The sequence below is a fragment of the Cydia splendana genome, unplaced genomic scaffold (genome assembly GCF_910591565.1).
Source record: "Cydia splendana unplaced genomic scaffold, ilCydSple1.2 scaffold_114_ctg1, whole genome shotgun sequence".
NCBI classification, from domain to species: Eukaryota; Metazoa; Arthropoda; class Insecta; order Lepidoptera; family Tortricidae; genus Cydia; species Cydia splendana.
Window position 1 is genome coordinate 148,951 of NW_026946839.1, and position 72,089 is coordinate 221,039.

General features: G+C 38.0%; 2 protein-coding genes and 1 non-coding gene across 3 annotated transcripts; all 3 read left to right on the forward strand.

Moving 5' to 3' along the window:
• The first annotated feature begins 19,798 nt into the window (after positions 1–19,798).
• LOC134805450 (uncharacterized) lies at positions 19,799–22,605 on the forward strand. The gene is made up of 3 exons (XM_063778754.1): positions 19,799–20,615; positions 21,717–21,966; positions 22,599–22,605. The coding sequence occupies exons 1-3, from the start codon at positions 20,030–20,032 to the stop codon at positions 22,603–22,605; spliced, it is 843 nt and encodes a 280-aa protein (XP_063634824.1). The 5' UTR covers positions 19,799–20,029.
• A 5,121-nt stretch (positions 22,606–27,726) lies between these two features.
• On the forward strand, positions 27,727–28,677 carry LOC134805451 (uncharacterized). The gene has a single exon (XM_063778756.1). The coding sequence runs from the start codon at positions 27,727–27,729 to the stop codon at positions 28,675–28,677; it is 951 nt and encodes a 316-aa protein (XP_063634826.1).
• A 7,411-nt stretch (positions 28,678–36,088) lies between these two features.
• On the forward strand, positions 36,089–36,161 carry Trnas-gga (transfer RNA serine (anticodon GGA)). The gene has a single exon. It is a non-coding gene; the product is annotated as a tRNA-Ser (tRNA).
• The last annotated feature ends 35,928 nt before the right edge of the window (positions 36,162–72,089 follow it).

Consider the following 72,089-nt stretch of genomic DNA (forward strand, 5'->3'; position numbering starts at 1 on the left):
CCGCATCACCCCGCGGGCCGATGCATGCACTCGGCGCATGATTCTAGGATATGACTGCATCTGGCATGAGGCGTGGGGGGAAATGACCGAACGGGTAAGTCTTATGTATCTTTCAGTAGGAGTAACAGCGAAAGCGCTATTATCGTTTGTCCTTGTCACAGATATTTTGTTTGCTTCCCCTCTCGCTCCATCACCCTCCCCCTACCCTTCACCCCGCGGCATTGACCTTGAATGCTCACGTGTCGCCATGATGGCGGACTGTGTCGCCAATATTTAATACTTAAACTTACCAAATCAAAAATTCAAACAGGTGCTACAAGTTATCTCCATCAGCTAGCTATTCAGGGCAATAAGGATATTCAATGAAATGTTCGTTTTTGTGACACATCATTTATTTCTATTCTTTAACACTGAATCATTCTACATGTAAATCACTATTGTAAGCTAGCATTAAGCACCTTATTCTACAAGTGTCAGTCAGTAGAGCTGGGTCGTGCCAAAAGCGGTTCCACAATGATTTACAAGTAGGGCTTGCAAATATTCGAAACTTTCAGGTATTCGAATATTCGACTTTTTCTGTCGACATATTCGAATATTCGAATATTATAAAAAATAAGAAAAAGAACGAGAAATCGGTTTATTATCGTTTTATTCAAAAGCTTATTTCACATATTGCTAAAACTAATGATATTTTGCAGAAATCCACTTAATTGACTAGATTTTATCATCCTACTATGAGATGCCCACATTTATAAAAACAAGTAAAACGCCAAAATAAGACGTATTCAATATTTCTAGATAAAACTTTTATTATAAATGTGCCGTTGAGTGAAATAATATAACTTTAATCATCTAAACCAAACCTAGGTATGTAAGAAATTTTTTTTAGTAGGTAATTATTTTCTGATTTAAATTAACTTGTAGTCACTCAGAGGCCTTAATTAATGGTCGGCTTAATTATATAATATTGGAATATTTAAGGGAAAAAGTTAGTTGACTACTGGATTATTTGTCAGCTAAAGGTGCATAGTTAGATTACCTAGTTGGGCACTGGGCAGGTTTGGTATGATCAAATTTGAGAATTGCGATAAGTGCGGGCAAGGTTTAGTCTTAATAAACAGAATGACCCTTTAACTTAAAACTTATGCACCGTAAAAATAACATACTTTTTGATTTCGTTTTCTTTCAAATTGAGTTAGGTTTCACTGTATTCACGAAGTCTATCGAGAGGAATACAGTAAAAATATTATTTCCTTCGTATTTGGGTACCTACCATTACTCATTCACTATAAATACCCGGAAAACACACAGAAACTGTAACTGCAGCGGATTAAATAGATTTTTTATAGTAATAAAAAATATTCGAATATTCGAAACCTGAGCGGCCGAATATTCGAATATCAAAACAGGCCGAATATTCGACAAATTCGAATATTCGAATATTCGAATTGCAAGCCCTATTTACAAGCAGACCTATCTAAATTTGTTAGTACCTAAATTATCATTTGCCATCATATATGATTTATACTAAATTTACTTATTTAAATTTTGTATGAACGCTCCTAGGATGGAAGGAAAGGGTACACCAACCTCGAAACGATGCTACCGCTAGTTCAAGCCCGTGGTCCCATCCTCCGCTGTGCCGGAGCCGATTGCAGCAGCAGGCGTCTGATCCAACACCGCGGAGCACCGCAGAAGGACTAAGCAGACGAACAAAATGCTCATGGCAAACTGTTCACCAGACACTTTAAATTAAGCTTGTTGACTATGGACAGACTTCCATAATCCTGAATAAATACCCAGTCAGCTGAAAGAAACATTTCAACATTAACAACTAGAACCATGTGGTATGCTAACCTAAGAGATATTATATGTTCTATATTTCTCACCAGCTGGAAATTCCTAGAGTGGACTCATCTCTCAGCTTTGACTCTCCCTCCTAACCACATTGTTTTGCCAGCAGACTGGAAACAAAGCGAAATGGTCAAATTCTGCAGGAACAAAGATTCAACAAGGAGTCAAACCTGAAGACAACTATGTTATCATATTCTACTTACTGTTTGTGGCAAAAATAACTACTGCATGAGCTTCCTAGCTTATGGGCGCTGCGGCTACCGCATAACCAAGACTCGGATCGATGCTACCAGAGTATGATGTACTTCGCTTCACTGTTCAATGTAAAAGATGCCCATCCAGGGCGAAAGTTAACCAGGAAATGATCTCAGGCCTAACTCTCCCTGGGATGACAACAATCAAAATAACAGTAACTATTGAAATTCATGGAATAATTTTATATGTGAGTTCAAGATACAGAAATAAATCATATTTATTTATCTAAACATATTTCAACCTTTTTAGGGTTCCGTACCCAAAGGGTAAAACGGGACCCTATTACTAAGACTTCGCTGTCCGTCCGTCCGTCCGTCCGTCTGTCACCAGGCTGTATCTCACGAACCGTGATAGCTAGACAGTTGAAATTTTCTTAGATGATGTATTTCTGTTGCCGCTATAACAACAAATACTAAAAACAGAATAAAATAAAGATTTAAATGGGGCTCCCATACAACAAACGTGATTTTTGACCAAAGTTAAGCAACGTCGGGAGTGGTCAGTACTTGGATGGGTGACCGTTTTTTTTTTGCTTTTTTTTCGTTTTTTTTTTTTGCATTATTGTACGGAACCCTTCGTGCGCGAGTCCGACTCGCACTTGCCCGGTTTTTTGTATTTATTTATTAGGTTTTTGATTTAAATTTTAATTAATATTATTCCATAAATTTAGAATTTAATTTGAAGTAGCAACACCATCAGCTTCAATTTGTTTCTTATTGGCTGGATGGCTGTCACATGTATTGTTGCTACATCAATGACTTCCTTGCCATAAAACAAAACTATACTATATTCGAGACAATCCTAAAAACGTTAAACTGAATTATCCATACAAAATGCAGTGTCACACCTTAAATGCATGATTTTTTTCTTTTTGCCCGAAATTAATATATGTATCACATAATTGTTTGCCGATCTAGGAAAAATAAAAAAATAAAAATACAACTTCGATTTTCACTGCGAAATCAGTGTTAGAAGTTGAATTGGCTAAATCATATTTATGTAAATATGTAATTTTCAGTAATAGATATATGAAATTTTTTACTACCATTAGAAAGGTACACTATTTGTGATATACCTATGATAAAGTTTTTAAATATAAAATAATTACAAACCCCGAAAACACCGTTCAAAATCACATACTAAAAATTCTAGATTTTTCCAAGCTTTCCGACTTTTTGTCTTAAAACGAATGTAATTTTTATAAATTAAAAATATTGAGTAAATTTAACCCTTAAATCATCACCCTACTACTTGACGTTTGGTATAAAGATGTGTTCAAGAACGTAAGCCTTTTTTTTATCTGTGAGCTTTCTTATGCTTTGTAGACATTTAAGGGTTAAAAACTTCTCTAAGAGATTCCAGATACCTAAGCTTACATATTATACGCATGCATCTTTTTTGAAGAATGAATGTCGATTCTACGTTTACCGAATTTCCCCAAAATATTATGCCATATGTGAGGTGAGGATAAACATTTCCATAATACGCCTTCTTTGCGACATCGGTTGAGGTTATATTGGTCAATATTGATAATGGATAACATTCGCTGGCTAGTTTTTTTTATTTTATCTATGTGATGCTTCCAGTTTAGGTTGCGGTCTATTGTGACTCCTAAGAAGTTTGTACTATTTACTTGTTCAACTTGTTTACTGTTCATAACTACATTAACACTTTTTGATACCTGTTTATAATTTAGAAATTGTACAATTTTAGTTTTTTCTAGGTTTACACTTAGATTTAAAGTCGACAACCAATCAATTACATGAGTCAAGGTATTATGTAGTTCATTGGCTATATCTGGCCCATTCTCTTCAGAGACAAAGATAGTGGCATCATCGGCAAACATAACACACAAGTGGTGAGCTATCAAGGGGAACTCATTTACATATACCAGAAACAATAGTGATCCCAGACTGCCTTAAGGTACCCCTTGTCGATTTATTTCACAATTTGACTGCACTCTTTTTACTGTTTTAGTAGCCCTGTCATATGAATCTAATACAGTGACTTGAGTTCTTTTATCAAGATAGGTTTCTATCTAGACACGCGGTAGCGTGTCCAGCCAAGTTCAAAGAAAAAGGAACTGGCGACGCAGCAACCGTGTGTAATATTACACGAACCATTTCGAGCTACTTTTGACCCCTTCACAACTTGAAACCTACTTAACCTACACAAATGAAATTTGGCACATGTATTCAAGCCCCTTAGCTTGTCCAAAATACAAAATTTCATAAAAATAGCTCATACAGTTATTGATAAATCAACGTGTAAAAACCGGCATTTTTGTGACTGACTGACATATAGATCACAAACCTAACCCACTTCCAGATGACCTAGAAACTTGAAATTTGGCATCAAGGTAGACTATTAGGTGTATATAGAGGGAAAAATCTGAAAACTGGAAATTATTGATATTTCGATGGAAAAAAAAATATTAATACTTATAGACCAAAATCCTAACCCACTTCTAGATTACTTAGAAACTTGATATTTGGCATGAAGGTAGACTATTAGGTGTATATAAAGGGAAAAATCTGAAAACAGGAAATTATTGATATTTCGATGGAAAAAAAATAATTAATACTTATAGACCAAAAACCTAACCCACTTCTAGATGACTTAGTAACTTGATATTTGGCATCAAGGTAGACTGTTAGGTGTATGTAAAGGGAAAAATCTGAAAACTGGAAATTATTGATATTTCGATGGAAAAAGTAATAATTAATACTTATAGACCAAAAACCTAACCCACTTTTAGATGACTTAGAAACTTGATATTTGGCATCAAGGTAGACTGTTAGGTGTATATAAAGGGAATAATCTGAAAACTGGAAATTATTGATATTTCGATGGAAAAAATAATAATTAATACTTATAGACCAAAAACCTAACCCACTTCTAGATGACTTAGAAACTTGATATTTGGCATCAAGATAGACTATTAGGTGTATATAAAGGAAAAAATCTGAAAACTGGAAATTATTGATATTTCGATGGAAAAAAAATAATTAATACTTATAGACCAAAAACCTAACCCACTTCTAGATGACTTAGAAACTTGATATTTGGTATCAAGGTAGACTATTAGGTGTATATAAAGGGAAAAATCTGAAAACTCGAAATTATTGATATTTCGATAGAAAAAAAAATTAATACTTATAGACCAAAAACCTAACCCCCACTTCTAGATGACTTAGAAACTTGATATTTGGCATCAAGGTAGATTATTAGGCGCATACAAAAGAAAAAATCTGAAAACTGAAACTTTTTGACAACTGACCGCGCGTTAGCGAGGGTCTCCTTTTCAGCTTAGGCAAACTGCTTTCATGATGAATAGAATACTTACTATAGTAATTTCTGTACAAAAAGTAATGATATCCCAACAAAAACATAAATGTGAAATGAGAGCCAAGTTCAATATTAAGAATATGTGTTGTTGTTGACTCGCTGACAAAAGAATTGAGATCTATATGGGTGCCAAGTTCTGTGCTGTGTAGAAAATCCTGAAATTATAAAGGATTTGTCTTGGCTAGTTTTTACCAACAAACCAAATTTTAAAAAAGTAACGTACCTAGTCAAATATAATAAATAACCTATACGTAAAAACTAGCCAAGACAAATCCTTTATAATTTCAGGATTTTCTACACAGCACAGAACTTGGCACCCATATAGATCTCAATTCTTTTGTCAGCGAGTCAACAACAACACATATTCTTAATATTGAACTTGGCTCTCATTTCAAATTTATGTTTTTGTTGGGATTAATCTTAAGGCAACTCCCCGTATCCCAATGTGATCCAGCTGTTTCAGTAAAATTTTGTGATTCACACAGTCGAAAGCCTTTGACAAGTCTATAAATAATCCGAAAGACGTTTTTTTCTTGTCCATATCTATTCATATTTGATACAGAATTTCAAAAATTGCTAAGGTTGTGTTTTCCCCTTTTGAAACCCAAACTGATTTGCGTTTAATATTTTATATTTGTCAAAGAATCGTATGAGAAGAAAAGTCGTACGTGACAAGCGGTACGTTTACCAAAGCCGTCAGTTCGGGGCGAACTACTATAGTTTAACTTAAATATAAATAGTTTTGCAAATACAAATTTGGTTTGGTATTGTTTATAATAAATAGGAGGGAACTTGGGGTTATGTCAGAAATATTGTTTTTTCATAAAAAAATAAGTTTTATGCACCAAGCATTTTATTTTGATTGCAAATCATTGACGTTGGCTATCTGTAGAAATGGCCTCCTAGTATGAATTGAATGAACTGGCAAATAAAAGGCGATGAAAGATTATTAACTGATTTAATTATAAGAATAGATTTATGAATATCTGGTAATTTTGCAAGAAGTGTGTGAAATTTTGTACTTTTGTAAGAATGATTTTTACGGTTAGGCAAATGTTAGATTGCAACCAACCTGGATGTGTTGGTATTTTGTTGCGAATAATACACAAAGTAGTCAACAAACTCGTATCAGTAGGTAGGCTAAAATCGTATGACGATACGACCTATTTCAAATGGTAGTTTTTGTTGACTGTACACTCCACAAGAAGCTAAGACCATGACTAATTACACACCTCATCGTGAATGAGATCTTTGATATCAAAACACTATGATGACATGTCAATGAACATGCATCATCACATTATTATATGCGAAAGAGTTATTGATGCATTATTTTTAAAAATATTTTATCGAGTTATTTCATAAATCATAAATCATTTATTTGCTTGAAAAGGGTACAGTTACAGATGTTCACGTTTGTTGTTGTCCTCCTTATTCAGCTGTTCACAAACATCATGCAAACAATACAGTTTTATAAGAAATAATATTAAAATATGCCTACTTATTAAACACTTATAACTAATAAAAAAACCATGACTATATACAAGAATGTCCATGTGCACACAATTAAATAACATATGTAATTCAAATTTTATTTTCTCAAAAATGGACGGCAAAGTCGACGTTGCCGTATAAAAATTTGGTCGCGAACTGCGGAGTTTATGGTCAGTCAAAAATTAAAAAGTTAAAAACATTGCAGTCTCGATTTTGGGACTGCAATGTTGCATACAAATTCCATTATTTGTCGAGTTCCAAACTTTTTAAAAGTTTAAATGGCCATATCAAATGAAGGCGCAGGCCCATTAAACAGCCAAACAGATGATTAGTAAATAATTCTTATAATGTTGGTATCGCGACTATTTAGCTGCCTCAAATAGCTTGGCGTATTTTCGGCAGAAAAATACACTTCTATTTTAAAATTTAAAAAATAAAAAGGCGGCAAAGCAAACTTTTTCAATTGTTTCTGTTGTTTGTTTCTGTGAAAATATATATGTAAGAACGTTGCTTCTGTAAAATATTCCTATCATATTTATATTTGTTGCACCATTTTTGAGAAAAGCACTATATATGACTCGGCTGGAAGGCTACTTGCTGGCTTCGGATTCAATTAAACAGACTCCCAAGGTCGTCCGTTTAAAACGAATCCTCAGCCTGCAAGTAGCTACTTCCGAGCCTCGACAATAATGTACCATGGTATAATAATATACTCCGCCTGGTACTCTATTCCGAGATTCGCGTATGACCTAACTGACACGGGCCTACGTCATCATGCTGTTTACAGGTTCTCAAACTTTAAAATGTGGGAGAATTTTAACCAACGGTGAAAATTATTTTAACGGCATTAATTTTAAGTTATTCATGTAGAAATATAGTAAAATAAAACAAATCTAATGTATTAAATTAAACTTTATTTATCTATACAAGACAAACGTTTGAAAAACTAATTCACAGTTACACATTAATTACCAAGCTTACGACGTGAAAAGTTTGGAAAACACTGCGACTGCTGACACTGAGCGAGAAGGAAATAACAATTAACACGCGTTCGACAAGGATGACGGTCAGTGCATGAAGCTATCTAGATCCGAATTGTCAAATGTGACAGCGCTATCCTGTGTTGCCAGTAATGTAAACAGAATTACCCGAACGTCTGAAATTTCTTTTGTGAATCGGAAGATATTGCTAACGAATAATTAAAAATGACGTGTTATTGTAAAATTTAAGATAAAATACATATAAATGAAAATTATAAAATTATAAAGAAATATTTTAACTTATTAACCATAGGTATAATGTACCCATGTAACATGTTATGTTGAAATAAAGTGGCAATGTTATTGTGACTGTGACGATTACACAATAAACAGTACGACGCAACTACCCGCTAGCTTCACTCCGTGGAGAAGTGTCATGGCGAGTGGGTGGCTGGCGGAGTGCACAAGTGATAACAGTTGTTTCATTTGATCACCCAGTACACAACGGAGCCTGGACGTCACAGATGGCGACGAGGGTAAAATATTACAAAAACTTACGGAAAGGAAAGGTAACGGTGGCAGAAAAAAAAACAAATCTAAGGTATGGAAATCCTAACCTAATAGCTACCGTATTTGTCCATTTCCTCCCGAGCTGCCGATTGTATTCAGGTAATACAAAATTTTGGGCGAGGTGATATTCTGTGTAACGAGACTCGTTACTAACGAGTGACGTACGGTTGTACATAATACGAAAATATTAAAACTGCAACGATTTTGTTAGGCGGTACTTACGTAATTAGGTTATGAAATTCCAAACTCACGTAAGAGGAGTATTAAAGAAACTAACGCAGAATTTAAATATTACTGTAAAAACGTAGATCTAGTACCTATACCTAATTTTATAGTTTTGTTTACAATCAATGTTAATAAAAACAATTATGTATATGCACAGTTGATTTTGTCGACTGTTTACATAAGAACAGTGGTTAACTTTACAACTATTATTGAGTAAATAATTGATGGTACGTAGCTCGGGAGGAATGTTTACTAAGCAAAGAAGAAATATACGCGTGCTTATTACACTTACTCTTTGACAATGGCTACTGTGCGTGAGCCTAGTTACCAAATGTAAATCCAAAGTGTAATCAATGCAAGATAGATCAATAATTGGGGTCACTACAAAAAATAATGTACTCATGTTACATTATTCCTATGATGTGGCACCGACGTATTAGCCATGAATTTTTCCATGAAATGACAGAAACCAATATGCCGATGGTTTGTGTGTTACAAATACAGATGGTACATGGTTTATTTTCTGACTCAAAATCGTATATTAGAATTAATATGATATAAAGGGTAAATAATCAAACTACCTTCGCGGAAATCATGATTATTATGAGTTGTGTATTTACCGTTCATACTTAAAATATACCGACCTACTTAGTCGTGTAATTAAATACTAAGATATTTTTACATGAGGGAACGTATAGAGAAACCTGCATATCAAGTCGGTATAGTTGTATACATTTTATGGACCTTATGTCCTAAAAGAAATATTGTTCGGTTAAAATAACCAGGTATAATCAATTGAAATGCTATTTCTAGCACGATATGGGTATGAATAGATGTTAACTTGGTGTCGACTTAACATGTAAAAGTAAAGACGTCTCTGTTTATAATTGTTATTCTACCTTACGCGCGGATATAAAGGGCAGAATTTCTTGCGCTTATGATAATTACGTTAGTGGGCTAGAAGCAAGGATAAATGGCAATCCTCGTGCATTCTGGCAGCATATAGGCTCCTTAAAGGCAAAAGGCGGTTTTGAGGCTATTGTTCGGCACAATGGGAGGGACCACACTGGTCCGGAAGCAGCAAATGCCTTTGCAGACTTTTTTGCTAGTGTGTTTCTGTCTGATGTGCCGCAACTTGACTATAAAGCTGCCAACAACCAAGACCAAAGTAGAACAGCTAATTATGTGCATATACCAGCAATCGAGCCGCGCGATGTAGATTCAGCCATCAAAAGACTAAAACCGCGAAGTTCGGTGGGTCCTGATAGCATCCCTGCATACGTGATCAAAGGTTGTAAGGACTATTTAATACCTCCTATTTGTCATATTTTTAATCTCTCATTATCCATTGGACGGTACCCTGACTGTTGGAAAATCACTCGTGTCACTCCAATACCAAAATCTAGCGATGTCTCTAATGTTGAGAACTACAGGCCTATTGCTATTCTATCAGTTTTAGCTAAACTATTTGAATCCGTCTTGCATGCATTAATAATCTCGCAGCTATCACCCTTTTTATGCAATTCTCAACATGGCTTCAGAGCAAATAGGTCAGTTGAATCTAACCTCCTCACTTTAGTTGATATAATGTCGAGGCATTTGGATGAGGGTCAGCAGGTTGATGTCCTCTATCTAGACTTTAAAAAGGCGTTCGATCGCGTTGACAACGACGTTCTGCTACACAAACTATGCCGTATTGGTTTCTCGCCTAAGCTCCTTAAGTTCTTTGCAAGTTACTTATGTGATAGGAGGCAATTTGTCAAACACGGAAGTTTTGTGTCTACGGAGTATTCAACGCATTCGGGTGTTAGCCAAGGGTCGATCTTAGGTCCACTGCTGTTTGGCATTATGATCAACGATCTTGAGGAAACCGTTGAACATGCCAAATGTCTACTCTACGCGGACGACCTGAAACTAATACTTGGAATCAAAAATATAACTGACTGCAAAAAGTTACAGGACGACATCGACTCTATTTTTCAGTGGAGTACAACTAATGAGCTGCACTTCAATGTATCCAAGTGTTCTGTCATGACGTTTAGTCGAGCAAAAAATCCTATACATGCTGACTACAAACTTGGGTCCGAGAGTATGTCTCGAGTCGTAACAGTCAAGGACTTAGGAGTTATTTTTGATGATCACCTGACTTTTCATGACCATATTAAGAAGTTAGCTGCTGATTGTTTTAAAAGGCTTGGATTTGTTATCAGGAGTGCACGTGACTTCCGCAATCCAAGCGTAATCAGGCTCCTGTACACATCACTGGTTCGTAGCAAACTTGAGTCTGCGGCAGTCGTTTGGAACCCTCATGAGAGTACTTACGCACTGCTTCTGGAGAGAGTACAAAAAGCATTTTTAAGGTTTTTGTATAAAAAAATGCATGGGTACTATCCCTATTTATACCCTACTAAGTTCTTGCTTGGATCACTTGGCTTCAACTCGCTGGAGGTAAGGCGTGATTACAAATTTTTGACATATATGTGTGGCATATTGAGGGGAAACAGCGACTGTCCCGACTTGGTGTCAAAACTCGTAAGACTTTCGGTACCGTTTGTGCCCAGGAACCTGCTCAGGCCGCGGTGCCCTAGCCTTTTAGCTGTTCCGCTTGCGCGTACAGTTTCCTGTAAAAACTCTCCGATTCTCCGAGCACTCAGGACGATTAACGCGTTCTTATCATCAGCTCCTGACTGCGATGTGTTTGCCAGCAGATGGGTGAATGTGTGTCGTGAATGTCTGAAATACTGTGAGAGGATGGATGAATGATACTTTTTGATTTATTTTCTTTTCTGTTGTTAATCTTATTGTTTGATATGAAATTGTATATTATTCGTTGCATATTTTAAATCACTTGACATTTTTAATTTATATTATTTGCATGACTAAATTATAATTCAATAATTATGCACAATTTTTTTTTTTTTGCTATTTGCATGTATAAATTTGCCAGCGCTTTGGTGCGAACTGTAATTCTGTGTAAATATATTGTAATATTGTAATAAATAATGTATTTATATATACATAGGTATGTGCTGTTTATGATAATAAACAATGCTAGCAGGTAACGGACCAGTTAAATTATCAAGGACCTTTACGATGTCAAGTGAGTCAAGAACTATAGATAGCGTACTTAGACTGATGAATGCCAAGGGCGTTGTTATTGTTTTACTGTAGGAGTAGACACGTAAACTCAGCATCAAATGAATTGAGTAGTAAGTCGGAGTCGGACTAACAAGAAAAATAAATTGCAAGAAGTAAACTGTACATCACATCTATGCTGCAGTTGGTATAAGTAATAATTAGTAGGTTGAAACGTTCAACTGGTACTAGCAAAACAAATAATTAGTAGGTTGAAACTTTCAACCGGTACTAGCAAAACAAATAATTAGTAGGTTGAAACTTTCAACCGGTACTAGCAAAACAAATAATTAGTAGGTTGAAATGTTCAACTGGTACTAGCAAAACAAATAATTAGTAGGTTGAAACTTTCAACTGGTACTAGCAAAACAAATAGTTGGTAGGTTGAAACTTTCAACCGGTACTAGCAAAACTAATAATTAGTAGGTTGAAACTTTCAACCGGTACTAGCAAAACAAATAATTAGTAGGTTGAAATGTTCAACCGGTACTAGCAAAATAAATAATTAGTAGGTTGAAACTTTCAACCGGTACTAGCAAAACAAATAATTAGTAGGTTGAAACTTTCAACCGGTACTAGCAAAACAAATAATTAGTAGGTTGAAATGTTCAACTGGTACTAGCAAAACAAATAATTAGTAGGTTGAAACTTTCAACTGGTACTAGCAAAACAAATAGTAGGTTGAAGCTTTCAACCGGTACTAGCAAAACAAATAATTAGTAGGTTGAAACTTTCAACCAGTACTAGCAAAACAAATAATTAGTAGGTTGAAATGTTCAACTGGTACTAGCAAAACAAATAATAAGTAGGTTGAAACTTTCAACTGGTACTAGCAAAACAAATAGTTAGTAGGTTGAAGCTTTCAACCGGTACTAGCAAAACTAATAATTAGTAGGTTGAAACTTTCAACCGGTACTAGCAAAACAAATAATTAGTAGGTTGAAATGTTCAACCGGTACTAGCACAACAAATAATTAGTAGGTTGAAACTTTCAACAGGTACTAGCAAAACAAATAATTAGTAGGTTGAAATGTTCAACTGGTACTAGCAAAACAAATAATTAGTAGGTTGATTGTTCAACTGGTACTAGCAAAACAAATAATTAGTAGGTTGATTGTTCAACTGTTGCTAGAAAAACAAATAATTAGTAGGTTGGAACTTTCAACTGGTACTAGCAAAACAAATAATTAGTGGGTTGGAACTTTCAACTGGTACTAGCAAAACAAATAATTAGTAGGTTGGAACTTTCAACTGGTACTAGCAAAATAAATAAGTAGTGGGTTGAATGTTCAACTAGTACTAGCAAAACAAAAGAAATGATAAGCGAAATCATAACACTTACCTACGATACAAACAGAGAATAATTAGTTAGTTGAATGTTCAACTGGTACTAACAAACCAAAAGAGTCAAATGTAGCTAGTAACTAGTCTAGTAGACGCGATAGTGGTGGTTGGTACTAACGATAGGACCTTTTGTTATAGGTCGTCCAAATTAGTACAACATAGTACTTAAAAGTAAACTGACGCGATATAGTGTTGGTTGGTACTAACGATAGTATCTTGTTTTAGGTTATTCAAAATGTCCTAGATACCACCATTAGACGGATTCTTTAGCCCACCAAAACTTAATAGGGAGGCAAAATAGTCATAAACTGACATTATGTTAGTATAGAGTGACCTCCTATTATGTAATGTATTTACTGAATTCGAAATTATATAATAAGCAGTTTAGTGCCTCTGCCTACTGTTCCAGTTAACTTAAGGCGTAGGTATAGATGGATGGCCTCGGGAATAGGCATATCTACTAATGTAGATTCAGAGTAGATTTCAATTATAAAAAAAAAAATACGCCAGTTGGAAACATTTTCTGTAAAGTATTACAATTTAACCTTCTTCTAACCTATACCCGTATCATAAATTAAATGCATTTTGCAGATGTTCGTATGGGTAAGAACCGAATGTATCAGCTTAAATAAAAACGGACAAAGTATATATAAAAATCTAGACACGCGGTAGCGTGTCCAGCCAAGTTCAAAGAAAAAGGAACTGGCGACGCAGCAACCGTGTGTAATATTACACGAACCATTTCGAGCTACTTTTGACCCCTTCACAACTTGAAACCTACTTAACCTACACAAATGAAATTTGGCACATGTATTCAAGCCCCTTAGCTTGTCCAAAATACAAAATTTCATAAAAATAGCTCATACAGTTATTGATAAATCAACGTGTAAAAACCGGCATTTTTGTGACTGACTGACATATAGATCACAAACCTAACCCACTTCCAGATGACCTAGAAACTTGAAATTTGGCATCAAGGTAGACTATTAGGTGTATATAGAGGGAAAAATCTGAAAACTGGAAATTATTGATATTTCGATGGAAAAAAAATTATTAATACTTATAGACCAAAATCCTAACCCACTTCTAGATTACTTAGAAACTTGATATTTGGCATGATGGTAGACTGTTAGGTGTATGTAAAGGGAAAAATCTGAAAACTGGAAATTATTGATATTTCGATGGAAAAAATAATAATTAATACTTATAGACCAAAAACCTAACCCACTTTTAGATGACTTAGAAACTTGATATTTGGCATCAAGGTAGACTGTTAGGTGTATATAAAGGGAAAAATCTGAAAACTGGAAATTATTGATATTTCGATGGAAAAAATAATAATTAATACTTATAGACCAAAAACCTAACCCACTTCTAGATGACTTAGAAACTTGATATTTGGCATCAAGATAGACTATTAGGTGTATATAAAGGAAAAAATCTGAAAATTGGAAATTATTGATATTTCGATGGAAAAAAAATTAATACTTATAGACCAAAAACCTAACCCACTTCTAGATGACTTAGAAACTTGATATTTGGTATCAAGGTAGACTATTAGGTGTATATAAAGGGAAAAATCTGAAAACTCGAAATTATTGATATTTAGATAGAAAAAAAAATTAATACTTATAGACCAAAAACCTAACCCACTTCTAGATGACTTAGAAACTTGATATTTGGCATCAAGGTACATTATTAGGCGCATACAAAAGAAAAAATCTGAAAACTGAAACTTTTTGACAACTGACCGCGCGTTAGCGAGGGTCTCCTTTTCAGCTTAGGCAAACTGCTTTCATGATGAATAGAATACATACTATATAGTATGAATAGAATACTTACTATATAGTAATTTCTGTACAAAAAGTAATGATATCCCAACAAAAACATAAATGTGAAATGAGAGCCAAGTTCAATATTAAGAATATGTGTTGTTGTTGACTCGCTGACAAAAGAATTGAGATCTATATTGGTGCCAAGTTCTGTGCTGTGTAGAAAATCCTGAAATTATAAAGGATTTGTCTTGGCTAGTTTTACCAACAAACCAAATTTTAGAAAAGTAACGTACCTAGTCAAATATAATAAATAACCTATACGTAAAAACTAGCCAAGACAAATCCTTTATAATTTCAGGATCTAGACACGCGGTAGCGTGTCCAGCCAAGTTCAAAGAAAAAGGAACTGGCGACGCAGCAACCGTGTGTAATATTACACGAACCATTTCGAGCTACTTTTGACCCCTTCACAACTTGAAACCTACTTAACCTACACAAATGAAATTTGGCACATGTATTCAAGCCCCTTAGCTTGTCCAAAATACAAAATTTCATAAAAATAGCTCATACAGTTATTGATAAATCAACGTGTAAAAACCGGCATTTTTGTGACTGACTGACATATAGATCACAAACCTAACCCACTTCCAGATGACCTAGAAACTTGAAATTTGGCATCAAGGTAGACTATTAGGTGTATATAGAGGGAAAAATCTGAAAACTGGAAATTATTGATATTTCGATGGAAAAAAAATTATTAATACTTATAGACCAAAATCCTAACCCACTTCTAGATTACTTAGAAACTTGATATTTGGCATGAAGGTAGACTATTAGGTGTATATAAAGGAAAAAATCTGAAAACAGGAAATTATTGATATTTCGATGGAAAAAAAATAATTAATACTTATAGACCAAAAACCTAACCCACTTCTAGATGACTTAGTAACTTGATATTTGGCATCAAGGTAGACTGTTAGGTGTATGTAAAGGGAAAAATCTGAAAACTGGAAATTATTGATATTTCGATGGAAAAAATAATAATTAATACTTATAGACCAAAAACCTAACCCACTTTTAGATGACTTAGAAACTTGATATTTGGCATCAAGGTAGACTGTTAGGTGTGTATAAAGGGAAAAATCTGAAAACTGGAAATTATTGATATTTCGATGGAAAAAATAATAATTAATACTTATAGACCAAAAACCTAACCCACTTCTAGATGACTTAGAAACTTGATATTTGGCATCAAGATAGACTATTAGGTGTATATAAAGGAAAAAATCTGAAAATTGGAAATTATTGATATTTCGATGGAAAAAAAAATTAATACTTATAGACCAAAAACCTAACCCACTTCTAGATGACTTAGAAACTTGATATTTGGTATCAAGGTAGACTATTAGGTGTATATAAAGGGAAAAATCTGAAAACTCGAAATTATTGATATTTAGATAGAAAAAAAAATTAATACTTATAGACCAAAAACCTAACCCACTTCTAGATGACTTAGAAACTTGATATTTGGCATCAAGGTACATTATTAGGCGCATACAAAAGAAAAAATCTGAAAACTGAAACTTTTTGACAACTGACCGCGCGTTAGCGAGGGTCTCCTTTTCAGCTTAGGCAAACTGCTTTCATGATGAATAGAATACTTACTATAGTAATTTCTGTACAAAAAGTAATGATATCCCAACAAAAACATAAATGTGAAATGAGAGCCAAGTTCAATATTAAGAATATGTGTTGTTGTTGACTCGCTGACAAAAGAATTGAGATCTATATTGGTGCCAAGTTCTGTGCTGTGTAGAAAATCCTGAAATTATAAAGGATTTGTCTTGGCTAGTTTTACCAACAAACCAAATTTTAGAAAAGTAACGTACCTAGTCAAATATAATAAATAACCTATACGTAAAAACTAGCCAAGACAAATCCTTTATAATTTCAGGATTTTCTACACAGCACAGAACTTGGCACCAATATAGATCTCAATTCTTTTGTCAGCGAGTCAACAACAACACATATTCTTAATATTGAACTTGGCTCTCATTTCACATTTATGTTTTTGTTGGGATATATTATACGACGACTTAGACGGTATTCCGGTTAAAGATTGTTGTAGCAATCCTGTTGGAACAGTTAGAAGACAGGTTAAATTATAGTTTAAGAGAAACAAGCAGGTGACCAGGATAAGAGTAATAATGCATTCTGCGTAAGTAGCCGTGTAAATTGTGGAACACAGAGGCATGCCTAAACTGCCCAAATAAAACCTATAAATAGATGAGGATATACAATTCTTCAAAATCGTATATGACCCAGATTTCATATAATAAATCCCAATTCCAATCTATTTTAGAGCCGGAATACATGATTCTATAGAATAATAATCAGGGCAAAGCTCAATTACAAACCCAAGTACAACAGGTACGTAAATAGACGCTGGGCCTACATCATGTCATGTAGTACCTAAAGTCAATGCTGTAAAAACTGAAGTGGCGATGCGGGGAGCCTTACACGATGAGGAAGCACTGCTTACTTAACTAAACTACGAAACTATACCCAAGGCAACCATGACTAAGGTACTAACAGAAAAAACTCTAGTGACCAGCAGTTAACCTAATGTCTTGTAAATAGACATACGACTTTTGTCGGTTAACAGTGTAGATGACGAAGTCCCTTTTTAACTACCTAGGTAGTAGGTACACCTACTCAGATGAAGATGAGTGATGTGTGTGATGTGATGACTAATTATAATTAAGTGTAATTAAAAAGGCACTTTACCGGAAAATATATTTCCTTATTTCAGTCACATGCATAAACTTACAATAATTAAGGATGCCAAAACTCTTAGGTATGCGGTTGAGACAATACATACATTAGAAATTATACATTGTCTCAGAACCAATACATTAAATCAAAACAGAAACAAATAACTAAATACTGTGTGTAGGTACCTACACATTATAAAATAAAAACAATAAGTATTCGAATTAACCGTGATTTTGATCGCTCTCAATGACAGTTTGCCTGATGTTTAATTTGTTGAGGCTAACTAATTAAGTAAAACTAGTAGATTAAAGTTGTAGCTTGAACCACTTTATTGATCTACCCAAGAGTACACATTTATTGTACTAATTGAGCACTAAGACTCAAAAGACCAAAAGCCTAGGTCTTATCATTTAGAAACGTTAAACGTAACGATAAAATGGTAAAGTACCTAAACATTCGAACTGTACTCTGGTGTACTCAGTATTTCATGGGATCATGGTTAGAATAATGTAATTCCATTGGTTCGTTGGAAGATGTTTATTGAAGTTAAATGACATACTTACCAACGGCAGGATAGGAAGCAGACATACAAGGTGTATACCTATGTTTCAGGTTTATAAAATATGTTGCAAGTAATTGAAATAAACCGAAGAAAAAGTGTATAAGTACAAATAATAATATTTATGTGATAGTCTGACAGTAATTATTGTGGAAATAATAACACAATACTTACTGGTCACAATTCAATTGAAAAATCAGCTTTCAATTAGTAAGGTGTTACGTTATTTTCATAACATAAATTGTAATTATGATTCTTCGCATAAGTAAGTTGCTAGAATAATATTACATTCGATATTATATTTGCTGTGTTACTTTTTGAGCAATAAAATGTTTGAAATACCTAAATATTTGGATTAATTGATGTCAAGATTATATTATTCAAGTATTATAATTAAAGAACGAAATTAGATATGTATGCAATGCAATTAATAATAATAATGGTCAAATAGGCAGGTAAATCTTAGTAGGTACCTAACAAATTAATAATATATAAATCTATTTATATAGATTATTGTTGTACTATATGCCTAAGTTACCATATTAACAGTAACTATACGTTACTGTCTGCAACATAAATATGCGACGCACGTAATTGTATAAATAGCATGTAAGCAATAATAGCCTATAAATATGTTATGTTTAGATTTACTTGCTCTCTTTATACTTGGATACCGAGAATATAACACATCTTCGGTAATGTCTCGTTTCACTTGATCTCCATTCGACCCTCCAACTACCAACTCATCAGATGGCGACCCATACCAGAAGAATACCAGGAAAGCGAAGTCCACCACAGCGCATCGCATAGCAAAATGAGGATAGAAGTCAAGACAAGAAGATCAGCCTAATGAAGATTCAAGTTGAAGAACCTATTTTTCAAGAAAGAAACTTCCTGCGCATTTTCAAGAAAGAAGCTTCCTATTAAACAGAACCCTCCCACACATTTTGAAAACGAAAGAGAAGAAAGAAAAAGATGACCAAGGGAAAAAACTCAAATTAAGGAAAAACTAAGAAAGAAGAAAGAAGAGCGTTGTCCAGGGTTATCCCGGCTCGCAATTCAAGAGGTGTCCAGGGTTATCCCGGCCCATATCAAGAGGTGTCCAGGGTTATCCCGGCCCATGCTCGAGGGAGTCCAGGGTTAGCCCGGCCCGTCATCGTCGTCGGAGCAGAGGCAGCCACATGCAGCGTCAGCGAGTGCCACATGGAGGTGCCAGCTCGCCAGCAGCGTCACGCGACCGCCCAGCCAGCGCGGAATGCAGCGTCGACATAACCTACTTACGGGGGTACATTGCCCGCTACTAATGTAAGTTACATATAACTTTATCATTATGTTTTAATTGTTTCGTCGCGATATATAGGAAATGTTAGGTATCCTAATTTTAGCCGTTGTATGTTATTAACCGTAGCCGCAAATTTATTATGCTATCTGAGTTAGTGTCCATTCGTGAAAGGTTAAATAAATTAAGAGAAGATATTGTAAAGTTAGGTCCAGAGAGGCGACGGAAAGAAATAGGTAGAAAGAAACTAGACGAATCAAACGAATTATATAATCGCGCGGCGGATATTGTGTCTCAGTTACAGAAGCAAACGGAAAAATATAAAATTTCAGAATTAGAGTTAGCTAATAAGCATATAAACGATATTGCCGACACTTACAGTAGGATAAAGATAGCATTAAATTATTTTGATACAGAATCTCAAACAGACGGAAAAATGGCTAAGCCCAGTTTTGATGTCAAGACGGCCATCGCCTTGTTGCCCGTCATGACGGGGCAGGAGGATACCACTAAACAATTAATAGACGGTATTCTAATGTACAGTTCCATTATTAATAGCGAAACTCAACAGGTTTTAATAGACTTCGTCCTAAAAACAAGACTTTCATCTAGCGCTAAGCTCAGATTAAAGACGTCATATAGTAGCGTAGAATTACTTGTCACGGATATGCGCACATTTTTACTACCTAAAAAATCGTCCGAATCGATTCAGGCTCAACTATACAGAGCTAGGCAAGGTAGGAGAACTATAGAGGCATTCGGAGCCGAGATCGAGGATCTTTTCGTCAACCTGACCATATCTCAGGCCGACGGTAACGATAGCAGGTACGATATACTTCGTCCGCTGAACGAGAAATCAGCCATTAAAAGGTTTGCAGACGGTCTAGCAGACCCAAAATTAAGCACAATAATATCATCTAGACAATTTACGTCATTGCCCGAAGCAATCAGGACGGCCATTGACGAGCACAGCTCATCACCACAACAGGATCAAGTCCTACATTATGGACGGGGACATTCTCGTAATAATTACGGGAACCGGAATGCCCACTCTGCGCGTTACAATAGGAATAAGGGCAGAGATTTTAACACAGGAAATAAAAATACATTCGGGACACGGTATTATTTCCATAATAACCGTAACACAGGTATTTCGCAACACGTCTCGACAAATAGAGTTAAACGACCGGACAATTTCGCTGACCGTGCAGCTACAGTCCACCGACCTGCGCGCGCGCCCACTCGCCCGAATACGCGTGCGCAGCACATGCAACCGTCACACGATAATGTAAAACCTAACAGGCAGTTTTTTCGTGACTAATATGAATAGCGCAATATTTAGTTATAATAAAGATAATTATAGCACAGTAACTTGTAGTATAGGTAACACATATAAATTAAAACTCTTGGCCGACAGCGGAGCAGGCCTGTGTGCTATTAGGTACGAATATTTACAAAACAAACCCGATCTTTTCAGACAAATACAAGGACATAGCATTACTATTAAGGGAGTATGCGGAGATTTAACTTCAGAAGGATATATATATTTAGACTTAGACTTTAACGGTTTCATTTGCGAAGAAAAGTTTAATGTTTTTAAGAATATGCAATGCGCAGCCCAAGCAATTTTAGGAGAAGAATTTTTCAAACGTTACGATGCAGATATAAGTTATAAACGCAATGCATTAATTTTGGAGGACCGAGGTCAGTCCGTTTCGATACCTATGCAAGTACATTTAAATAATACGTATGTCCATAATATACCTCCGCGATGCGAAGTTATGACTCACATTACGTCACAACTGGTAGACGACTGTGTAGTACTAGCCCAGGAAATGCAAGCAGGCGTTTTTGTAGCAGGTGTCATTTCAAGACCAGACAAAGGTCAAATACCCGTACGGATATTGAATACGACTGATAAGCCAGTTACTTTAGATTTATCAAAGTTGAAGGTAAACCGATTATGTAATTTTGATATTTGCAATTTTGACACAGGGAAAATTAGCGTCAATAGAGTAAAAACCTTATTAGATCTTTTAAATTTACACACTTATTTAAACAAAGAGGAACAATTAAGTATAGAACAAATTTGTGCAAAATACGCAGATTTTTTCATCTGCCAGGCGACAAGCTTACCACAACAAACTTGCTGGAGCACAAAATTAACTTAAAAGAAAATGCAAGCCCAGTATACGTAAAACCTTACAGGATACCACATGCCTTACGCAAAGAACTTCAAACGCAGATCCAAGATATGCTAGATAACGACATAATAGAAGAGACTACTTCCGAGTGGTCCAGCCCAGTTTTGCTTGTTCCTAAAAAGAGTGATAAGTTAGGAGAAAAGAAATGGAGATTGGTTGTCGACTACAGGCAACTAAATAATAGAATACAGGATGATAAATTCCCATTGCCCAACATAACAGAAATATTAGATTCCCTAGCAGGTAGCATATATTTTTCAAAGCTCGATCTTTCCCAAGGTTATTACCAACTAGCTTTAGACAAGGAATCCCGGAAATACACCGCGTTTACTACCGATAAGATGTATTCAATGAAGAGATGTCCCATGGGACTCCGAACAAGCGGTAGTGTTTTCTCAAGACTTATGACCATAGCCATGTCCGGATTAAATTACAAACAATGTTTCATATACTTAGACGATTGCATTGTCATAGGTAAATCCATAATGTCACATAACCATAACCTCACTCAAGTTTTAGAACGTTTGAGGAGCGCGAATCTTAAACTAAATCCATTAAAATGCGAATTTTTACGTAAAGAGATAATGTATTTAGGGCACAAAATAACTTCAAAGGGAGTAGAGCCCGACCCAGCGAAAGTAGATGCATTAACCAAATACCCAAGACCAACGAATACAGACGAGGTCAAAAGATTCGTAGCATTTGCCAATTACTATAGACGGTTTATTCCAAATTTCGCGAACATAGCTTATCCCTTAAACCAGCTTTCCAAGAAAAACGCAGTTTTTAACTGGTTTACAGAGTGTGAAGCAGCATTTTTAAAATTAAAAAATATTCTTACGAGTCCACAAGTTTTAGACTATCCAGATTTCTCAGAAAATAACATTTTTACGTTACATACAGATGCATCAAAAATAGGATTAGGTGCAGTACTATCAAATTCCAACGGAAAAGTAGTCGCGTACGCAAGTCGAAATCTTAAGCCAGCCGAGACGCGATACCCAATCATAGATTTGGAATTACTTGCCATAGTTTGGTCGACAAGACATTTTAGACCCTATCTCTTTGGGAAAAGGTTTAAAATTGTCACCGACCATAAACCATTGATTTATCTTTTTGGAATGACTGATCCCTCGAGTAGATTAACCAAATTTAGGTTGTATTTAGAAGAATTCAATTTTGATATTGAGTACATTCCGGGGCGAAACAATGCAGCTGCAGACGCATTGAGTCGTTTACCGATGAATAGTGAAGATTTAAAAAATATTAGAACACACGTTGTATCAGTCATGACCAGAGCTCAAACACGGAAACTGCGCGCGCAACAAACTTGCGATCAAGGTGACTTAGCGACAGATGTACCCGCAAACGATAGGCTTGATCAACCTAGAGTTGTGGAAATCATCAAAGCACCAAAAAATTGTATTGAACTCATATTAAGTTCCGATTACAAATTAAGTAAGACATGTCAAAATAAAATAATGAGTAGTAAAGGAAATTTTGAGTACGTACCAAGCGAATCATGCATATATCTAACATCCCGATCGTTATCTACCGTAGGCGTATTAGCGAGGGAATTAGAAGAATTTTGCAAGAAGCAACGCATAAATGAAGTTATAATAATAAAAAACCGGCCAAGTGCGAGTCGGACTCGCGTTCCAAAGGTTCCGTATATTACACAATTTTTAACAATCAGTGCCGGATTAAGATATTTTGATGCCCTAAGCATTTCTAGGTGCCCCCTTCATCAAGATTACATTGATTTTTTGGTAAATTGAGAGAAGTTCATTGCCGCATTACAGCTGAGAATGGAAATCAGTCACATCATTTTATCACGAAAATTGACAGTGCCGCAGCAGTAATGTTGCAACAGAGTACCTAATGCTGTTGCAGTCGCCACCCGAATGTCACCTTTATCATAGCTTAGAAAGTAATAGAAACGCGAGCGAAGCGAGCGCGGAAATTTTTCGATATAAAAACGCAATATGATAGACAGTTGTACATTTTTACTTTTAGTACTTATGGAAATCAGTCACATCATTTTATCACGGAAGTTGACAGTACTGCAGCAGTAACGTTGCAACAGAGTAATGTTGCTGCAGTCGCCACCCGAATGTCACCTTTATCATACCTTATAAAGTTATTGAAAACGCGAGCGAAGCGAGCGCGAAAATTTTTCGATATAAAACGCAATTTTAGTTATAGTCCCAACCAGGCGCGAATCCAGGATTTCATACAGAGAAGGGATGCGACAGTTTTCTATCGGCCTAGCTTCGCATAGGGCTCGATATTTAAGGGTCTCAGCGAGGTTGTTTTCATGCATAAAATATGCAAGAAAGCAGAGAGCTTGGAATTGAATTGGCGAAGTGTGAGAAAGGCAGTAGGCCCAGGTGCGAAAGAGGAAAGGTTGGATTTGGATCCACGCCCAAGTGTAATTAAGGCAGAAGATCAACTTTGCCGTAAGGCAGAAGGCCTCGCATAAGACCTAACGCCGAACCGCAAAAGAGTGGGTTGAAATCGAATCTATGCATGTAATCACGACTCTTCTACTGCTACCGATTGTTTCCCAAAGAATTACGCGCCATTATTTTTGCAAATTAGCTTTTGGACAGCTAAAAAAATCGTGTGGTAAAAACGATGTGTCTGTCCCTAATTTTAAAATTTCTTCACCTTTTTCAACCTGGCATTTTGGTGCCCCCCCCTGAACGTGGTGCCGTAAGCACGTGCTTGTTTTGCTTATTGGTTACAAAGTCTTTATTAATTCAACCATTAAAGTCGACGAGTACAAAAAACTTTGAGCTAGCTCTCAATTTAACATATTTTTTTAAACATTATTTTTAATTTGACCTTACAATTACTCGTAAGTAGGTAAGACCGTTAAATATTTAAAATGATTATCTTATCAGAAAATAATCACCAATTACTCTAAGAAAACTACTACTCTAAGTAATCCGGCACTGTTAACAATGTATTTTTTATGTGAAACGTGAGTGAAATCTCTTTAAAAAATCCGTAGGGGTCGGATCAAAAACTGTAATTAAGTCCGACTCACGCTTGACTGTACATTTCTAATAGGTTTTCCTGTCATCTATAGGTATAGACCTATTTTATGTATTTTTTTTTAAATTTAAGACTTAGTAGTTTCGGAGATAAGGGGGGGGGGAATGGTCATTTTTTGCCTATTTTCTTGAATAACTTCTAAACTGTTTATTCGAAAATTATAAAAAAAATATATTTGAGATCCTTACATTAAGCTCTTTCATTTGATATGTAACATGATATAGTTTGAAAAATTAATTTTTTTCATTTTTTCATTTACCCCCCAAAAGTGGCCCCCATGTTTAAAATTCATTTGTTTACGTTACATGTCCGTATTTGGGTCACAAACTTACATATGTGTACCAAATTTCAACTTGATTGGTCCAGTAGTTCCGGAGAAAATCGGCTGTGACAGACGGACAGACAGACAGACAGACAGACAGACAGACAGACGCACGAGTGATCCTATAACGGTTCCGTTTTTTCCTTTTGAGGTACGGAACCCTAAAAATAAACAAAATGCGCAAGAAATAAACGAATTTTTAGCTAGCTACAAATGTGATATTCCTAGGATCCTAGTAACGAAAGGTGTCACGAAAGTATACGATAAAGAGGAAATAAGAGTTATTTTAAACGATTTCCATCTATTACCCACCAGTGGCCACGCGGGGGTTAATAGAATGCTCAATAATATTAAACGTCATTACTTCTGGCCAAGAATGAGCCACGATGTATACGAATACGTAAAGAAATGTGCACATTGTCAACACAACAAACACACTAATAAATACACTAAGGAGCCAATGGTGATAACTACAACGCCAAGTTCATCCTTCGAAAGAGTTTCTTTAGACATTCTAGGACCTTTAGAAATAGACAATTTTAACTATAAGTACGTATTAACAATTCAGTGTGAACTGACTAAGTTCGTCGAAGCATATCCTTTAGAGAGGAAAGACACTGAGTCTGTAAGTAAAGCATTTGTAAATAATTTTATTTTAAGATATGGCGTACCAAGCGACGTTATAACGGATCAAGGTACCGAATTTATGTCCAGTGTTTTTAGCGATATTTGTAGATTATTAGGTATAAATAAGCTACACTCGACTGCTTATCACCACGAAACTATAGGAGCACTCGAGAACACGCACAAGAACCTAGGAGCTTACCTTAGGATACAATGTAGTAATAACCGCACAGACTGGAGTACCTGGTTAAGCTATTGGTGTTTTTCGTATAATACCACCGTACATACCGAGACGCAATATACGCCATTCGAATTAGTTTTCGGCAAACACTGTCGTTTACCGAATAATTTAATTTCTTCTGTCGACCCTCTCTATAATTATGATAGTTATCCTAAAGAATTTAAGTATAGGTTACAAAGAGCTCAGTCAGAAGCTAGAAATAATTTAATGTCTAGTAAAGTCAATAGAAAATTAATGTATGATAAGAAAATGAATTCTGTACAATATAAACCAGGAGACTTAATACTTTTAAAAAACCAAGTAGGCGATAAATTAGACTCTATTTATAATGGACCTTACAAGCTCATAGAAGATATGTCACCAAATGTTAAGATATTAAAAAATAATCAGGTTTATATAACTCATAAAAATAACACTAAGATGTATTTTGAAACTAAGTAATAACTAGCAACTATTATATTATATTATAATTAAAAAAAAAATGTAAATGCAACTGCGTGTGTCACATTTTTTTTTCTTCCTTTGTGGGGGTGAAGAGTAACTTTCCAGGGAGGTGTACTATATGCCTAAGTTAACATATTAACAGTAACTATACGTTACTGTCTGCAACATAAATATGCGACGCACGTAATTGTATAAATAGCATGTAAGCAATAATAGCCTATAAATATGTTATGTTTAGATTTACTTGCTCTCTTTATACTTGGATACCGAAAATATAACACATCTTCGGTAATGTCTCGTTTCACTTGATCTCCATTCGACCCTCCAACTACCAACTCATCAGATTGTTCGCTTAACCTATTCACAAGTAAAATCATACTTGACGTGGTACCTCTACAACGAATGTAACATTCCTACTTTATTTGACCTTGGATTATCTACAAGTATTTTAAATTGCATTATATATATTAACATCATACAAGACAAGTAAAACTGAGTCAATCAGTTATTGCCAATAAGTAACTAATGTCCAAGACGCTTGGCAAGCTTACAATATTATATTGTATGCTAATGGAAATACCTGGAAATGTGTAAGCATCAAAAGGAAAATGTAGTAATTAAGGCGTTTAAAGTAAATCTTTGAGTTATAAGCAATTGAATAAAAAACTCAAAACTGCAAATAGGAGAAGGAGAGGGACTGACACCTAAGAAGAAATTGTAAAAGTAAAATAATAGTTTTACAGATTTAAAGGCTTGCTAGTGTTGGAAAATATTTGTAGGGACACATATATGTAGTTAGAAATGCTGACGACGCATTCGAGATGCAAGCCGCGAGGCGCGGGCCTCGCCAGTTGTCCCCCGCCTTGCGACCTGCCCGGTAGTTCCCAAAAGCGTAAGCGCATACGTAAATTACTGTAACAGTTATTGATATAATTGACCTTCAGTGTTAACAATTTGTGAAACTCTAAAAATAAACTTTATTGTGGTATTCAGTGGTTTTAAATTGACATTTCCATACTTCTGATCCCGGAGTCATAATAGTTAGTATTAACATCATACAAATTGGTGACCCCGACAACGGGGCGCACAAAGACTATAAATATAAACTTACAGTGCAGTGAAAAGTGAAAGACAATTTTAAAGACTGTGTATCAAATCGAATTTGTTTTTAACTGCGTATCGGGGGCAACTCACTTTGCGGGAACTAGCCGGGGCAGGGAAACAAAGCCATTACGAAAATGGCAAGCGGTGCTGGCGGAGCACCCGGCGTCGCTGAGCAGCAGCCACAGCAGCCGTTGCAGCAGCCGCCGGCGGGCGCGCCGCCTGCAGCGTCGAGCGAGAGGACCGACGCGCAGCTGGACCTGGCAGCGGTCACAGTGGCGTCCAGGTTACCGGAGTTTTGGGCTGATCAACCTAGACACTGGTTTATACAAGTTGAAGCTATACTAAACCCTCAGCATCTCAAGGATCAGGCGAGGTATGACCTAGTTTTAGGGAAACTCACAAAAAGTGCGATAGGGCAGATTACCGACCTTCTGCTACAGCCACCAGTTACTGGCAAGTATGAAGCCCTCAAAGAAAAGCTTTTGGCGATTTATGAAGATTCTGCTAAGGCGCAACTGCAGAATCTCCTCAGTGATATGGAGCTGGGTGAGCAGAAGCCGTCGCACTTACTCAGGAAAATGCGAGACCTTGCTAGGGGTAAAGTGCCTGATCAAACGCTATGCATATTGTGGCAGAATCATCTACCTCAGGCAGCACGAGCAGCAGTCGCCGTCGCCGACAGCCAGAACTTGGATAGCCTGGCTGCAATTGCGGACAAAGTGCTGGAGGCGGTTAGGCCGACTCCACACGTAGCAGAGGTGCAGGCGTCGACTTCGCGGGGCGGAGTGACGCAGTCCCCGGAGATGGCAGCTGTCCTAGCTGCCTTAGAGAGACTCGAAGGCAGGATTTGCGGGTTGGAAGAGCACTCGAAACGGTCGGGCCGTGGCCGGTTCCGGCAGAGGGGGAGATCTGCTTCCAGGAGTGGCATGCGACAACGTTATGGATCGCGCGGAAGGAGCAGCACCAGAAGAACGCCTGATAGCCCAGACTGGCTTTGTTCATACCATTTTAGATACCGAGAGAAGGCGCAGCGTTGCGTTCCACCGTGCGCCTGGTCCAGAGGTCAACCTGCGGGAAACGAGTAGGAGTACAAGAGGTGGCGGAAGCTTGTACAACTCCACCGTCACACCGCCTATCCGTGACAGACTCCAACAGTGGTTTTCGTTTCTTAGTGGACACAGGTGCCGACGTTAGTGTCTTACCAGTGAGAAACAAATATGCAATTGGTGAAAGTGTGTGCAAATTATACGCTGCAAACGGTTCCGAAATCAAAACATACGGTTTAAAGACTCTAGAACTCAACCTTGGTTTAAGAAGAGCATATAAATGGACATTTATTATTGCCGATGTCAGACAGCCAATTATAGGTGCAGATTTTTTAGTTCATTATGGCCTTCTTGTAGATTTGAGATCCAAAAAATTAATAGACAGTTTAACTTGTTTGAGTGTAATTGGAGCTATTGAACATTGTTTTAATCCATCGATCAGAGTTATTGACGAAAATCACCCTTTTCATGACTTGCTAAGTAAATATCCGGATATTACGAAACCTGTAAATTTTAGAGAACCACCTAGTCACAACGTTAGGCATCATATTGAAACCAAAGGACCTCCGATATTTGCTAGAGCTAGACCACTTCCCCCAGATCGTTACAAAAAAGTTAAAGAGGAATTTAGAATAATGCAAGAAATGGGCATCTGTAGGCCTTCCAAAAGTCCCTGGGCAAGTCCGCTGCATGTCGTTCCAAAAAAGAACGGCGAACTTCGCCCATGCGGAGATTATAGACGGTTAAATGCAGTTACTAAGGCAGACAGATATCCAATTCCGCGAATTCAGGATTTTACATACATTATGAACAACAAAAAAATATTTTCAACGTTAGACATTAATAGGGCTTATCATTTTATTCCCGTGGCTGAAGAGGACATTGAAAAAACCGCCATTATTACCCCTTTTGGCTTATTTGAATTTCCGAAAATGAGTTTTGGATTGAAAAACGCAGCCCAGACTTTCCAGAGGTTCATGAATACCACAGTTTTTCCAAATTTTGACTTTATATTTGTGTACATTGATGATGTTCTCATAGCTAGCGAGACAGAACAGGAGCATGAGCGACATTTGCAAGCCGTTTTCGAGAGGCTGAGCCAGTTTGGAATCACCATCAATGTGTCAAAATGCTGTTTTGGTAAGTCGAAGCTGGATTTTCTAGGTTTCGAGGTGTCAACAGAGGGCATTCGGCCGTTACCAGAGAAAGTGCAAGCAATTACGAACTACCCGAAACCCGAGACCATTCAAGACTTACGCCGTTTCCTAGGTATGGTAAATTTCTATCGTGCTCACTTACCGAACGCAGCATCTTACCAGGCAGAGCTTAATAAGTACCTGCACAATAGCAAGAAAAGGGACAAAACAAAAATCCAGTGGACTGCAGAGTCAACGGAGGCTTTTGAGAAATGTAAGCAAAGCTTAAAAAACGCGGCTACTTTGTCTCATCCTCACGTCGATGCTCCCATGGCACTCATGTCAGACGCTTCTGATTATGCGGTTGGCGCAGTTCTTCAGGTACAGGTAAAAGGTACGTGGAAACCCTTAGGCTATTTCTCAAAGAAATTGACCACTGCTCAACAAAAGTACAGCACTTATGACAGAGAACTTTTAGGTATTTATCTTGGAGTCCGATATTTTAGGAAAATGTTCGAAGGACAACCCTTAATCATTTTTACAGACCACAAACCTCTTATCTACGCATTCAAAAATGTAGATAACAACAAAGAAACGCCTCGTAGAACCAGGCAGTTGTTATTTATCAGCGAATTCACAACCGACATACGATACGTAGAAGGTAAGAACAATATTCCTGCAGATTGTTTATCGAGAATAGAAACCGTTTCCTGTCCCACGATTCTCGACTACGGTGCAGTTGCTGACGCGCAAGAACATGACGAGTATATTTCCAATGAAACATCGAGCGAAAACAACAGATCGCATTTCAGAAAGGTATTTTTGCCTACAAGCAATAAGGCAATTTATTGCGAAACTTCGACTAGCAATTTTAGACCTTATTTGCCTAGCGCTTTTAGAAAGATAGCCTTTGATTCAGTGCATGGTTTAAGTCATCCAGGGATCCGCACTACCAGAAAAAAGATTGCTAGTAGATTTTTCTGGCCAGAAATGAATCGTGATGTAGGACTATGGGCAAAATGCTGTCTGCAATGTCAACGAGCTAAGGTAACTAGACACACTTTGTCAGAGTTTAATGAGTACCCATCCGTCGAGAGATTCGAGCATGTCAATGTGGATATTATAGGACCTTTACCCACTACAGCTGATGGATATAGGTATTGTGTTACAGTTGTAGACAGGAAAACACGTTGGCCGGAGGCTTTCCCTCTTAAAGATATTACTGCAGAGAGCGTAGCTAAAGTCATTTATGATGGCTGGATAACGCGTTATGGGTGTCCAGTAAAATTGACCAGCGATCAAGGGAGACAATTCGAAAGTAGTTTATTCAGTAACTTGCTTAAGATTCTAGGAGTCAAAAAGCTAAGGTCTACACCGTACCACGCTCAGAGTAATGGCATGGTCGAAAAGTTCAATAAATCATTAAAAACGTCATTAAAAGCTAGTTTGGTTGATAACTCATGGATAGATCAGTTACCATCAGTCATGTTAGGTCTTCGTGCAGCGCTGAGAAGCGACAATAGCGTTAGTGCCGCCGAGATGACGTTCGGGAGAAAGCTTCGTTTACCAGGTGATTTTTATGATAGTACTGGTACAGAGACAGGTGACGACGATACTCTCGTCGACCGGATTCGCAAAACTATAGGTAAGTTTAAACCCGCTTTAAAATCACACAGCAGTCGTAGATCATTTTTTGTTCATCCCGATTTGAAAACATGTACTCAAGTTTTTGTCCGAGACGACACAGTTAGACGTCCTTTAAAATCCCCGTATGACGGTCCATTCAAAGTTCTCAAGCGTTTCGACAAAGTCTATAAAATTAAACTTCCAGATCGTGTGGTTAATATCTCCATAGATCGTCTTAAACCGGCGTACATATTGAATGACGCTAGTGACATAGAGTCGGATCAGCCGACTACCGACTCTACTGACATTACCGACGGACAGACTAATTTGAACCCTAAAAGTACGGACGTACAGCCCATCCCTCGAACGACGAGAAGTGGCCGAGTCGTTCGTAGACCTATTCGTTTTGATGTAGAATACCCGTAGGTCAAGTTATACTGGTCGTGTAACTACAACTAGTTAGGCTTAGATGAATATAACAGATGTCTTAGCAACAAATGTTATGTTCATGTTTAATTTACTTATTTTGTGAATTGTTTCTAATAATTGTATTGTTGATTTAACGATGTTGCGTAAATGCAATCAGGTCATTTTAAGCGCACGTGTAACAACATGCCTAGGTATATTTTTGTTTAGTAAGTCATTGCACAAGGAAAAATTATGTCAATTAATTTGCAATTTAACGATTTTTCGGGAATATAAAAAGTCGTAGTATTAATTCGATTTCATTTCTTCATAGACATTAACCTATTTCAATCATTATTTTCAAGATGGGCTATGCTCAAAGTAAACCTGCTAATAACGAAGTTATCGCTCAGGCCCAAGTGGTGTCAAACGTTACTCAGGTAGAGACGCGATTGAATACCCTGTCAGTTATATTAATCGTGGTAGCTGGCTTGATAGCCATAAGTCTCCTTTTTGCAATTCGTCGACTTTGTGTTAAGAAAACAAGACGTTGGTTACGGAAGGAAATGGGTGCAGCGAGTTTGGCAACTCCGGTGGTTCGGGTTCAGACCCTACCACCCCAAGCAGTCCAACCAACTACGGTGTGATAAAAGTGTTACAAACATAAGATTTTCCTTGTGCAAGTGAAATACCCTTGTGTGTAAAATGTGTTAGTTAAGGAGAACTACAACTTTCGAATTTTTGTCAAAATTGTATGTGTAAATTTAATTAGGTAAACAAATGTTAATTTCCAGAAGATAAATATTTCATTCAGTTTGATTGTAACCATATTATTATTTTACTTATCAACAGTGTAGCAACCGGTATGAATTCTTGGTATTGCCGCCCGGTCGACCCGTGAGACGCAACGTCAGCAGACGGTTGCAAGTTACAAGTTTAAAGTCCGACATCGACAGTGATCCAATACCAAGATATTCATACAGAGTGAATTTTTGTTTAACCCAAAAATTGGGGGGGGGGCTACTGTAGGGACACATATATGTAGTTAGAAATGCTGACGACGCATTCGAGATGCAAGCCGCGAGGCGCGGGCCTCGCCAGTTGTCCCCCGCCTTGCGACCTGCCCGGTAGTTCCCAAAAGCGTAAGCGCATACGTAAATTACTGTAACAGTTATTGATATAATTGACCTTCAGTGTTAACAATTTGTGAAACTCTAAAAATAAACTTTATTGTGGTATTCAGTGGTTTTAAATTGACATTTCCATACTTCTGATCCCGGAGTCATAATAGTTAGTATTAACACATACATATTTATTATTTCACTGTTGTAAAATGAATACATCCACACCTCGCCGAGTTTCTTACGCCGGTTCTTCTCGGGTCTGAGGTTAACCTTTCCGAACCGGTGGTAGTATACCTAGATTGGAAAAATAAATTAACCTAGCGAGTATAAGATAATACGATAAACTGAACTATTGTTGCATGATAAATATATAAAGTAAAATAATTAAATCGTTATAAAAAGGGAGAGATGTGACGATTACACAATAAACAGTACGACGCAACTACCCGCTAGCTTCACTCCGTGGAGAAGTGTCATGGCGAGTGGGTGGCTGGCGGAGTGCACAAGTGATAACAGTTGTTTCATTTGATCACCCAGTACACAACGGAGCCTGGACGTCACAGTGACGTAGGCCCGTGTCACTCTGGGAATAGAAGACCATGTTTTATTAGACCATGTAATGTACTATTTCATAATTCGTCAGTCAGCTGACGCGCGACCTTGCGCTCGGACGTGTGCACAGATATGCGCTACTGACACGGTGGAGGACAATGACCCCGAATACAGTGAAATGCATTAGTTGCAATATTGTAATAAACGAAGTGTTAGCGTTTGTGCAAAATTAATCAGGGATTATGAATGAAAACAGTTTAATTCAAATATGTGAAAGTGCTTTCTCGGATCAAGAAATAAGTGGAGTAAAACAGCTGCTATATGATTCAATCTCAACGGCGAAACGTAACGTAATAAGGCGTAAAGATAAAGTAAAACAAGGTTATTCGTCGATCGCCATAACATCACCTCGTGATTCATTTCTTTGTTTTTGCTCATTAATGTTGTTTAAAGTGTAATATTGATAGCGTATTATGCAGTAAATTAATGTGGAAGTGTGCAGATAATGAAAAATTAATCATGAAACGCGTTCAACGCCGGGTAGCCCACGCGGGTCCTTGTAAAGTCCAGCTATCGCCTTACAAGAGCCTCAAAACCCAACTACCGAACAACGTCGTGCTCTACGAGCATTTGGTATTTCTACCTCTAACCGTGGCTGGCTAGAGCCCCAGAGGCCATAATTTTATCAACCGTATACTGGCTGAAGTTTATTTATTACAAATAATATTAATTCGATCCCACGTGGGATCCACTTTGACGTTGGCGAAATCATCGACAATATCGATGGAGCCATATTACCCAAAGATTGATTGAAAGTAAAACAAAAAAAATTGGCAGATATAATTGCAATTTTTAAAGAGACGAGGGCAGAGGAGCGGCCAATCTTTGTTGCTAAGGATCTACATCGATTACCACCGGTAACATTTGATCATGTGGACTGTACGCGGCTACTAAAGGACATCCTAGTGCTACAACAGGATCTAAAAACTGTTAAGGAGTCTTACATTAACACCGATCAATTTAATGTCCTAAAAAATGACCTTGAGCAGCTTCATTAGCGTCATTAGTGAATAACTATCAAAATGTAAATACAAAGAGAGGTGCATATTTACTTGACAAATATGAAAGCGGACCGATGGGTCTAATAAACATATCAACGCAGTCATGTACATCGGAGCGCATGGAAACAACGGCGCATACGTCATCGCCTGCACTAAATAATACGCACCCAGAGGCTGATAGCAATGCGCGGCCAGTGACCCCGAAGTGCATAGCGACAGAAGAAGCGAACAATCAGATGTCACATAGTCGGTCCTTGTCACCCGCGAGCGAATTTAATAAGGATATCTCGCTCAAGACGTACACGTGTAACGAAGGCGGTAGTGACGCCCGTAATCGAAGCACCGGGATTTCGGAAGCGGTCGGAACCGAGGTGCGTGAGGCGCACACATGCATAGCATAGTCTAATAAAACATGGTCTTCCATTACCAGAGTGACACGGGGCTACGTCACAACAACATGGCCGCTATATATAGCGCTATCGCATATTATCATATAGCGCTGTCGCATGATGACGTAAGCCCGTGTCAGTTAGGTGACCTAGAAAAGACGGGAATGGAGTACCAGGCGGAGTATATTATTATACCATGATGCATAGCGCAAACGGCCGGAGAGATTGCGTCTACGCAAGCCGGCTCAGGACAGGTCAATGAACTTGAGCAACCTGTTTATGCATCGCGCGCTGCGCGTGACACTGCGACTTTTGCAGATATATTGAGAGCGCCCGGTGAATGGAAAAATAATAAGCATCGATATGATGATGATAATGAGGGTGTTTGGCAGGAGCAAAGGAAAACGAAATGGATAAATCTTTTTGTTGGAAAACAGGGTACTGTAATTATAAGTATTCAAGAGAGGTTCAAAGCCGCTGACATTTAAGTGCCGCTTTTTGTTAATAATGTGGATAAACATGCATCTGTAGAGGATGTAAACATTGACAGAGAAAACATAAACTTAAAGTGTCGAATACAAACATAGAATCCGCATATACTTTTGCTAGTTTTAACTGTAAGTCTCTGGGACGATCAATTGAGTGTGTAAGGCAATTATGTAAGACCTGTGACATCATCGCGTTACAAGAACTTTGGCTGCTAGAACATGACATCCCGCTGCTAGGGACGATATATAACAAATTTTATAATAAAGGAAAAAATGGAAAAATTTACGCTTCCGGCAGGACTTGAACCCGCATCCTCCACAATCCGTGTGTTGCTCCTAACCAATTGAGCTACGGAAGCCTACCAGGACATCGCAAATCTTTCCATTCCTTTCCTTATGTAAACAGTTAAACACGCCTTTGGGGTGGCGTAAATTTTTCCATTTTTTCCTTTAATATAAAATTTGGAATATCGCTCGCAGACGTATCTGCTTGTTAAAAAAATTGATTTAGTATGGGTTAGCACATTGTTACTGGTGAATTCTCAATGCAACTTGAGACTCCGGTGCCGTTAAAAGATGTAATTGTCTTGCGGTAGATGTCGCTATACGCCACCCCAAAGGCGTGTTTACATAAGGAAAGGAATGGAAAGTTTTGCGATGTCCTGGTAGGCTTCCGTAGCTCAATTGGTTAAGAGCAACACACGGATTGTGGAGGATGCGGGTTCAAGTCCTGCCGGAAGCGTAAATTTTTCCATTTTTTCCTTTAATATAAAATTTGGAATATCGCTCGCAGACGTACGTGCTTGTTAAAAAAATTGATATATAACAATTTTGGGTATACTGGAAAATCGGTGGTTGACTCCTCGCTAGGGTTGCTACGGGGAAGGTCGCATGGAGGAGTGGCCATACTCTGGAGGAAAGATGTTTTCCAATCTGTTTCTGTCATACCGTGTAATAGTGTACGGCTAACAGCTGTGAAAGTAAGCATGCAGAACCGTAACTTCCTACTCTTCTCGGTATACATGCCTACGAACTCGGCGGAGAATCTGGCGGAGTTTACAGAGTGCCTGGGTGAAGCATACGCGATCATAGACAGTGTCGAAGTGGAATGCGTTTACGTCTTAGGTGATTACAATGCGCACCCGGGTGAACTGTTTTTCACGGAGCTCCTGAACTTTTGTACTGAGCAAAGGTGGCGGTGTGCCGATATAGAAGTGCTAGGCGTCTCATCGGATACATACACTTTCGTTAGTGAAGCACATGCGAACTGTAAGAGATGGCTAGACTATTGTCTAGTGACCGATTCGGCTTGGCGGGCAATAACTAATATTCAGGTACTATATGATGTGTTTTGGTCTGACCACCTGCCGCTAATAATAAGATGTAATCTAGATAATATTAGAACTAAAATTGTTTCTGACTTAGGTATTAATAATTTTGTAAATAAAATAAAATGGGGTGAAAGAGACGCAACGCAAATTGATCATTACCAGAGTATATGTGATATGAAACTGGCGAACATACATTGTCCGCCGGCAGTTAGTAAATGCATGTACTCACACTGTCGAGAAGTAAGTCACAGGGCCTATTTAGATCAATTGTATCGGGATATCGTACATGTGTTAACCGAAGCGTCTCTGGCGAGTTATGATGTTAAGAGTAAGAAAAAACAAAGTTACATTACGGGATGGAACAAGTATGTTGGGGAAGCTCACAGGGAAGCGAGGCTTTGGTTTCGTGAATGGGTGGCATTTGGCAAACCGTCTAATGGTCCCATACATGAGATGATGTGTGAGACTAGAAGAGTGTTCAAGGCTAAGCTGAAGTGGTGCCAAAATAACCAGCAGCAAGTGAAAATGGACATAATTGCCTCGCAAGTCGCACTATTCAGCCAAGGATTTTGTACATTTTTGGAAGGAAACCAGTCGGTTGAATACAAGGCCGAGCGTACCAGTGAGCGTGGGGGGTCACTCTGTGCCTGCCGACATAGCCAACGTATTTAAGGAACATTTTAAAGTTGTGTCCCCGCTCGGCAAGTCTTATAATATACCCAAGGCTGAGCCTGTCGTGCCGGCGATGCGTTTTGCTGAAAGTGAGGTACAGAGGGCGGTAAAAGATATAAGGAGAGGCAAATCACCGGGGCACGACGGGCTCAGTATTGAGCATCTACACTGAAAAAAAAACCTGGTACTGGTAACCAGAATCTTGTCTTGTTGTATATGTGACGACAGGACACTTTGTAAACATAACCAGACCATTCTGGTTAAATTAAATTTGTTAATTCTATGAAGCGTATAGTAGTGGGTATTAAGACTTTTAGTAAACCCAACTAGCCGGTCTGTTAATGGTTACTAAATAATACAGTAACATATACGTTTCTGTCCTGTTGTTATAACAAGGTATTTAGTATATGTAACTGAACTATTTGTGCGGTGTAGGTTTTATATTGTTCACGTTACCAGAACGCACTGTGCTAATGGGGCTTCTAAACGGGCCATATGTTCACTGCAATATGTGGCCGGCAACTATTGGTGTCCTCTTACTCACATGTTAGAGAGGGACACTAATAGTTACCGGCCACATATTGCAGTGAACATATGGCCCGTTTAGAAGTCCCTTCAGCACAGTGGGTTCTGGTTACGTGAACAATATATAACCAGTACACTGCTCTTCTTGTAAATATAGATCTTTATAAGTTCACACTTCGTCCATGTTCACAAAACAGACAAGTTTTTAAGCACACTTATTTTATTTTATTTTATTGATCAAATAAATAACACAGCATTACAGTAAAACCAAGGCACTGTGAAACTACAAATTAAAAATACATTTTGTCTCCACAAAGAAAACAATAGACACAAAAATGACATACAAATTAAACATTGGATTTGGGCGATGACGTAACAGCGTGGCTCCGTAGCGTCGTCTGACTCGGCGTAGGATTCGGCGTAGGATTCGGCAAAATCCAACGACCCTTCATCATAAAAAAAAATCGCATGCACGAAAATGACTCAAAAAATCTTTTAAAATTAGTAGTTAAGCTTAAGATGGATGACCGATGGATGACCGTCGCTACTGCGCGAAAAACAGTTTTAAAGTTCTCTCTCGACATTATATTCTTAAAAAATTGCTAAATGTGAGCGATTCTTACAGTGATATATATCATTTTCAGTGATCGGGGATTTCTATGCCACACCGTGGGACATCAAGTCGAAATGTGTAATATGGATACGCCGCTTGGCCCGCGATAGGAACAAAACTGTTAGCTATTTCGGTGTTGGTAATTCGTTTATAAAATAAAGGACTGTTAAAAAACAGTGTTGGTGTTAAGACCTATCTTAACAGGGAATAGATAAATAGGTATTATCCAATATAATTCCTACTTGCCTACGCCATCTAGGTTAGGGCTCTCAAACTTCTTAGATATTAGACATAAATCACCAGTAGACAGCACCACAGTTCCATAATATGATGAGGATTTCACACTGGTATCAAGAAAGAAGAAGGCGCGCACGGCGCCTCGTAAGACTCAGTGTGGTACCGCCGAACCGGCTAACTCTGGCTTGCGGGTTGCTACACCGAGTAAGGCGCTATATGTGTCGCGCCTGCACTACACCGCCACGGCTGCTGAAGTGGTGGAGTACGTACACCAGAAGACCGGTTACTCGCTGAGGGTGTTCCAGCTTCGATCGCGCCACTACGTGCACTTCAACTCTTTTGTGGTGCGCGTGCCGCGACCGCTGCAAGAGACCATCGAGTGCGCCGACTTCTGGCCGAAAGGTGTCGTGTTTCGGAGGTTCCGGGGCAAACTGCCGAATCCGACACAAGAACAGCCGATTCAACGGAGCCACGCCGTTTTGTCGCATAAATAGTGTTTAGTTTTTAAGTTTATAATATATATACATGTATGTATGTTAGTCTGTAAGGTATTTGTAATATGGGCCTTGTTGCCTGATTTAAATTTTAAATAAAAAAAAAAATAATAATAATAATATGTAAATAAGGTGACACCTACCGAAACTCTTATGTACTAGCATAATTACTCAACAACTTAGTTTAGGTATGTCAGTATATGTAATAGTTCATAACTAATCAGTAGTGTGGCGCTGTACGTAGCTATATAAGGACCGACTTAGATTTATATAAAATCACTTTTTCCAACCAGCCTTGTGCTTAACATTAAACCTAATGTAGTATTATCCCTGCTTTTATTTGGCCGCCATTACCTCCACGCTGGACATTGATTAATAGAATGATTTATTAAGTGAAGTATACAAAAATGTTTTTATAAGTACATATAATAATTTAAGTAAAACATTTTTAAAGAACAAAGAACTTACAGATATCAAATCAATGTCTCTCAAAAACGTGTTTGAATGCTGCGCATTAGAGGTAATTTCATATAAACTGATTATAGTGTGTTTATATAGAACACCAAATGTTAATAATATTGATTGCTTCATGGAAAAATTGGAAACGTTATTAGAAAAAGTATGCACGCATAAGAGCAAAAAGCTAGTTTTGTGCGGGGATTTTAACATCGACATACTAAAGGACACAAAAATTTCACTCGACTTTCAAAACCTTCTTCACTCATATAATTTAAAATTACAAATTAGTCAAGTAACTAGAGTAGAAAGTGGCACATGTATTGATAACATAGTACACAATAACAGAGGATGTACGAGTGTAGTTATAGATATTGGTCTATCTGATCACTTGGCGCAAATTTTAAAGTTCCCAATCAAAAAAAGTTATGCTCTAAATTATTGGTATGTAAACAAACGTTATTATAGTGTGCAAAATTTAAATAAGTATAAAGAATGCCTTAGCAATATATATTTTGGCAATGTACATCAAGCTAAAAATGTCAATATAGCGTATAATAACTTTATGTCTACGTGTAAGAAATATTATGAAATCTGCTTTCCACTAAAACAATGTCGTATTAATGTTGGAAAACGTAAAAATAAATGGCTAACGCGAGGCATAAGAACGTCATGTAAGACCAAGAGAAATTTATATTTAAAATTTAAAACGTCAAAATCTAATAACGATAAGCTATTGTACAAAAATTATTCAAGAATTTTAAAAAGAGTCATTTACAAACCACAACGAAATGAAAATAGTGCCTACATTCTAAATGCGTCCAATAAAACAAAAGCTGCATGGCAAGTTATTAACGGTAGTTTGAACCAACCACCAAGGCATCATATTACACAAATTAAGTACAAAACCCAGACTCTAGATTCTCCTAAAGATATTGCAAACGCTATTAATAATTTCTTCATAGAATCCGTTAAAGAAAGCGAACATACTTTAAGAGAAACAAGTATCAATATAAACAAGACTATCACCAATTCAGTATATCTTACTCCCACTACTCCAGAATACATACACAAAATAATAAAAAAATTGAAAAATACAAATCGTGTTGGCTATGATGACTTTTCAACTATTGTTATAAAGCACTGCGCTGAACAACTGATGTTCCCATTAAGTCACATCACAAATATGTCATTAGCACAGGGAGTATTCCCAGATAAGCTGAAGGTAACAATCCTTAAACCTTTACATAAAAAAGGAGACAAAGAAATATGCGATAACTATAGGCCAATTGCACTGATCCCGGTGATATCAAAAATAATTGAGAGAGTTATCTTTAATTCATTATATATTTTTTTAGAAAAACATAATATCTTAACATACGAACAGTTTGGATTTAGAAAAAATAGATCTACTACTCTATAGCAATTCATAGTCTACTTAATACTATATCCAAATGCCTTGACTCAAAACAACCAGTTCTATCTATTTTTATGGACATGTCAAAAGCATTCGATTTTGTCTGTCATAAAACCCTCTTATCAAAACTATACGCATATGGAATAAGAGGTTTGGCACATGATCTAATAAAATCATACCTAAATCAAAAGCAGCAGCTTACAGAAATATGCCATATAAACAAAGATAAATTAGAAATAAAAGCATTGTCGGAATCTAGAATAGTAGAATACGGCGTCCCGCAAGGGAGTGTACTAGGACCGTTATTATTCATATTATACATCAATGATCTTCCGTGTGTCGTACAACATCAAATGGTGCTTTTTGCTGATGATTCCACACTTATAGTTGAATCAAGTAATGCCGAAACATATGAAACACAAACTAACAACGCCGTCAATAATGTCATAGAATGGTTTGATAAAAATAATTTAAAAGTCAACGTAACCAAGACAAAAGTTATGCAGTTTTATCTATCTCAATCACAGGAAAAGGACATGACGATAATGTATAAGGGACATATTATAGAGCAAGTTAATGAATTTAAATTTTTGGGCATTACAATTGATTCTAATGTTAGCTGGAAAACACACATAATGGATATCTGTAAGAAAATTAGCCGATATATATACGTTTTAAGAAACCTAACAAATACAGTTTCACAAGCAACTGCTCTAAATGCCTATCACGCATATGTAGCGTCAAATTTACGATACGATATAATACTTTGGGGAAATGCCGCTGCAACACATATATTGCCTCTATTTAAAATACAGAAAAAGTGCATAAGAGCAATGTCTTTTTTAAAACAAAGAGATTCATGCAGAACTCACTTTGTCAAATTAGGCATATTGACGCTGACCTCAACCTACATCTTAGAGTCCTGCATATTTATTCAGGAACATACGGACCTATTTAAAAGTCACACATGCCAATTTCCTAGGAAAGCCAAAAATGTATTTAATATTCTACCCGATCACATTCCTAAAACTAGCTTTTATGACAATTCTTTGGGATCTCGAATGTTCAACCACCTATCGAATGAAATAAATTGCTTACCAACACCTTCATTTAATAGACACTTAAATGAATTACTTGTAAGAAAAAGTTATTATGACATAAAAGAATTTTTCGATGATAATTTTGACATTTAAACTTAATAATAAGAAATTGGGATCTCGTTTGTGATATGTAATTAGTTTTAACAAATTCATAATTATTGTATGTTGTTGTAATTGTTGATGGAAATTAATATTATTGTATGTTTTTGTTATGTTTTGATGACGTTATGTTAGTTTAAATTTTTAATAATGCATGTAGTTTAAGAATATTGTACGCCTTAAAGGCAGGTTATAATGGACATAAATATTTTAGAACATCTGTATTACCTACATATAACTCACAATAAAGAAATTGAAATTGAAATTAATATTATATAATGTGCATATTTTACTGAAATAAACAGTTTATTTTTTTTTATGACGTTCAGGAATTATCTGTAAATGCACGAACGTGCAAATTCATTTGGATTTGTAAAATAATATGAAAAAAAACGCAACATTTTACACAACATTATACACTAGTATAATAATAAGTCTTTAATTTAACATAATCATCACAGTTCTCTATAAGAATCAACACCGAAACGATTATAGAATGATTAAAAACAATAATCAACAATTATAAAGTAATCTCAATTCAACTACCTACATCATATGGAAGTCCTTGAAAAAGTTCTCATAAAATGAATATTGATTCATTCACAAGTAAAAAGAAAGTATGTATTGGCATGTGTTTAATATAGTTTATAACTAATTCTGGAGCTGTAACATCAACGTTTTGATCGAATCTTTTTCTCTCATCTCTTCACAACCCTAATATTGATTGTGCCAGAACACTTGAACAGTTTGAAGTCGGGGAACATATAATATACAGTCTTTCCACATAACTAGAATGTTACTGAATCTGTCATCATCAGCCGACTCTCTCCACGTCACATATTATCATTGTCGTCTTTGAATGTCAAACTCGATCTGTCAGGAATTCGATTCACCATTACTTTACCCGTGCTGTGTCATCTGCTATTGTTGAGTTTTACAGCAAGTAATATAGTTGTAAAGAATCTATGGCGATATAAACTAACTACCTTGGCATACACTTCGAGAAAAGATCGAGTATAGACCAACAGCTGGACCTAACCCCAGTGACATAATATCACAGCCAAACTTGGTTTAAGCTTCTTTATATGGATGTAACAAAATCAAGTATTAATCCGGCGGAATTATAATCACCATGTTTTTAACCCTACTGGACGGCTTTTATACACCACTACCTGACGCAGCGAAGCTATAACATCGTCTGATTCTTGGCTTTCATAGTGAATCCATTCCAAAAGCGAATAAGGGGAATAAGGTCGTCGTTAAATTCTTCAATATTTGGTACCTATATCACCATAACACAAAATTCAAAGAATTTGTCTGGCTCCTAATGGACGTCTTAAAAAATACAAACCTAAGAAACGGAATATATTGTAAAATTATCAAACATATGCTATCTATTGTGATTTCATTTCTTGCGTAAAAGCCGGATACGCACAAACTTGCAAATAATTATGACAATTGATTCACGGGCTACGGCCGAACCCACAAATTCCTGCACTTATCTTTTACGAACGTGTAGTTTTCCCTAAATAACATAGTTTTACTCTAATTTGTGCTAAATAAACTCATTTAACTCTTTTACTGTAATAATTAAGTATTAAATAGCAACTTTGATACCAAAATTATACGAAATTATGAACTTACGTGTATTACTCACACACAACTCACACCAAAATACGCCACCATCTTCAACACTGTCTTGCGACCGACTGATGCCGTTCATGGTATAATAATATACTCCGCCTGGTACTCTATTCCGAGATTCGCGTATGACCTAACTGACACGGGCCTACGTCATCATGCTGTTTACAGGTTCTCAAACTTTGAAATGTGGGAGAATTTTAACCAACGGTGAAAATTATTTTAACGGCATTAATTTTAAGTTATTCATGTAGAAACATAGTAAAATAAAACAAATCTAATGTATTAAATTAAACTTTATTTATCTATACAAGACAAACGTTTGAAAAACTAATTCACAGTTACACATTAATTACCAAGCTTACGACGTGAAAAGTTTGGAAAACACTGCGACTGCTGACACTGAGCGAGAAGGAAATAACAATTAACACGCGTTCGACAAGGATGACGGTCAGGGCATGAAGTTATCTAGATCCGAATTGTCAAATGTGACAGCGCTATCCTGTGTTGCCAGTAATGTAAACAGAATTACCCGAACGTGTGAAATTTCATTCGTGAATCGGAAGATATTGCTAACGAATAATTAAAAATGACGTGTTATTGTAAAATTTAAGATAAAATACATATAAACGAAAATTATAATATTATAACGAAATATTTTAACTTATTTACCATAGGTATAATGTACCCATGTAACATGTTATGTTGAAATAAAGTGGCAAGGTTATTGTGACGTAGGCCCGTGTCACTCTGGGAATAGAAGACCATGTTTTATTAGACCATGATGCCGTTGACCTACGGTATTTAGTACTAAAACGTGTCGCTAACATCTGCAGTTTAGATCGGAATCGGTTTGAGCTCGAAAAGACGATTTGCTTGCGGACAGGATTTTTTCAAAGTAGTTTGCAGGATTATATCGAACCGGTCGGAAAGGGGTAGGGATACACCGGTGACCGCCGGTGCTTCTTGGACCTATCCAAAGCCTTCGACCTGGTCTCGTATGACATTTTGTGGGACAAATTGGCAAATAAGACCAGTGTACCGGAGGAGCTGATTGAGGTTCTAAAATATTGGTATGGTAACCAAACTAACACAGATGGGCAGGCGGGCACTCAAATGAATATAAGTTAGAATGTGGTGTCAGGCAGGGCGGATTGACCTCCCCTAGATTATTCAACTTATATGTAAACAGCCTGATGGATGAGCTCAAAAAAGCCTATGTCGGATGCTCTATTGATGGTAAGTCAGTCAATAACATCAGCTATGCTGATGACATGGCTTTGTTGAGTCCATCCATCAGTGTATTACAGGAACTGTTGGACATTTGTGAAAGGTACGCGGTGAAACATGGGCTGAGGTATAATGAAAAGAAAAGTGGGGTGCTAGTCTTCAAAGCAGGGAGAAAATCATATAAGACAGTGCCTCCAGTGACGTTGGGTGGTGTACAACTCAACGTCACAAAAACGTTCAAGTACCTTGGCCATTGGGTCACCGAGGACCTAAAGGATGACCTCGATATAGAGAGGGAGCGCAGACCGTTAGCAGTGAGGGGGAACATGCTGGCTCGCAGGTTTGCTAGGTGTAACAAAGATGTTAAGAAAACGTTATTCAAAGCATTCTGTCAATCGTTCTACACCTGCAGCCTGTGGGTGTAACTGGCCCACAGGCTGCAGGTGTAGAACGATTGATTGTTATTCAAAGCATTCTGTCAATCGTTCTACACCTGCAGCCTGTGGGCCAGTTACACCCACAGGTCATATAACGCTCTGCGAATACAATACAATAATGTTTTTAGGATATTATTGGGCTACCCACGGTTCTGTAGCGCGTCTGGAATATTTGCGGGGGAACGTACAGATGATTTTTACGCTATCATACGCAACAGGACAGCGTCGATCATGCGAAGGATAAGTAGCAGTGAAAATGGTATCCTAAAGATATTTGCTGTAAAGTTAGATACTCCGTTAGCAAGACATTGGAACAGTCTACATTGTACTGGATCCGTTGACGACTGACGGGGTGTCTAACTTTATATATAATTATAATTATTAATTCTTTATTTTATTTTATTTTTAAGTTACTTACATACTATGTTACTAACCATAGTTTTTTATAAGTCTTGTAAATATGTAATTACTAACAATTTTATGGATATGTATGTCTGAATTCAATAAATAAATTGAATTGAATTGAATAATTAACATAATATAGGATCATTATTGAAATAAATAGGAATTATTAATATTACGTAGGTGTTGATGTTAAATTATATTTATATTAGTCATAAATTGGTTTGATTGTCAATATAGTTGTTCATTAATTTCATTATATTCATCATAATCATCATCTAAAAATTCTCTTACAGAGTATTAATACCTTTCTTGTATGTGCCATTTGTGTAGGGCCTTTTAAAATTTATGGTAAGGCATATGGTTTATGTCCTCTGGTATTTTATTATAAATTTTGATACACATTACACTAGATTTTTTTCTTAATAAGACAATCTTTTGTGGCTTACCAACTACTAATCTATCCTTATTTCTAGTACCCCTTGGGTATATGTGCGTTGCAATGCGCGGCCGGAAGCGGTCGTGCCGTAGTGCACTGCACGAAATTTAATATTCGCGAACCGGCTATAGCCGCTGCCTGCTTACCCGCTATGACTTCACCACAAGTCGTAGTCAACGAACTGTTGGCATTTATTCAAAATGCCTCCGCGACTTTGGAGGCGACCAGCATCGTGCAGATCTGCAAGTCCAGCTTCCAGAAGGAGGACATCTGTAGTAGTAAGGCGCCGACGAAATGCCATCACGACGAAGAGATGGAGGCGTGAAGAGTCTACGGGACATCATCTCGGTGTTCAAGGGGACCGATTCATCAAACATGACCTCAATCATCAATAATACCATCAGTGACCTATGTTCTGAATTTGCGTTAATACGTGGTGCTAGTTCGGAAAGTAGGTCAGATACAAGATACAAGATACAAGATATTTATTGATAAAAGTCAATGTTTTACAAGTCAGTACAAATAAATTAGTAATAGTAGTAGGTAGGTTGGTAGGTACAGTATTTGCACAGGATTTTTTATATTAATTACTTATTAATCTATTAAATAAACAACATGTTTTAAGCGAAACAAATCAAGTAAACAATCAGTAGTCAAATAGGGTCGCATATAGCTTAAACAAACATAAGTTATTAAATTATTAATTTCATAAATTAAGTATACATTTGTTATAATTGTGTATAAGTAAGTATAGTAGATTACTTTGGGTCAGTGCACGTTTCGACAAATTCGTCGACGCTGTAGCATGCTAAGTCAATTAACATTATTTTAAGGTTTCGGTCAAACATTTTCTCAGTTTTTGCCATCTTTATTTCCTCGGGTAGCAAGTTATATAATTTTACGCCTAAGATGCCAAGAGACTTCCGAGCCCTTGCAAGCCTGCACCCCGGGACGATTAACCGGTTTTTTCTACGGGCCTGCGAATGGGTAGCGTATCGATCCACGTTGGCCCTAACATACTTACAAGCAGTTAAAATGTAAACACTTGGAAGAGTGAGTATCTTATGGTCTTTAAATAAACTTTTTGCGGGATGATCATGTGACTTTCCGCTAATGATACGAACAGCGCGTTTTTGTAATTTGAAAGGCCTATCGCGGTCAGCTGCCGTCGCCCACAGGTCAGCACCCATAATAAGAACAGAATGAAAATATCCATAATAAGCTTGTGAGGTGGGACGTAAAGACAAACACTATCTCAGGAGTATAGGTTTATTCTGATATACGATACTTATGCTACGGTATATATAGGGTACATGTGAGAGAGTGTGTGTGTCATATATGGTGCACACTACACCTCCCTTCCAAAAGAAAAAAAAAAGATTATAAGTTTACAAAACAATCTTTTTTCATATATCTAGTAATAGTATGAAAAGAGTAAATAGTTACAGTGTTTTACAATCTATGAAAAAAAACGCAAAAAACAAGATATAAAATCTAAGAACAATCAATATTTATTGTAGGTAACCTTTTTTCATTTAAATTTTTAGATTGGTTGAACAAAGAAAAAAAAATTAACAAAAAAAATACCTTAGTCGTAAAACAAAGCAGAATAATAACATAATTATAAAATAATTGACAAATTAATAATCAAAGTATAAACACAATTGCAGCACGCTTTGATGACGAAACAAAATTACAAAGTAGATACATTACGCAGTTATAAGAAAAATTAAAAATACAAAGATTTACCACTATTGTAAAAAAATATTCTTGTCTATTTAAGACACACGTGTATAATTATAATTAAGTCAATCCTAATAGGTACCTAGTTGTTATTTATTACATTCCGTATTTATCATATTTTAATACATCAATTACATCATATTCTCAAATCCATAGTTATTGTTACATACTTGCAAGTAGTTTCTTAATTATTCCGCTTTTAAGACGTCATTATTGTTAAATTTCACTTTATTTATTATATTATTTTAACTAAAAGTGTGCATCCTGTGTGCATCACTTGCGGCAAGGGTACACAACGCATTTACTTTTGTGGTCGGCCGACCTTAATACACATTTATTTATTTGCTCAGGATACAAGGAAATTTATTTATTACGCGCGCCACATACATATATTCATATTCACATTCAGGCAGTTCTTTTAACACTTCCTTGCATCATAACCTTCCATGTGTCCAAGGAGTCTCCACGATTGATACTCGACCGAATCATGGTCAGACATCCAAGGATTCCGTGCCTGCCTTGTATCCTGGCGTACCCTTGCTATACCGTATCGCTCAAGGCCGCCTCTCGGGCCACCGAAGATGCGATAGGCATATTTATTTTCTTTTATATTTTCCTCTCATACAAAAACATTCAAAAACCAGCCATATAACGCAACCCCATGAAAGCTTCAACATGTAAGAATTTCAACAACTCTTAGTTGATCAGGCTAATTGTTCTTTGAAAAACTTATATATATCAGCCTTCCCAAGCACTGCTTAAATAAAACACGATCCAATTATGCAACCACTTCCATCTACACATATCAAACTATACCTCTCACAACTATTCCCAAACTACCGTAAACTATCTGTTTACGGTATATATAGGGTACATGTGAGAGAGTGTGTGTGTCATATATGGTGCACACTACAAGCTTTTTTCACATTTTCGTGAGACAATGTCGGTGCTATTCTCGAAAGTGCATAACATGCGGAAGACAGTTTGCCGCACATGTGGTCGATGTGGGGGGACCACGTAAGACCGGAGTCCAGGATGAAGCCTAAGTATCTTACCTCTTTAACTTGTGGTACCTCGATGTTATTTAGTTTTATGTCTAGTTTGTTGTTGATGTTATATCTAAGCTGGAAATATAAAATATTGGTTTTATCTAAATTTAACAGCATTCCGTTTGCAGCAAACCATTGAGATATTAGTTGCATAGCAATGTCGACCTTAGAATTTAAAATTTGAAGGTTGTCAGCACTCACCAGGATGCATGTGTCGTCAGCATACGTTATAAACTCCAAATCAGGACTAGCCGATGAGATGTCGTTTACCAGGATCAAAAATAGGACATTCCCAATTGTTGATCCCTGCGGTACAGCAATATTGCCAATATTTTCTAAATTCGATTTATAGTTCATAACGCATGTACTCTGTTTACGGTTATTTAGAAAGGAGCGTATGGTATTATGAAACTGGCCACCAACACCATACCTAGATAATTTTTCAAGGAGCAAAGAATGGTCGATCATCTCGAAGGCGCGCGACAGGTCGCAAAAAATAGCAGCGACCTGTCGCCCGGCGTCGAGATGAGACAGCGTCCGCGCCACGACGTCGCGCGTCGCGTCTGTGGTCGACCGCCCCGCTTGATAGGCATACTGTTGTTTATTTAATAAACCATTCCCTATGAAGTATCTCATAAGTGATGAACTCATAAGATACTCGAACACTTTGGACATAATGGGTATTAGAGATATTGGTCGGAAACATTTCTCGAGTTCCATTTCTCCCTTCCCCTTATATATAGGTTGTACTTTTATAAGTTTCAATATATCTGGATATACTCCGTTAAGTAGGCACTCATTGAATAATAGCAGGAATAATGACACCACCACCGGCGGTAGATAATCCAGCACACAAGTAGACATGTCATTTATATCTTGGGATTTTTTTCGTTTAATTGTTTTAAATGCTTTAACTATTTCAGTTAGAGTATAGGGTTCAAACTGGAATGTAGGCACATACATTGGTAAATAATTATACAAATAGATAAGAGCAGAGCGATTACACGGCTTTGTATTGTTTACATTTGTTTGTATATAGTACCGGTTTAGGCGGTCGGCGGCAGCGACGGCGCGGGCGGTATCGCTCTCGCCAGCTGATTTAGAAATAAACACGTTTATGGCACTATTATTCTTTTAGAGGTTTTGCATGTTTCGGAGGCGATTACGCGCCATATGCACCGAGACAAGTTTTCATTCGATCTAGCTATCTGACTGTTTACATATTCGCAACGAGTAGTTTTCAACGTGGACCAATACAGTACTTCCATTTTTTCAAGGGTCAGGCGTAACTCACAATCGTTAGGCGTTTTAGATATTTCTAACTTAAGTTTGTGTATTCGGTAACGAATTTGTCGAACCGTAGCGGTAACCCAGGTACTCACATTGTTTTTTACCAACTGTTTTCTAAGTGGGAAACATATGTCAAAATAGTGTTTTATTACGTTCATCACTAAACCAATCTTATCACCAGGACATATACATTTATCATGAATTTCAACCCAATTATATTGTTCCATGTTTGAAATAAAATTGTTTAAGTTACTATTTGAAAAAGTTCGCTTTAATATATGATTACTTGTATTTAAATTATTTTTAATATTTACAGAAACATTAATGCTTACGTGGTCAGACAAGTTAAGCTCAATACAAGATAAACTTTGGATGTCAGATTTCGGAACATTAGTAAATGCATGATCGATACAAGTGCTAGATAAAGTACTTATTCTAGTAGGCATATTAATTAATTGTCTAAATCCATATTGTTTGATTATATCATTCATTTTACATGTCAGGCTACATTTTGTCAGCAAATCTATGTTAATATCACCGACTAACAAGATCTTATAATTTTGCATGATCATATTCAATAATTCGGTTAGCTTAGAAAAATATAATTGTACGTCACCGCTAGGAGGTCTATAAATGCACACCACGATGAGGTCGGCGCCGATGCACTCGACGGCACAGGTTTCGAAGTGCATCTCAACTGACAGGTTTCCAACTTCTGGTCGCTCTATTGTTATTAGTTCGGTCCTGGCGTAAATACAGGCACCTCCGCCACGGCGCGAGGGTCTCGAGTATTGAGCACGAAGGGAGTAGTTAAGGATATATTGACTGTACTTAGCTGATTTGACTGCAGCCAGTGCTCCGTCAGGCAAACCACGTCAGCGGCAGGATCGCGTAATTGGAGTTCGCATTCCAATCTATAGGTTTTATTCTCTAGGCGGTTTATATTCTGGTGGAGTACATTAATTGGTGTGATTCCACTGTTGTCGGTCTCATTGTGTTTAGGCCCTCGGGCTGATGGTGGCACTGTCAGGCGCGGGCCTGCCGCGCCAGCTGCCGCCACGAAAACACTCACTGACTTCTACTCCTGCCGGCCAGCTACTCGGGTCCATAAAATAGTCGTATTTGTCGTTAGGTAGTGTTATTGAAAATGAGGCGTAGTAATTATGCTTTAGTTTAAGCTGTTCCACTTTGTATCCGTCGCATTTATTTTTCTTGTTCATATATCGCACTAAGACGTCGGGTGTGGTCTGGGCCTTAAAAAAGCATGCATGAATGCGTCTTACCCGCTCCATTGATTGCAATTCAGAATCTGACGATCCGGTGCCTTTAATAACGGATCTGCGGATGATTTTTCGGTTTTTCTTTCGTGGCCGTACTTCTTCCCATGTTTGCGTGACATCAATATTTTCGGATAAATCACAAATGATCGGCGATTCTGGTGAGATTTTTGCTGTCAGTTCAGGGGTGGATTTTTGCTGAATTTCAGGATTCGTTGGGGATACATTTGTGTTATTTAACCCAGGTCCTGTAGGTATCTCGTGCTTAGTATCCGTAGGTAAGTTCGCGACGGTTGCATCTACAACCGGTGTCAGGACCGTCGCCGGAGTGCTCGACTTTCGACTCTGTGTTGCACGAGTTAACGCCGCAGTTGCGTTGATGCGCGCTTGCCGAGGGGGACGCGGCTGAGCAAGTGCCGGTGTGACCGTTGGCTTTTTAAGCTGAGACTTGGGGGTAGGTTTACTCCCGTCCATTTTTGTTGTAAACTCGCGAGTTAGCTGAGACAGATTTGAAATTTTCACATTTTGCTCACTAATAACGATTTCCAACTGGTTCACTTTATCCATTAGTTTAGACACGTGTTGAAACACTTCTTGCACATCACTTTCGATATTTGTAAGCGACATTTTATGTATTTTATGATTAAAAACTGCGGAGCGATCTCTCGCGCGTCTGACCCGTAGCGGCGCGGGGGGGGGGGAATGAGAGATACCTCTAACATAGCCTTGTGTCACGTTGCGCGGAATGTGTCCATCGGCGGTTTTGAACCCGTGAAATTGGATGCGTCGACGATTGCTGCCGCGCACCGCCGCCCGCCCGTCTACGTCACCGGAGACGCGCACGTCACGCGAGAGTACGTTAACCCCGAAACGTTCTTACGCTGCTACTGCCGCTAAGCCGCCTGCTGTGTCCAAGCCTAAGCAGCGGCCGAAGAAAGGGGTGCAGAGCCTTCGTGAACCTGTTCACAAGGACCTTTCACAGCCGACTCTAAGGGAGTCGCGATGCGACGAGGATGGTTTCAAGAAGATGGAGAAGAAAAGAAAACCGGCTCGTCAGAATCAGTGTGGTACCGCACCGACTGGACCCAACCATTTGCTGCGTCCTGCAACACCGTCGACGCTGCTGTATGTGTCCCGTCTACATTACATTACGAAGGTCGATGACATCGTAAAGTATGTGAAAGTGAAGACCGGATTCATTCTGAGGGTCGTGAAGTTGGAATCTCGACACAATGCGAATTTTAATTCGTTTGTGGTGAGCGTTCCGACTGAACATCTAGCGACCTTCATCAAGGAGGAGTTTTGGCCGAAGGGTGCCAAGTTTCGGCGGTTCCGCGGCCGACTCCCAGACACTGCGGGGTTGCGTAATACATCGCAACCATAATGTGATTTATAGTGTTTAGTTTTAAAATATATTTTTATATAATATGTATGCTAGTTTTAAGGTATTTATGTATGGGCCATTAGTTGCCTGAAATAAAGATTTTCATTTTCATTTCATTTTCATATGTCACCAGCCTTACTAAATAGCTCTATATGCTCCTTTACAAATTTTGCCGTTTCGTATATGTACAGACATGGAAGGGTAAGTAAGTTTAGCGAAAGAAACAATGGTTTGCAAGATTCGGTTGGAGCGATTCCCCAGATGGATAAAAATACTTGATCTTTATTAAAACCATTTCCCCATACAAGTAGGCCATATCTTAAAGTGGATTCTACGTATCCGTGATATGCCGCTAAAGCGGTTTTACAGTTTGTTGTTCGTCGTAATCGATTTAGGACATATACAAATCTATCTAGTTTGTTGCATATACTTTGGATTTGATCTTTCCATCTTAGCTCGTTATCTAATTTGATACCTAAAAATGTTGTAGAATGACAATTTTGGAGATCGCAGTCATTATAATTAATCTTCAGAGATTTTATGTTCCCATTAACCCTTAAACTAAACAGGAAGTGTATCTATAGGTACCACATAACAAATGATTTTTTTTTGACGAGCAGAGTAAATGCAACGATCGCAAAATGTAATTGCCAAAAAGTCTATAAAGTGGATGATTTCCGCAGGTAAAAAAAAATGGGAGGTGTCAAAACAAATTTCTTTGACATTTTAGTTGTCAATTTCAAATCGACAACAAATGGCCGTTTTTGTACGTTTCTCCCGCTATAAAAGTTCGCTACGCCGAAAAAAAATACTGTAAGTATTTTCTGTTGTATTTTTTTGGTAGATTATTAGATTATGTATGTGTAGTAGTAAGTCATAATATACCTTAGTTATCGTTTTCTGATAAAATATTCGCTCTAAAAGTATGTGGTTCGTATGAAACCTCTGCCCGTTTGGAGCACGTTCAAGTGGTTTCTATGTGGCCACTGCCCTGCAGGGAGTTTACATGAAATTTAAGGGTAAGATTTATTAGTACGAATGAACCCTCATAGTACAAAGTTAATATATTTTTCTTGGGTTTTTAAATTACATATTTATTCAACGGTCAATCTTACGAACCACGACATCCGCGCGAGCCGAGCAAGTGCTGGCAGTTAGTGCATTTTGTGAAGCAAGTGTAAATGTGATGTGCACGTGACTTACCCTTAAAACTACTATGTATCGCTAACAAGGCAGTGGCCATATAATGACCACGTAGCACCATTGGTAACGGGCAGTGGGCAATTGGGCATATAAAAACCACCGGGTTTTTTTTATTGAATTAGTGTTAATTAAAAAAAAAACAAGAAATTACTTCTGTTTTAACGCTATAACCTACCCGAATCAGTAATCAAAAGTAAAAAATGCGTCAGGCCTGTTTAAGGGTTAAAATGTATGTAGCTTGTTTTCCCCAAGTTTACCTGTAAATCATTTTTTTCTAACCATGTCACAACATTTTCAACGACCGTGTTAATCTCTAATTCATGTCCTATTTCCGTATCTAATTTATTATTTGTCACTATTATTGATATGTCGTCAGCAAATAAAATGCATTTATGATTAATGTAAGAAGGGAGATCATTAATGTATGTCAAAAAGAGCAGCGGTCCCAGAACGCTGCCTTGAGGCACTCCAAATTTGTTTATGATATATGATGACTTGAAAGTCTCTGTTACGTTTTTATTGTTTACCTTATTAACTAATACGCATTGAGTTCGGTTTTCTAAGTAAGACCTTATCCAATTGCAGTGCTGGTCCTCTTATCCCATAATGGTCCAGTTAATTTACTAATAGTTTATGAGCCACGAAGTCAAACGCGTTTGACATGTCGAAAAATAGCGCTGTGGTTAGAGTACATTGCAGCTCGTAGCTATCTCGCGTACAGCATTAAAAGCGACTAGAGAGGTAGATTTTTTCTTTTGGAAGCCGTATTGGTCCGCTGAGATAATTTTATACTTTGAGAAATAATTTATTAATCTATTGTGCATAGCTTTCTCAAATACCTTAGATAGTATGGGCACTAGTGTGATTGGGCGGTAGTTACTTAAATCCATTTTGTCACCCTTCTTATAAAGAGGTTTTATGAGCGATTTTTTTAATATCTCAGAACATTTACAATTTCATATTTTGATTCCTTAATTATTCTAGTAGCTATACCATCATAACCTTCAGCGTAAGTATTTCTCAAAGAAGACACTATTTTCAATATTTCCGTTGTACAGAAAGGTCTTAGAAATATTGAGTTCATGACTTTACTGGTTAAGGTGTTATCGGGCTTAAGCTTATTTGTTAATTCAATATAATGGTTATTAAATGCCTCCGCTATACGACTGGGCTCAGTAATAATTTCACCATTATAATTTATTTGATCAATACACTGCTTCTTATTTGTATTTTCCACTTCTTCTTTAATAATTTTCCATGATGCTCTACAAATATTGTTACTATTAACAACATATTTTGCATTACACGATTTTTGTGCACGTATTATGCACTTTCTTTAGATATTTGCGTAAGTTTTGTAGTCAGTTTTATTTTGTAGTGTATTATTTTAGTAATAACAGTACCTCAGCTTTCTCTTTATCTTTTTAGTAAATTTTTAGAACTTTAGTTACCCATCTAAGTTTACGATTTACCTGAATCTTAACATTGATCTAAGGGAGCAAAGATTGTAAGAAAGGATTATCAAATCATGAAAACTTTGGAATGCTTGATTAAAGTCTGATTTCTCATATATAGCCACGTCAAATTAAGCCGAAATTGGGCAATCTGCGGAAATAAGTCGTGTAGTTTTGAAAATTGGTACAGGCATACCTTGTGGTGTCCAGATAAACATACTAAAAGTCCTCGAGGGTAGGGAGTGTGCTGAGGGTGTAGGGGGGGGGTTGAAGGTACCTTTTTTCATATTTTTGCTCATATCTCGAATATCTGTACGAAAGCATTATAATTACTTTGGACAAAAATTTTAACATTAAATTTCCTACAAATTTGGTTATGTTTATTTTTACTCTGCGATCAATACTTTAGGAGCTCCAGGCTGTTAAAGTTAAGTCCTTTAAGTCAGACGTAACAATATGACCTAAATATTTGAAGCTTCCCACCCTCTAGTGGAATACCATTTAGATATATGGGAGGAACCTCATTAACCCTATTTTTGCCGGGGTCAAATACCATAAAATTACTTTTAGTTACATTGTATTTAAGTCCGTGTTCATAGGCGTATTTCTCACATACGTGTAACAATTGTCGTAAGCCACAAGCCGATGCGCTGAGCAAAACCATGTCTTCCGCATAGCTTATATTGTTTACGCACACTAATACGTAAGTACTTTTGCCTTGTATATGTGATCTCCGGTTCGATATCCTAAGATGCCTATGACTAATCCACATAAGGCCTATTTTTAGGAGAAGAAGCTTTCGTTAAAATCCGTGCCTGCGCTATGTAACACGGCTGTTTTGAAAGGGGGTCAAAATAAATAAATGAAAAGCTCCGGCTTGTCTAAAATGGAAACAGCCATGTTAACAAAATAAAATTAAATCAAAATTAAATTAAATAGCGGCACTTGGCGGCACGACGACTGGTACACGACGAGGGGTCGTGCGTCCAAGGATAACTCCCCAAAACTCTAAAACCACACTAAACCGAAAAAACTTCAACCAGCTGACTGATTTGCATTGCGTTAGAAGGCACAAAAAGGTGGCGGAGACACCGTGTGCCGTTCCAACGCCTTCAAAAATGGCTCATTGGATCGTCAACACGATAAAAAGAGGTACCAAACCAAAAGCGGTACCGCGGTCGATATGTCCAAAAAGCAAGAACCCAATTTAAAACAGCCCCTCAAAAATGGTAACTGCTGGGTATGAACCCCATATCGACCAATGCGTAGCCACAAATACGCAAAATTGCACAAAACCGTGCTCGAGTGTGGTAAGCACTCGAAACCTACTACCGAAATCCAAACCTTTGGCTATGTTAAGGACTCGCTCTTGACCTTTAAAAAAAAGTGAGCAAGTTGTTTCGCCCCTATTATACCTCACGCACTTCACAATACCGTTCATATCTCATCTGTCGCCCCTACCATACTTCACGCATTTCAAATCCCGTTCTTCCATCCCCGAAACAAAATTAGTAGTGATTACAGTCAGTGCTGTTCACCACGTACCGTGCATATTAAAGTCGTGATTGGATATTTTTACCGTAATACCCAACACTCCAAACGAAACGACCGTTAAACTAAACGTTCTTGTGTAGGCGAGGCCTTGGAAAATACCACCTCATTGAAAACCTACCAAAAACTTGTGTCAAAATCCTCAACATGCCACGAGCCTTATTTGAAATTCCCGCCAAATCTCAAAACGAAATTACAAACTGTATTCTTGGCCAAATAAGGTCTAAATTAAAAAAACTTTTCCAAATGCTTTATCTCTTTAAATTCGACTACTAAAACCTGACTAAAACCAAATCTCGTAACGTTCTAAACCAAATAACTATATTGTATTTAACTAAATAAATATCAATATCCAATTATATTTCAAAATCATTTTCAAAAAACGAGCGTTTTTTAAAACGCCGAACTCGTTACGAAGTAAAAACATTACTAAAATTTACGCGTTTCCGAACACACCCTTGTGACGTCGTTTACTGCGTGTTTAAAAAAAAAAACAATTTCATTCATTAATTACTTTGCACATTAAACTAAATTACAAAAAGTAAAACTCTGGTTGCAAATACCATTTTAAATTGGAAAATTACCATTTAATACGAACGAGTAAGACGTTGTGTGAAGTACCAATTGAAAACTCGAAACAAGCTAAATAAATATTGATTTCAGCGACTCAAAACTCGACACAGAGTTAACCGAAAACTACCAAAAATACAGGTAAACACTAAATTATGAGATCAGGAGTCATCTTATTTCACACGATTATCCCTCTCATTTCAAAATAAACGCTAAATGTCATTGCAAAGTCAAATGAAATAAACTAACCAAAAATTGTATTGCATACCTCAAAATTTAAGTGAAATTGTTACAGATTACATCAAAACAGTGCTGAATTTGGATACATTACCACTACAAAACAAAGGCATCCAGCCATTTCTACAACTGGACAGCCGGATCACAGGAATTTCCTATTTTGAAAAAAATTAAATGATGTCAATTGTTCTGGAACTGAAAGCGCTAGCACGCCAAAGAAGAATATCTTTAATCTCTTAGAAGTTTAAATCACTATGAAACACCACAAGAAGATTGCCGGACACTACTGTCGGACAGACTTCCATATTAAACTGGTTCTCCTGCGGCTATGCGGAGAGCTCTGAAAAACAAGATGCCGACACCGCTTCCACAGCTCCTTGGACCTAGGATGAGCTCCTGATTGGCATTGACCTTCTAAACAAATTTATTATCAATAAGCTGTAAAATTGAGTGTTGCCTTTCAACTTTAATATACTAAATATGCTACTGCATTGATTTGTGCTTCATGTTTACAACAAATGTGCTGTGTAATAAAATGAAATGAAATTATGTTAATTGTGTTAACTATTGTTTTCCTTAACAATACTTAGTATGTGGTGAAATTACTATGCCTTTAGGCTTAACCATACAAAACAAAACTCTGTGTAAAAAGTTACAAAATTTATATATAAAACTATTTAAAAAGTGCAGTTCCATCAAACCTACAAAAATCACAAACCGATACTTCTACTAAAATTCACATTTATTCTCCTACAATATGAAATTCTGAACTAAATACAAATATTACAAGTGATCCCAAGTGGCAAAATTGTGTTCTCTTATCTTATGTTACAAAATACAACATTTCTATTTATTAATTGAAATTAAAATGTTAAATGTGAAACCAAACGAAATACTAGTGTCAAAACTTCAAAATAGTATCCAAATTGACTAAAACTTTAACATGTGCTTTGACATCTGTCAAGTCAGCAAAATTTTAAACCCTCCAAACGTATCATACAAAATTCAATCGTTTTCAGAAATAATTACATGTAAAATGTGCACAAAATTCAACAGAAATGTAGGCAAATGCCCAAATTATGGTATGCAATACCTAAAACATCTTTTTAATACAGTTGCTCACAAAGTGCTACTTTACGTAGCTGTTTAGCGTGCGGAAAGTTGGTTATGTCGAACTAGTGCTTTTTACTTTTCCAATTTTTTTAAATTTATACTTGTTCCAATTCACGACTACTTATTGATGAGTGTTAATATTAGTTTCCTTTAAACGTCGTAATCAGCATAAAAACCTACTGTTAATGTAAGAATATGAAAAATATACATATTTCATATTTTAATACTTACCTCTTCATCATTATAACACGTTTATTGTTTAATATTGAATATTGAAAATTCCGTTCTTAATAAGGTGTCTGAATGGAACGGAATAGCTGCCAAACGCCCATAGATATAATATACTTAAAGACGACGTCTAAGCGAGCTGTCACTGTTACCACTTTTGTTTAGTGTACGATTAACAATGTTTTACTTATTTTTTCGCAACTGTATTAAAAAACGTCGTTCGATACACGTGCGGAAATGTCATTCTTCACTCGTCCCGAGTCTTCCCACTCGCCTGCGGCTCGTGGCAAGATATCTCGGTACTCGTGAAGTAATGACATACCTTCCGCACTAGCATCGAAATGTACTATTGCAATGTAACAAAATACTCTACAAAAGGTGAGTTAAACTAAATTATTTTCTGGTGCATAAAAACAAGTCTAGGCTTTTCCTCCAGCAGGTAATTATTTAAAAACATGAAAATTCTTGGGCGCCATTGTAACACGGCTGTTTTGAAAGGGGGTCAAAATAAATAAATTAAAAACTCCGGCTTGTCTAAAATGGAAACAGCCATGTTAACAAAATAGGGTAGACCGAGGCAAATCGGATCATTTTTGTTTGACGGTCAATAAATATTTTTTTAATACAGTTGCTCACAAAGTGCTACTTTACGTAGCTGTTTAGCGTGCGGAAAGTTGGTTATGTCGAACTAGTGCTTTTTACTTTTCCAATTTTTTTAAATTTATACTTGTTCCAATTCACGACTACTTATTGATGAGTGTTAATATTAGTTTCCTTTAAACGTCGTAATCAGCATAAAAACCTACTGTTAATGTAAGAATATGAAAAATATACATATTTCATATTTTAATACTTACCTCTTCATCATTATAACACGTTTATTTTTTAATATTGAATATTGAAAATTCCGTTCTTAATAAGGTGTCTGAATGGAACGGAATAGCTGCCAAACGCCCATAGATATAATATACTTAAAGACGACGTCTAAGCGAGCTGTCACTGTTACCACTTTTGTTTAGTGTACGATTAACAATGTTTTACTTATTTTTTCGCAACTGTATTAAAAAACGTCGTTCGAGTCACGTGCGGAAATGTCATTCTTCACTCGTCCCGAGTCTTCCCACTCGCCTGCGGCTCGTGGCAAGATATCTCGGTACTCGTGAAGTAATGACATACCTTCCGCACTAGCATCGAAATGTACTATTTTAAGGTGATACTGTTTTTATTAATATTCAGTTGGATAAATTGTTTATTAATGAACGGAATCCAAGGTTCAGACATAAAATAAAACTTAAATATGATTTATGAAAAATAAAATACAAAACCTCGTAAAAAATCCGATTCGCCCCATTTTAAGGGGTAAAACGGATCAAAAAAACTCTGTCCTAAAATCTTAATTAATAATGGTTAACAATGTTAATCATATGATTAAGAATCACAAAGGTCAAATAATTGAGATTGATCTCAATTGATTGATCTTGATGATTGATTGGTAGTTGACTACCATTGGTATCTTTAATGTTGCATTTGACCATTATTTTTATTCCTCCTTTCCAGTTAAATTTTTTATCACGCCACCTACAGAAAGTGCAACATAATATCACTCCTATATGCCACTATATATATTAACAATAAATCCAAAACATGCTAATTTACCATTTACCAACAAAATCGAATAACTTAAATGAAAATAAACAAAAACTGTAAACTTTTGCAAACCAAAACATGAAAAATCACACATATCCGATTCACCCCATATGAGAAAATTAGTTGTTGGTAACAAAAGACTCTACGTAGGCACAGCGGTCTCGTTAAAACCTTATTAGCAGCTGTAGTCATATTTTCTCCCGACCATTCCCCCTGATACCTCTTCTTTTTATACGTACGCACCATCTAAAACATGCGAACATAAAATAAGCCAAAAAAACGTCCAAAAACCTTGTTTTCTAATGTGATCCGAATCGCCCCCAATCAGATGATCCGAATAACCCCATATCATATGTTTGAATTATTTTCGTGTAACGGAAATATACCTTTAAATACAATAAAAACAAAATCAAATCAGGAAACACTATGCGCCATTAACAATAAGTAACAACAATTACAAACCTTTAGCCTTTTGCGTTTACTTTTATCACGGACTGTATTTGCACATTTTTTACATTGGCGGTAAAATCACAATACACCTGTACGAGCGACTCATTGGGAAGTGTCACCGTGACCGACGCATGAGTCTTTTACAATGACAGTAACTGTGGCGACATGCGTTAGGAACAGAGCAAACGCGGGACGCTGATTGACTGGCTGTAACTAACCGTGATCTTTCAAATTTTACAGAAATGCTTATTTTGATCCGATTTCCCCAGTGATCCGATTCGCCTCGGTCTACCCTAAAATAAAATTAAAATTAAATTAAATAGACTAAACGAAACCTTGCTATAGGAAAGCTAGGAGGAGAAACAATTAAACAAATGTATATCTAACAAACTTTATTAATCTAATGTTTTGTCTGAAAGCTCAGTGGTAACGCTGGGTCGCTTCACAGGTTCAAGATATAAAGGTTTACACCAATTAATTAAAAACTAAAAATTAAATTTCGAAATACCTAAGTTTTATGCACCAGAACTTTCAAAACTTTAAACTGAATAAAATTAAATTATAATAAACCATTTTAAATTTGTAGCTGAGCGCTGATGCCACTCAAAAGTTAAGCAACGGACCGACCTCAAAGCTGCTGCTGGAACCGGAGCAGCGGGGAGCGACCTCGCCTATCCCCGGGAAGCTGGCTGCTAACCTGGTTGGAGCCGGCCAGTGCAGATAGCGTGGTACAGATCCCACCGCAAAACATTTTTAAACTTCTAAACATCTTCAAATGAATTTCAAAAGAAATCGAAAGCTCCCGGCTCCTGTAAACCGAGAAATGGATACATTAGCCGACGCCTTAATGGCCGCTAAAGAAAATATGAAACAATTGGAAATTTAGCTCACCGCACTTTCAAAAAAAATTAACTGTTAAATTTAGCTGTTAGGACTTCTGGCGGAGCACTCCCAACCCTCGAGCAGGAGTCAACTCTGTAAAGAACCAAAAACCTGGTTAAGAACAAACCCACAACGTTTCGCGCCATTGTGGAGTTGATTACCACTAAATTCCATTTGTACTTACTCAGTGGAACACACCGAAGGACTCGAACTACTTCCACCATTTTGACCACCATGGCGAAGGTGTGGTCTTACCACAAATAGGGCTCATGCGAGCGTGCGTCCCCGGAGGGGTCCACACATCAAATGTGCATGTCATCTCAGAATGACATTCTCATTGAGTACAAAAGGCCAAAACAAAGGTAGGGTGCCAATTCCCTGAAGACAAAAATCCTACGAAAATTCTGAACTGATTTATTTCGAGAACTCTTCCTTGAGCCTAAGAAATATATTTTATCATTAAATCTAATGATGTTTCATTTCAGAGCCCCCTTTTAGGAGTCTGTAATTCCTATGTTTTATTTAACATCTAAATTCTCTCTTACCTAAAAACATACCTAAATCATACAAAGTTTTCCTGGAGTGACAACCTAAATATCTCAAGTTTTAATTATTTTTACTCATATGACAACCCCCGACAACAGATAAGCATCAAGAGGTGCATGTGAGTGCAACAGATTATGCATAGAAGTGCAATCAACCGAGTATGTTTAGGACACCGTTAAAATTGTTGAAATAAGAGAAAGGTATTTTACTTTTAATTATGAAATCAATTCAAAAAAATTAAATTAAAATTTACGAAAATGTCTACGTTACAGCTACTTTTTGGAATTAAGTTGAGAAAGGGGAACCCCCTCCCCCCCTACTTAAGATGCATCCGTAACACACTAAGATGATGAAGGGGAACACCCAAATATTCCAAAATATGGTTTTCCGACTTTCATAACCTCGATTTTCATAATCACGATTTTTTATACGTCCGAAATATCGAAATCACGACTTTGAAAACCACGAAAGAAGAAAATCACGACTGCGCTATTTCCGAATACTTAAAATCCGATTGTCATATGACGCCGAAAAGCAAACGCGTAGTAACACCCACACAGGGTCAAAAAAAAATTATTGCATTTTTGGAATCTCCAATTTTTTCTGCGTCGATAGGTCTAAACCACGTGCCAATACGATGAAAAATGGGGAATATAGGAACACAAATTTTCTCGTTTTTCTTGAAATTTACTCAGCAAACACGCAGTAAATAGCAAAAAAAATATTAATAATTTAAATCATTGTATTTACAGTACTTTGAATTCCATACAATTTCTAGTTTTGTCATTTACAACCTCCGTAATTCTGACGCAAGTGTAGGTTACTACGTGTTTGCCGCTCATGAAAGTGAAATTCTTGCAGTTACGCTATTTGGCGGGAAATAATGTTTAGTCGAGTAGTGGTTTAACACAAATTCACATAGTATTCAAATTTGAGAGAAATGACTTTAACTACGTTTACAAGGATCAAGTAAAACTACTACTTAATAATTACTTCACTATTGTAGGGCGTAAGGTTTAAACTTCTGCGCCTTATTTCGTTTTAACGCGGCTGTCGCGGCCATTACTCGAACGTTTGCGCCGTCGCTCAGTGCGGTTCGGGGGGTGAAAGTAAGTCGACGTGTTTGTAATTAAGTATAATATTACGGGGATTTTGGTTAAGTGTATGTTTTTTTTTTAAGAAAAGTAAGTTTTTTTAATCAAACAACGTTGTTATATACTTTGGTTAGATTTTGATCTCCCATTACGTTGTCTTGTTCAAAGTGGACTTCTTATTTTTTAATTGGTTTTGCAATAAAATTATAAGATTTAATTATGTTCTTGAAAATCTTGAATATTAAACAAAGGTTATGTGTTTTGTTTGGTTTTAAGAATACTCATATTCATTTTAATAATTCTTCTTCCTCATCGAAACCTCATGACTGAGGGTCGTGACCGCCATAAGTCGCTTTATCTTGGATTGCTCTCCAACCTGGCCGATCTTCTGCCTTCCGCATAGAGCCCTGGAACTTGACGCGTGTGACTTCCTCAATAGCATCAAACCAGCGTGTGGGTATTCTGCTTCTGCCTCTTCTGTCCTCAACCTGGCCACCGATCATCAACTTAATATTTTTTTAATAATTTTTAATTTAATATTTTTTTTATTCAATTTAATAATTCAAATCATCATAATAGATGTTTTATTTTCGTTTATGAATCCCGGAAACATCTTCACATTTTATAAGTATACATTTGAAATGTCGTGCAATTTTCTTTAAGACGCCATTAAAGTCATTTTTAAGGGCGTGGTAAAAATTTTGGCAATACATTTAATGCATTCTAAATTGCTTACAAGAAGAACACAAATACTGTTACAGCATTTTGTTCACCCAAAATTTCTAAACCACAACGTTTAAGACTTTATTACGGATATCTTTTGTCAAATCCAGGTGGATTACTGCGTTTTTGCTATACATACAAATTTTATGGAAATGCTATCCCATACATTTGGTAATGACGTTTACTACGTGTTTGCTTACTGTGTAAAAAACATCAAAACGTAGTAACCCACAAAATAATAAAAAAAATAAAATAAAAATAAAATAAAATAAAAATAAAATAAAAAAATAAAATAAAAATTTATTTAAATGAAATTGAAGTCCAAAAAATTTTGATTGTTGTATCCAATTTTGAGTAAGTTATGTTCATAAACAAGAGAGTTATGATTTTTTTTTCAAAACTCGAAAAGTTTTTCGTCTCTGGTGAACAATTTAGTTTTTGTGGGTTACTACGTGTTTGCTTTCCGGCGTCGATATGAACGAAAGCTTAAAGTTCAGATTTAAAAAAAATCCGAATTTTTTTTCGAATTTGTCTATTCCGAAAAATCATTGACCGATCGGAAATAAAATAATTCGGAATTCAGAAGTTCGATCTTTTGTAAACTCGGAATAATTAAATTCGTGATTTTCAAAAGGGAAGTAACTAAATGGTCAGCCGTTTTTAAAATTGATCTGCAAAAAAAATTGCATTTAAATCATTTGGACATGCTAGAACTGCTACCTTTACAGAAACCAACTGCTACTAGAAAAGTGGGTTAGGATAGAACTGCAACCTTCACAGAAGCCAACTGCTACTAGAAAAGTGGCTTAGGTTAGAACTGCGACCTTTACGGAAACCAACTGCTACTAGAAAAGTGGGTTAAGTTAGTTTAGAACTGCGACCTTCACAGAAACCAACTCCTACTAGAAAAATGGGTTAGGTTAGGTTAGAACTGCGACCCCCCCCGCGGGTTGCTCACCTTGTCGTGGTGGAGGGGCTTAGTAACCGTGGCTTAGTCATCCACGGTGAAGCGAAGAGGCAACCAGGGCCGGCCTGTTTGAGGGGCGGGCTGGCCCGAGGAGGACGCTTCAAGTGGGCTTGTTAAGCCCGCTTGCGACGCGTTGGAGGTGGACCGTCGAGGAAGAGGAGTGTCGGTATTCCGTTGAGCCGTCCTCCCTATCTTCGGCGGCCGAGGTGGGATCGCAGGGGAAGAGGCGTGATGGTATTACGATGCGCCACTCTCCCTATCCCCTGCGAACTTGGCGGGGCCGTTCCGCTGTAGCGGCGTTGGTGGGGCTGCAGAGGAGGGTGCGTATCATAATGAATACGAACTTTTGGTATAATTTCAGTTTACAAACGTTACAAACGTATACTAATCTTATGTATAATGCACTAAATCTATATGTTCAATAAGTATAACATAAAAATAATATAACATACAATATACATACCGCTGTTTGGTATAACATACAAATAAACTAATTATATTTAATATAACATTCATTATGAATATAAATTAAAATAATGAATAACATCTCATATAAGTCTCTGAACAAAACACCAGTAAAATTATTTGGATAGCTCAGTATTTCATAGGTCATCGAAACTACTGTCAGAAAATTAGGTTAGGTTAGAACTGTGACTCCCCAGGAAAAATAACTGCTACCAGAAAAGTAGGTTAGGTTAGGTTAGAACTGTGACTCCCCAGAAAAAGAAACTGCTACCAGAAAAGTAGGTTAGGTTAGGTTAGAACTGTGACCCCTCAGAGAAAGAAACTGCTACCAGAAAAAAAAGTTTCGTTAGGTTAGAACTGTGACTCCCCAGAAAAAGAAACTGCTACCAGAAAAGTAGGTTAGGTTAGGTTAGAACTGTGACTCCCCAGAAAAAGAAACTGCTACCAGAAAAGTAGGTTAGGATAGGTTAGAACTGTGACCCCTCAGAGAAAGCAACTGCTACCAGAAAAGTAGGTTAGGTTAGGTTAGAACTGTGACTCCCCAGAAAAAGAAACTGCTACCAGAAAAGTAGGTTAGGTTAGGTAAGAACTATGACCCCTCAGAGAAAGAAACTGCTACCAGAAAAGTAGGTTAGGTTAGGTTAGAACTGTGACTCCCCAGAAAAAGAAACTGCTACCAGAAAAGTAGTTTAGGTTAGGTAAGAACTATGACCCCTCAGAGAAAGAAACTGCTACCAGAAAAGTAGGTTAGGTTAGGTTAGAACTGTGACCCCTCAGAGAAAGAAACTGTTACCAGAAAATTAGGTTAGGTTAGGTTAGAACTGTAACCCCTCAGAGAAAGAAACTGCTACCAGAAAAGTATTAGGTTAGGTTAGAGCTGTTACCCCCCAGAAAAATAAAAGGTTAGGTTTATTGCGTGGTATTTGTTTTGTATATTATATTATTTCAACGTTATACCTTTTTATACTTATTATAAACGATATTATATGTAAAGTTATAAAATGATAGAATTCATTGTTATACGTATCGCACGTTATACTTATTGCACTTTATGCCATTCAAAATTATACTAATTGAATTTATATATTCTGAGCAATATATTATAGGTTTGTATACGTTCTATAACTTACCCTGCAGAGGAAGAGGAGTGTCGGTGTTACGATGTGCCGTTCTCCCTGTCCTCTGCAGCCGAATTGTGGTTCTACGGCAGAACCATAGACCTGATCTGTCGCCGGGTGCCGGAGAACTTTCTGGCGCCCGTGGCTTCCTTGTGGCGGGCTCGGGGGGGTCCGCTACAGTGCAGAACGGAGGCCAAGGAGGAAGGCGCGTCAAACCATCTGGCGCGCCTAGCGTGAAGGGCCTTCGGGCATTCGCGAAGGAGCCGCTCGTGGGCAGCTGCCGCCGGTGGGGTCGCGGATGAGTACGCAAGCGTTCCTGTAACCCCACCAATAGGGCGGCGAGGCGGCATATGGGGGGTTTTTAGTGGGTATACCGTGGGCCTCATTAGCCTAGTCGGGAGTCCCACATAACCACTCGGGTCACCCCCCGCACCCGGGTGGTATGCGGAATGCATTTCCCCCTAATTAAAAAAAAAAAAGGTTAGAACTGCGACCTTCACAGAAACCAACTGCTGCCAGAAACGTGAGTTAGGTTAGGTTAGAACTGCGTCCTTTACTGAAACCAACTGCTGCTAGAAACGTGGGTTAGGTTAGGTTAGAACTGCGACCTTCACAGAAGCCAACTGCTACTAGAAAAGTAGATTAGATTAGAACTGCGACCTTTACAGAAACCAACTGCTACTAGCGAAGTGGGTTAGGTTAGAATTAGAACTGCGACCTTCACAGAAACCGACTGCTACTAGAAAAGTGGGTTAGGTTAGAACTGCGATCTTTACAGAAACCAACTTCTACTAGAAAAGTGGGTTAGGTGAGGTTAGAACTGCGACCTTCACAGAAACCAACTGCTACTAGAAAAGTGGGTTAGGTTAGGTTAGAACTGCGACCTTTACAGAAACCGACTGCTACTAGAAAAGTGGGTTAGGTTAGATTAGAACTGCGACCTTCACAGAAGCCAACTGCTACTAGAAAAGTGGCTTAAGTTAGAACTGCGACCTTTACGGAAACCAACTGCTACTAGAAAAGTGGGTTAAGTTAGGTTAGAACTGCGAGGGGCGCTAGGTCGGGTAACCTCCACGAGGGTCTGGGCCATTCCAATTTCTGTTGATCCTCGCGGATCCGCAGTCAAGGGAATGGCTTATGGCTGGTGCGCCCTGGGGGCAACAGTAAGTGATCTCCTGCGTGGGATTGCTTACTGGTGCTGCCAATAACTCGACACCCGGGGGAATCCCGGGGGAGGGGGGGGGGGTGCTCTTGGCGTGTCTCTGTGATCTTCTAGGCTATACCGGACAGGGCTACCCATACCGGGCAGGCGAAGAGTGAGAGACACTACCAAGAGCAGGGACGGGTTTACCTGCTTTCGGTGCAGAAACCGGGTGGACAGGCTCCGGCCACTGTCCCGAAACTCGTTATCCCAAATGATAAGGTGTTGTTGTCATGTCTAGCTGCCTTTGATGGGACCGAGGGCCTTGCCTTGGTCGGCCGGGTCAAGAGGAGATAACCTCAATAAAAAACCACAATCCCTCGCATGGCGGTTCACCGTGCGGGGGTGCTCTTTTTAGAGCGGCTGGGGTGTGCATCAGTCACTAGTGGCCAAACCTGTGATACCGCCCGACCTCACAGCGTATATAGGGCCACAGCTTGGGTACGGGGATCTCTGCCCCTGTGGAGTTTTAGTCTCCCCTACTCGTGGGAATTCAATGGAATCTGAAATTAATAAAACAAACTTAGAAAACGCCCTCTCTCAGGGGCAACATGAAAACGGCTCTTCACAGAGCGAGCTTCTTCTTGAAGCGGTGTTGGAGACGGGATCAGAAACCGTGCGAGCGCCAAGCGCTGTCACCACGGTAAGGAAGGGAACACGGTCAGGGCTCAGAAGCCAAACACCGGTGCCTGAGGGACGCGTGGAGCTGTTAGGAGGCGACAAAACGATCTCACCAGATCCCTCCGTGAAGGACGTGAATGGGGATTCAACAAATAAATCAGGCGACCAACCCCATTTCCAAAACATATCTGAGGCTCTGTTTGGGTCTGACGATGAGTACAGTGACATGGAAATAGAGGAGATCTTACAGAGCCAGAGGGCAACCTCCCTGAAGAGGAAAGCGCACAGCACAGATGAGGACTTTGTTCCTTGGAAAGGGACTAAAGTTAATGCGGCCGGTAGAGGGCGTACCCGCTCTAAATTCCGAATCGCTAAAGCGAAGCATAGACCGACAGACGCCAAATCTCAGAGGGAACCTGGTGAAGCATCAGCGTATCTCCTGAACCCCTCCAGAAAGTCGCTCCGGACGTCACAAAAGGACACGCCGAATCGAGAGGTCTCCCCAGTAGAGGACAACTTTGTCAAACTGCGGCGGTACGCCAACGTAGTTCTTGCGGAAGGCCTGAAATCCAAAAATTTAAAAGGAGACATATGGGGCCGCATGAAAGTTGCCTGTGCGAAAATTATTGACGTCGCCGATAACATAGAGGAAGGACATTCGGAATCAGATGTCATCCGAAGGCTTAAGGCAGACAACAAGAGGATGCGGGAAGAGCTGGCCGCCCTCCAAAGTGAAACCAAAGCACTGCGCACAGCATTTTCTGAGCGGAAGACCTCGGCGTCGGAGAACTCTGGCGACGCACCGACTTTAGCAACGGAAGACGCGCTCTTTAAATTCAAAGAGGACCTTAAGAAGGAGCTTCTTGTCTCGATTGGCAACATGATTAATGCCCGAATTGGAGAGGTTAAGAGCCTGCTTCCACCGGCGCCGATAGTACGTCCTCCGCTAGCAGCCGATAGAAGAAGGGCTAAAGCTACTGCCCCCCAGGGCAACCAAGAGGATGAGTACGAAATGGGAGACAGCGCCCCAGTTTCACAACGAGGGTTGGTTGTTAACTCTGCCGTAAAGGCAGCACCCACTGTAAGTAAAGAGGCTACAACAGGGTCAACTCTCATGCCTCCAGCCAGATCTGGCCCAGCTGTTGCGAAGAATAAACGGGGGGTTAAGGAATTGAGTAAAAGTCAGCCAATAATGGCTGCTCCCTTGACGGATCCACCTCCGGATACATTCTCGGAGGTTGTGAGAAAAAAGAAAAAGAAAAACCAAAAGTCTCTCTCATCTCAATCGAAAACTACCCCGGCCTCAAAGATGGCACAACCGGCAATCCCGAAACCTAAGCTTGTCGCACCTAAATCGGCAGCAGTTGTAGTCACCTTAAAGCCAGGAGTAGAAACTGACTACAAGTCAGTTATGGGAATAGTGACCACTCTGAAACTTGCCTCAGTGGGTATCGATCACGTGAAGGTCAGAAGCACGGCGGCCGGGGCCAGATTAATTGAAGTTCCGGGAGCGGATAGCGACACTGCAGCTGACAATCTTGCTGAGAAGCTCAAGGAGCTGGTCGGTGAAGTGGCCGAAGTGCGCCGTCCTGTTAAAACGGCGGAAATAAGAGTATCGGGTCTTGACGAGGCCGCAACAGTGGAGGCCGTTGGCGTTGAGATTGCAAAAATAGGAAAGTGCTCACACGGGCAGGTCAAAGTGGGCAAAATACGCATGGCCCCTAACTGCACTGGGTCAGTAATTGTTACTTGCCCAGTCACAGCAGCCAAAACGGTGATGGCAGCGGGTCGACTATTGATCGGGTGGTCATCGGCTCGTGTTGAGGCATTGGAGCCTCTCCCCGTGAGATGCTTCCGGTGCATGGGACTGGGACATACAAGGGCGCTCTGCCCCTCTCCGGTGGACAGGTCTGACCTATGTAATCGTTGTGGCAAAACAGGCCATATAACAAAGGAGTGTGAGGCAGCAAAAGCGTGGTGCTCAGTGTGCTACCATGCTAAACTCCCGGCCGGCCATGTAATGGGGGGCCCTTCGTGCGCCCCACCACACACTCGAGGGCGACAGGTGACCGGCAGGACCACGGAAACCAACAGGGCGCCATTTTCACAGGATGAGGGACAACACATGGTCCAGTGATGCCGATAACTCCTTTAACACAACAGTTCGAGGTGCTACAGTGCAATATTAACCACTGCCTCCGCGCTCAAGACCTCTTGATGCAGCACATGATGGAGTGGGGAACCAGCGCTGTTGTCGTGGCGGAGCCATATTACGTCCCTACCCTACCTAATTGGGTAGGAGACAATAACAGGCTAGTGGCAATTACAGTGCCTCCAACGAGCGGTCATCCCCCGCTATCAAAAATAGAGAGTGGTCAGGGGTACACGATGGCTAAATGGGGGGACATCATACTAGTTGCGGTGTATTTCTCCCCCAATCGACCGTTGTCGGAGTTCGAGCACTTCTTGGAGGTGCTCGGTCAAGTAGTTGGTAGAGCAGCACCTATACCTGTGATTGTACTGGGTGACTTTAACGCCAGATGTACGGCTTGGGGCTCCCCGAGAACATGTCCGAGAGGGGAGGTTCTACGAGACTGGACAGCAACCGTGGGACTCGAAATTATAAATAAGGGCAATGTCAACACCTGCGTGCGCCGGCAGGGAGGGTCCATCGTGGACCTGACGTTCGCATCCCCTGTCGTCGCTGCGCGCATCTCGGACTGGCGAGTCTTGGAGGACGTCGAGTCCCTCTCTGATCACAGAT

Coding starts and splice junctions, on each gene's coding strand:
- LOC134805450 (XM_063778754.1), top strand. CDS start 20,030: ATGGCTAAGCCCAGTTTTGATGTCAAGACGGCCATCGCCTTGTTGCCC. Junction 20,616..21,716: donor TTATGGACGGGGACATTCTC/GTAATAATTACG, acceptor TTCATCTGCCAG/GCGACAAGCTTACCACAACA.
- LOC134805451 (XM_063778756.1), top strand. CDS start 27,727: ATGGCAAGCGGTGCTGGCGGAGCACCCGGCGTCGCTGAGCAGCAGCCA.